The sequence below is a fragment of the Cryptomeria japonica genome, chromosome 10, assembly GCF_030272615.1.
Source record: "Cryptomeria japonica chromosome 10, Sugi_1.0, whole genome shotgun sequence".
Lineage (NCBI taxonomy): Eukaryota > Viridiplantae > Streptophyta > Pinopsida > Cupressales > Cupressaceae > Cryptomeria > Cryptomeria japonica.
This window is the reverse complement of record NC_081414.1, coordinates 810,792,457-810,864,545: the sequence shown is the minus strand read 5'-3', so window position 1 is coordinate 810,864,545 and position 72,089 is coordinate 810,792,457. Positions and strand designations below refer to the sequence as shown.

Sequence of the window (72,089 nt, the reverse complement as noted above, 5' to 3'; positions counted from 1 at the left end):
TTGTTGAAGGCCTTTGGAAGCTCCAAAACATTCAGGGGTGTCACTATTGATGAGAAAAATAAAAGAAGATGACATGATGAAAATCATTAGCCAAGCGATCTATTCATTTCTAAAACCTAATTGTGCAAGTAATTTTCACAAAAAGAAATAGTGAACACCTACTTCTCCTACTTTTAATTCATCATGCATGTAGTCTTCACTATTCATCAATCCTTTCCCAATTCTTCTCAATTTCACCCAATTTGACTCAATTTGATCTAATTTGATGAAATTAAGGTCTCCGACATTAATTTGAGTTGTTTTCCTATTAAGTTTAATTAATTATTTAATTGATTAAACCCCCTTTCCTCCTAACCCTTCTTTTAAAAATTGAAGTAAATAAATTCAATATTTTGTTATTTATCCTCTTGTCCTATTAATTAAATAAATTCATTTATTTAATTACCTAATTCATAAATATGAATAATAAATTAATAAATTATATTTATTAATTTATCATATTTTTCTTCTAAAATGGAGATAATTAAGATTTTGGCAAGAGTTGGGGTTCATGGCAGAGGAGAAATGATTCCTCAGTGGTATTGAAGGATAACAATGGCATCCTAGATGGGCCGAAATCTAACCGAAAGAGATTTCGGGATAAGGAATGGAGACCGAAAAAGATCCCAAGAGTTGGTGAACCAGGAAAGGTAAAGCAACCTCCACCAGAAGCTAAGTAGTTATCATTTTTTCTTCATAATAAAAGTTGGAATGATTCAGTTTTTTTTCTAAGGTCAAGGGGATTTTTTATTAAATAGGTGGGAGATTAGCCTACATGTAGCTGAGTTAAAGTTTGGTGTGCAGAGAAATAATCATTTAAAGTTGAGATCAAATCAATTCCTAATGAATTTTTCCTTGTCATTGCGAAGAGATGAAAATAAAAACTAGGTTTTTAATAATGGCCCTTTTTTTTTATGGGAGGAAAGGGTTTGTTTATCAAATATTGGGAGCATAATTTTAATCTGTTCCATTTAGAGGAGGTTTTGATTTAGTTACACTGTATAATCTATCATGGGGGTACTAGAATGAATAAACTTTTATGACTATTGACAACAAATTGGGCTTCTACATCAAATCAGATGAAGCTATAGAAGTGAAGGATTTCATCATGTATGCATGCATTTGTATTAGTTAGAAGCTGCATTTCCCTCTACCTAACACTATAGATATTAACACTAGTGAATGATGTTGTTTGCAACAAGTGTAAATCGAAGAGATCATGGAAAGATGCAAGTAATGTAAAAAAGAAGTGAATCTGGTGGATGTTTATTTCATTGATCCTAAGGCAAAATCTATAGAAACTAATGAGGTAGATATTCTGATGTAGGGTTTGCAAGAGAATTTGAGGGCTCAGTTGGAAAAGGTTGTGAGTGATGTGTCATGGCTTTTGCAAGGTCTGGACTCGAGTACGGAGGAGAATAGGATGAATCTTCAAGACCCTACCATTGGTGGGCTGAGGGTTCAAGATGTTGGTCAGGCTAGTTTCCAAGATAAGGTGGCTCATTTAATGGAAGAACCTTTAGATAAAGTGGATAAATCAATGAAATCCCTTGAAGTTGATACAAGAGTTCAATAAAAGGATCGGGACGATGGGGGTAATAGTCAGTGTGATAATGGGGGAGTGGAAGATAAGGGTGGGAGGTTGGAGAATGAAGAGAATGAGGCTAATGAGGACTCAAATATTATGTCCTGGGATGATGAAGAGGATGTATGGGGATTGATGAATGAAGAAGGTATTGTCGATATTCAAAATTTTTATCAGTCTGAGTCAGAAGTCCAGAAAGCTTGTTTGGGAGAGAAGAAATCCAAGGGATGGGAACCAAACAAAGTTTGACTCACCATAGTGTGTAGTGCTAAAGGTTAAATTAAATTAATAGTAGGGAAAGAAGCTACCCTTCTTGAAGTGAAATGAAGCTTATTAGTTAGAATTTTAGGGGATTTAACACCCCTGAAAAGAGGCATTTGATCAAGTGTGGGCTTGATCAAATGAAACCTGATTTAGTTTGTTTATAGGAAACAAAAATGAGTTTCTAAGAGGTAGGAAATTTGCTTAAAAGTTGGAGGATGTGGTTGAGATTTTTTTTGTATGTGAATGGCTGAATTAAGGGCCTCGTGATCTTATGGAATCTAGCCTCTCTAAATGTTAAGGAGGTAGGGAGTTCTCAATCATGGTAACTATGTAAGGTGCATTCTGTCAGGATAAATTGAGACTTTTGTTTTGAATATCTATGGCCATGCTTAGGCCTGGTTTCAACCAAAAGTATGGAAACAATTATCCCTCATATTGCAAAACTTATCTAATGAATTTTTCATTTTGGTTGGTGATTTTAATGCGACCCTTGAGATGGTTGATGAAATAGGGGGAAAAGTTGCTTTTAGTAAATTGCAAGTGGACTTTCAGAACTTGGTTTCTTCTAATGGGTTGCGAGAGATAAAGACTAATAGTGAGACTTTCTAATGGACAAATAGGAGATGGGGTTTGAGCCATATTATAGAGAAATTGGACAAATTTTATTTTGAGTGGTAAATGGGAGACTATTTACCATTAATTTTTTAGGCCTCTACTAAACCTTTAGTTTCCTCTTGTCATTTTCTATTTGAGTTACTTGTTTTGTTGGATTGTGCACCCATCAGATGCTCCTTTAAGTTTGAAAGATGTGGTTACAAAATGGAAAATTGAGGGATCTCAAGAAATAGTGGTGGTTTGAGGCCCCGGTGGAAATTGGATCATAGGCCTTTTGTTTCTTTAAGAAGCTTCAATTTTTAAAGGAAAAATTGAAAGAATGGAACATGACCAAGTTTGGAAACATCTTTGTTGATAAGTTTGGTCTCAAAATAGACCTAAGTACAGTATAGGAAAACATTATGAACCAATGCATGACAAATGAATTCTTTGCTAGAGAGAAAAAGTTAAAAAGAAAGTATAATGAAATATTGGATAGGGAGGAGGTGTATTGGAGATAGAAATCCAAGGAGTGTTGGATAAAAGAAGGGGATCAGAACACAATTTTTTTTCATAACTCAGTTAAAGTTAGGAGATCTTGGAACAAAATCACCTCAATCAAGTGTAGGGAAAAGTTAATTTTGGACACTACGGAAGCTATTAACAAGGATGGGATGGAATTATTTGGTGCACTTCTTTCAAAGAATGAGGATCTCAATGAACATCAACAAAATCTAATACTTTCTAATATTTTGAAGACCATTACTAATCATCAAAATAAATCTTTGTGTAAACCAATCATTATTTAAGAGGTGAGATTTGTTGTGTTTTTTATGGCTGGTGATAAAGCCCCAAGTCTGGATGGCTTTCCTACTTTATTTTATCACCAATTTTGGGATGTTGTTGGGAAGGAAGCTTGGTTGGTGGTGGAAGAAGCTATAAAATAGGCATGTATTGCAAAAGAGTTAAACTGAACTTTTATTATTCTGATTCCAAAAGTTGAGAAAGTAGAGACCTATAGTGATTTCCCTCCTATCTCTTGGTGTAATATCCTGTATAAGGTGATTTCCAAGGTTATGATAAATAGAATGAAACCAATTTTTAAGACTATTATCTTTGAGGGGGAAAGTGGTTTTGTCTCGGGTAGGTCCATTATGGATGGTATCATCATTGCTCCCAAAGTCATCGACACAATGTGAAAAGAAAAAGTGGACCGAATGCTGATAAAGTTGGACATCAAGAAAGCGTATGACGTGGTGGACAAATATTTTTTTTACAAGCTATTAAGTGTTTTGGGTTTGCAGAATAATGGTTGAATTGGGTGAAAGTTTGTATAGATGGACCTTAGTTCTTAATACTTGTTAATGGCATTCGTCAAGGCTTTTTCTTATCTTCAAGACAACTACAATAGGGAGATCCATTGTTCCTCTTTTTTATAATTTTAGCTGAGGCCTTGGGGAGACATATTTCGAATTTCTAGCATAATGGTGAGTGGAAGGACATTAGCATTGCAGTAGGTTTGGAACCCACAACGCATCAGCAATCTGCTGATGATATGATTCTCTTTGGGGATGCTTCTCCCAGGGAAGCTTATTTTATTAGGAAAACCCTTGTTTCTTTCTATGAAGCTTCTAGATAGCAAATAAAATAAGCTAAATTGGATACTTTCTTCTTTAACAACTCACTGGATAGACAGAGGGATATTGTTAGGCTCCTGGGTGTAAAAATGGGAAGATTGCCAAGTAAATTTCTAGGCATTTCTCTTTTGGGGGGTATTAATAGAGTAGAGATATGGAATCAGTTAGTTGACTATTGTGTAAATAAGTTGAAAGGGTGGAAGAGTAAATGGCTTACTTCAGCGGGTAGACTTGTGATGTTGAAATTGATTTTTTTTGATATTCCTATTTATTCAATGACGTGTTTGAAAATTCTAGAGAAAGTGGTCAATGTCATAAATCAATGTATGAGAAATTTTTTTTGAATAGTAAAAGTGATCACGATAAAATACCTCTTGTGGCGTAGGACAAAATTTGTCAACATAAAGAGGTTGGAAGTGTGGGGTTGATAAATTAGGGCCTTCTGAATGAAGCAATGGGGGTGAAACTCATATGGAAGATGTATCTCAAGCCTAAACAAAAATGGGTTCAAATTCTAAAGCATAAATATTTGGACTCTCAATAGAGGGAAAGGATTTTAACTATTTGGGATCTTCCTAGAGGCTTAGCCATATGGAATTTACTAATTTCATGCAGGAAGGTGATTATAGAACATCTCACATGGTGATTGAGGAATGGGGAGAAATTGGACTTTTGGAAAGACTCGTCGGATGGAAGGCTAGCTCTTTCCTCATGCGATGGATTTGACACAATTAGGATAGTAGCAGAGGCTCATTGGGGGTCTAAAGTTAAATATTACATGGAGTTTTCGAGAAGGAATGGATTAGAGGAATGTAGATGGAATGACAATAAAATATTTTTGTTGTCTTCTCCCCAAGTGGCCCTTTTCGAAGATATTATAAAGGAGTACAAACCTATTCTTTCATCTAAAAAAGATGTTGTGAGATGGTATGACTCAAGGATAGGGATGTACTTAGTTAAAATACGTTGTAAGGTAATTGAGGAGGTAGTGGTTGCAAAGGATTAGCTAGCTAGGCTCTATTGGAACTCTCATTATTTTTTGAAAGCTAGTGTTTTTGCATGTTTGGTTATGAAAGAGAGAATTTTAACTGGTGGTAGGTTTAGTAGACTGGGTTTCCATGGCCCTTTTCAATGTGTAATGTGTAGATATAATAGAGAATCTTTAGATCATTTTATTTTGAACTATGAGGTCACTCAAAGCATGTGGAAATTCTTGTTACAAAATTTATCTTGGCAAATTTCGATGCCATTGAAAATTATCAATTTGTTTAAGAGCTAGTTTGGTGAGAATAGGAAATCATTCTATTCTTGTATTTGGACTATATGTCCTTCAATTGTAGTTTGGGATATTTGGAAGGAGAGAAACAGGTGTATTTTTCAAGGGAAGGGGCAATCAAGTGAGTTGTTATGTGTGAGAGTTGAGAGGATAATCTCGGGAGTGGTTTCTACATCGACAAAGTGACATAATTTCTCAAAATTTCCTTTTAGTATGACGTATAAGTTGATTTAGGTGGATTGGCCTTTGTTGAAATTCAGGATTGTTCACAATGGGGGTAGTCTAGAATATATTCAGCTGAGAGAGGGGTCTCAGAATGCATGTGGTGTAAACCAGAGCAAGGGTGAGTTAAAGTGAATTTTGATGGGGTCTCAAGAGGCAACCCAAGTATCTTAGGGGCTAGTTGTGTGGCTTGTGATGTGGAAGGAAAATTTGTAATGAAAGGAGCTCAATGACTTCAAGAAGGTACTAACAATGAGGCAGAGGCACATACAAATTTACTTATGATAGAGTTCGTTTGTAATTTAAAGGTCCCATAATTACATCTTGAAGGTGATTCTAAAATTATTGTTCGAAAGAATCTACTATGAGTGGGCAGATAAGTAAATTCATCACAATTATCTGCTCAAAGTTAAATTTTTTTCAAGAGTTTCAAATATCTCATATTAAGAGGGAAAGGAATGGGGTGGCAAATATTTTGTCCAATGTGGCTTGTGATCTGGATCCATTCACAACTCAGTGGTGTGGTAGTGCTGATGAGGATGTTAGTTGGCCAGCTTAGGTAACAAATTTTATTAGCAAATCTTTTGCTTGAGGTTGGTGATTTCTTTCTTGTTCACTAGAGTTGTATGTGAAAGGTAAGAATTCAAACTAGGGGTGTGTTGTTGAAGGACAGAGTGGGATGTAATTGTAAGGTTTGAAACTTAAGTGGCAAGTACAGTACATATATCTTCTCGACTTGTTTATATTTGAAGATTAATAACCAAAAAAGAGTGGCGGCGGGATGTTTGTACAAATAATTTAACTTGGTGAGAGATTTTTTTTATTGTTGTGATTTTTTGAGTTGTCTTCATCATTGCCCTTTCCATCTTCTCAAGAAATGAAGCGTAGTTGTGCAAGGTTTTGTAGTAAGGTGGTGACACTAAAGGTAGAGTGAAATGGAGGCAAATTTCACCATGAGAATGAAGAAACAATTCTTTCCTTTCCTTGGACATGTTATAGATAAGGGGCTGAGAGGAATGTTTCTATTTGATGATGAGAGATTAATCTAGAGTGTAAAATTAATTTTAGGGGAGGATCTAGGATTAGTAAGCCACCATTATAGGATGAAAAAGGAGGTTTATTCCTCATTATGGCTTGGGGTTTGGATTTGGAGAGCTTGGTGGTACCTGTCATAAAGGTCATGGAGGAAATTGTCCCTAAGAAATACCTATTAGGGATGGAATAATTTATGGAGTTGGCGGTGTCAGGTGATGGATTCGATGTGTGTGAAGGAAATATGAATTTTCATCAAGACATTCAGAGTAGATTCTTTCCTTTTATTAGATGGAAAGAAGATGGAGCTAAGATGCAGTGTAGGGTGGAAGCAAGGAGAGGTTGGGAGACTCTTAAGGTCTTTGTGCAAATCATGGACGTGGAAGTAGCTCTAATATAGGTGTAGGAGGAAGTAGGACTGATGGAGCATCGAGTTTTGTAGACAAGGAAGAGGAAGACAAGGGATGTTAATGTCTTGGTTTTGATCTCGGGTACCTATGTTTAAGTCAGCTCTGTATCATGTTTTTTTTCTTAAATTTATGTCTGAAAACTTTATGTTTAATCTTTGGTGTAGTTTGTAGTTTATTTAGTTGGTCACGTCTTGATGGATACTGTTGTAATGAGATATTTTGAGCTCAGATAATTGTATTTCAAGTTTGGGGTGGTGGGTTTGTTGGTTATGTTGGGTGGTATTTTTTGATCCCTGGTTCATGAAGTGTGGTTTTGGTGAGTTTGTAGGGTGGTTTGAAATTAATCTTTTTTTATTATGTAATTCATATTTTCATGATTTAATATAATCTCATATTACCGATCAAAAAAATGGAGATGATTAATAAATTTAATTAATTTATTCTCATTAATTTTTACTTTTTATGAGGAGATATTTAATAAAACTGATTTATTAATTATCTCTATTTATCCTCTCATATAAAGATATTAAATAATTTTTAATTATTAAATCTCCATAATATATCCAACCTACTAATTTGATCCTCATGAGGAGATAATTAATTTATTTATTTATTAATTATCCTTGATCATATCCTCTCCTTGGCTTTTTCCCTATTCCATCCATCTCTTGAATGATAGCTTTGTCGTGTGCTCAATCATGTCCATTCGATTCTTCAAAAATTAATTCGATTCTAGCCATCTATTGAAATTCAAATTTCTATAAATGGAGGCCTCTTTCTTCATTCATTTGATCTAATTTTTTGTCATTCTTATTCTATCAAAATAATCATCTAGCAATTTTGTTTTAGCATCGTCATTCTATCAAAATAATCACCTACCAATCTTGTTTTAGCATCATCATTATATCAGAATAATCAATTAGCAATCTAATTTTAGTATTATTAATTTTCCAATTTAGTTTTCATAATCACACTTCTATTAATATAGCCATCACACTATTTTCTTTCATCTATATTTATGCACCTAATGTTTAGAGAAAAACATATCCATATTGGAGAAGAAAGGAGAAACAATAGAGTTTTATTGAAGAAGCATGAAAATGATAGTTTGCATCATGTTTTGATGATTTTGTTGGTTAGATTAGGTTTGATTTTCATGTTTGATTAAGTTTCATAATCAACTTAGATTATCATGCATGCTCTTTAGTTTCTCTACCCGATTTCTTGGTCGACACATTTAACTCTATCATAGGCTTTCACCATATCAAATTTAATAAACATAGACTTCTCAATAGAAGTCACCATATAATGAATAATTTGTGTTTCTATTATAATCCCACAAATAATTTGTCTTCCAACAACAAATTTCCCCTTCTCTTCAAATATTAACTTAGTAAGCCATGACTTAAGACTTTTTGCAATCAACTTTGCGATTAAGAGTTTTTGCAATCAATTTTGTGATTATTTTATAAATTACATATTTAAACAAAGACATAGGGTGAAAGGTGCCAAAGAGTTAGCTCCTTCCTTTCTAAGAACAATGGAAATGAATGTAGAATTCATGGCCCTTATTGTGTATTTGTTCCTATGAGACTCATTCACCACTTCCAAGAGATTGAATATTGATTATCTAAAAAAATTGATAAAAATTTATGGGAAAGCCATCTGAACTAGAATATCTTCTTTAATATTAGATAGAGAGATATATCTTATAAGGTTTTCATTCATAACATTAGAAACAGTAGAGGGAATATAATCAAGAATGAGATCCTCTTCTATAGTTGCATGAAGAGAGTTTTTAGCAAATGTCAAAGTCACAAAGAATCTATTAGAAAGCTAAGAAAACTCCCTAAAATAAGAAATATTATCTCCCTCTACAGAAGAGAGAGAATTAATAGGATACCCATACCTTATATCCTTCACTGAGTTTTGAAAGAAACTTGTGTTCCTATCACTTTTTTGGAGCTAATCAATTCTTGACTTTTTCTTCCAATAGATATCTCTACATAGCCCCCATTCCTACAACTTATTCACTACAATAGAGATTCTTCTCTATATAAATCCTTTAATAAATATAGATCTCTACTTTGGTGGGTAATGGCATCCACATGAGATTGAGGATTCACTTTTTCTGATAAAGAATTAACAAAACACATCTAACTCTACCCTTCGATCCTATGCTTAACAAATCGCAATTTCTTGATAAATGAGTACATTGCAATTCCATAGGTAGTATTCTCATCATACTATTATTCCATCATAAGGTCATCAAGGGAAGGCTCTAGAAGCCACATAAGCTAAAATTTAAAGGAGAGGTTTTCTGAGACTTGGAAGTGAGCAGAAATAAGCTTAATCAACCAATTGTTAGATCTTTTCTATTCTAAAATATTAGAGTTAGTCACCAAAGTATCACCCATCTAACAACAAAAGACCAAAAACCTATCTAGTCTCTTAGCTATAGCCCCTTGTTCGCATTTTCTATTATTCCAAGAAAACAAGTCATTGGTAGGCTAAATATCTAAAACCTTCAAGAACTCAATATTAACCCTCATAAGTCCTATAGAAGGATCAAACATGATAATGGCACCCCTTTTCTCATGCACACTATAAATTAAATTAAAATCCCCTACCAAGATCCAATGGAATACAAGAGAAAAAGTGAAAATGTATTTGATATTATCCCAAAGCATGGAATTTTCCATTAGATCAATTGTCGCATCAAAATTAGTGAAAAGAATATTCTCACCAAATTCACAACTTACCGCAACCATAGAGATAGAAGACCTACTAGATACCCACTATAGGGGGAAAAGTCTATGTAGGTTGCAAAAACAAGCCATAATTGTTAAACTACCATAAGCCTTAATGCACTAACAATGGCTTTGAGCTCATATTTTGGAATCCCTATTTATCATACTATCTATTGATAATAAAGTTTCCTCAATAAAAACCACATCAGAAGAATCAAATCCAATCAACTCTCAAACATTTTTTTGTTTAAGGATGTTATTCAACACCTTATGCGCCATGGTAGAACAATCATTTTAAAGATGAAGAGAAAATGGAATCAATGGTCTTCATAGAGCCAATTAACTTCACCTTTTTTAATAATTCTTCCTACCCACCTTAGGGCTTCTTCTCAAGAACAACCTTTTTAAGATTTCTTTCTTGCAAACCAAATACAGGTGGGGTTCCATTACTTTTACTAACATCCTTGTAATTTTTTTCCAAATTAGTCACTGAACTGGTGAAACCTAGACAATGTTTCACTTTTTGGAAATGAAATTTGTATTTATATATATTTACACATATGCATATATGTATGTATGTATGTATGTATGAATGTATGTATATATGTGTGTGTGTGTGTGTGTGTATATATATATATATATTTGTGTGTGTGTATACATGTGTGTATATATATATATATATATATATATAATTTTATTTTGTTCTCGATAGGGTGTCCCTGCAGACCCAGCCCAGTGCCCCGACCTTACCCTCGTTCAGGCAAGGGGCGAGCTGGGAGCGAGACTAGTCCCTGCGGCCGCGATGAAATCAACACAGCCCCCAAGTGTCCGTAGCTAAATGAGTCCGGGAGAGAGTCGAACCCAAGACCCCAAGGAGAAAATCCGAGACTTAGGACCAACTACTCTAACCTATGGGGGCTATATGTATATATGTATACATATATATATATGTATATATATATATATATATATATAGAGAGAGAGAGAGAGAGAAATATATATATATATATATATATATATATACATATATATGTATGTATACATACATACATATGTGTGTGTGTGTGTGTGTGTGTGTGTGTGTACACACACACACACACACACACACACATATATATATTGTAGACACCTAAGTTTGATTAATTTAATTGAATTTATTTCTTCTAAGCACCGATTATTAAATAATTACGTATTATTTGATTAATTGGTAATCTATACTTCTAGCTAATTAATCTTATTAACTATGCCATAGTACACTTTTAGCTAATTAATTGGTAGTTAAAATTAATTAATTAATTAAATTTGACCATTTTTCTATTAAATATGTCAAATGTACAATTTGATTATTTAATTCATGTTGACATTTTCCTGTCAAATCCTCTCATTGAATGAATGAATTAATTAGTTAATTCAATTCCCCCACATGGCTCTAACCTTAACCTCTCATCTGACCCTTCGTCTAATCTAACCTGCGTAGCTAACCAAAGGTTTTAGTCAACCCTATTTCTTAGCCTTTACCATATGTGTGCACATCCCCAAAATATTTCAAATTTCCTTAAATTTGGGAAATACCTTTTAATTTGGGGGAAATTTCCTACAATTTCAGAAAATATCCAAAATATTCTAAAACATGATAATAGATCACTATTTTTTATTCTCTTTTGGAATAGAACCTTCCAATTTGGGTGTCTCATTCCCAAATGGGCATATGTTCTTAAGGACACATTTCATTCCTCCAAATGACACGTCCTTCTCAAGGACACATGTCGTTCTCATCCATGACACTTGCCCTTCTTAGGAACACCAGTCTCCTTCTCATGTCTCTCCATCTCTAATTCAAGCCTACATAAACTCCTCATTTTCCTTCAAAAATGAATCCAATTTCTTTTTCATACCTTAATAATTCAAAAATGTTTAAACACCTTTTTGATATTCACATCCACTTAGCAAGAACAAATCAAATCAGGGGACTATCAAATCGAAGGAGGAATATAGTGTTTTCACTTTAATTAGTTTTATTTTGTTTATCTAGTTCTCTTCTCTCTTAGCGACCCAATCTTGATTGTGGTTGAAATATGTGTTTGTTGATTATTTAGTTCATCTTTTCAATCTCTTTAGTTTCATTCACATTTTTCTGCATACAAACTTTCATACATACATATATTTGTGTGTGTATGTATAGGTTATGCATATATGTATATGTATGTGTGTGTGTGTGTGTGTGTGTGTGTGTGTGTGTGTGTGTGTGTGTGTGTGTGTGTGTGTGTGTGTGTGTGTGTGTGTGTGTGTGTGTGTGTGTGTATTAACATGTATACATATGTGCACGTGTGTGTGTGTGTGTGTGTGTGTGGATAAAAGCACAAAGCTGCACGTCACACTTTTATAAAGCAAATAGTCAATGTTGATTCAACTTTTTAAATTGAATCAATAGAAAGTGAAATATATGTTATCAATTTTGAAATGATGTAAACTAATAAAACGTATAGTTTTATGTGTATTTTATGTTTGTACTTTTTTTATAAATTTAAAAAATTATTTGACTATACTTTCTTATAAAGTTAGCATTATAATTTAGTTGTTGATAAAATCTTGAAATTGAAGTTACATGAGGCGTCACACTTTATATAGTAAATTTTACCTTTTTTCTTCATTTTTTTTGTGTTTATTGATAACTTGAAACTTTAGCGCAAAAATATATTTTTAACTATTTTTTTATGTATATATATTTTTAAATAAATTTGAAAAGTTGTGTGTACTGAAATAGGATTATGAGAAGGATATTTTGATGTATCTAGACATGGAAAGAGGCTAAAGAGGCACTAGAATGGATTTAGTAGAGATCTTCTATTGTTGTGGGATGCTATTAGCTACCACCCCATAAAGTACTCCATGCTAGAGGGTATATTTGTAGCAATCCACAAGTAACATTTTCCCCTTTTTAATCACTTAAGACATTATAATTTTGTTAGTTTTTTGTTATTTTTATACTCGTCCATGGACAAGTGTGCTTCTAAAGGGGTTTACCTACCTATACTTTAGGGCTAAATTTATGCCATTTATAATAATAGCTTTGAGAAACCCCTACGCTCAAACCCACTCTAGCCCATAATTACCCTTTTGTACTATGACCAAACCCTCCTCCTCTTAGCATCTCAAAGAGGAAGTCAACCTTTAAACATGAAGCTCAATCTGCCTCCCATGCCATTTCTTTGCACAATTCTTTCCTTTGTTCTCGAAAGAGGCAAAAATTTACCTTAGGGTGTACTACACCCCTGCTTGTGGTTGAGATTGTTCCTAAATAGACTCAAGATAATGGAAAACAACTTGGCAATGCCCTTGCTAGCTCAAACCCCAAGGTTATGAGTGGTGAAGGAAACATGTGATTAGGTCTCCAAAAAAGGGCCCTTGTACCTTCCCCTCCCTTTCTATTGACATTTATGATAGTGAGATTGTGAAAGAGCATATATCCACCTCGTCTAGTGAATGAAGGTCAACTAGGTTGGCTAAAATTTTGGTTGTTGCTAAGATTGTTGATGCATTACCCAAAACTCCTTGTAAAGACAAAAGTGATGAACACTAACAAGTTCCCACTTTTAATAGTGAAGAAATTTTGAGTAGTGAGCGGACTCATGATGAGCCTCTCAACCTAGTTCTTGAAGACCCCCTCTCTAATTCTCCCTAATTGAAACCCAATTAAATGATGCACTTGATGGGTTAAATAGTCTTAAATACTATGAAGCTGCTGAAGATAAATAATAAATTGTTGTTGGTAGTATTGAGTCCAATGATTGGCATTTATTGGCTACAAAGCTAGAGGATTTGACTGTTGGGGTTGACAGCTTGGATACCTCCCAAAACTATGTGGGATGTGAAAGAAATAGTGAATACATTAAACACCTAGAGAATGGTGTCTAGATACTGGTAAGAATCAACAAAAAAATTATGCAAAAAGAAGTTGTGGAGGTAGTGGAAGTACGGAAGAAGGTTGATAGAAATAGAAAGAACAAGGCTATTTGGAAGGTGACGGATGCTCAACCCAAAGGAAATAAGACATTTGCCTCATCCACCTAGGAATTAGAATTAGAGAAGATGCTTGATGGATAGAGCTATATCTCTTAATGACCCATTTTTTCATTTCTTTACGGTTTTTTCTACTATTAGCTTTGTTTAGATTGATATTCTTAAACTTTTATAGTACTAGTTATTTCATGAATAGTTTATAAACTCTCTATTTGTATGGCTTGGTGGGATTGACCCCAAAGCCCTTGTCTTATTTTTTGAATGATGGTTTTTTATGTGGATGTATAAAGGGTTGAGGCCCTTCTCCACTTACTCATAATCCAACTACAATGCTTAATATACACAAGAAAGTCAAGAAATGCAACTACTAAATTAATAAGCCCAATGAGAACTACGAAAATTGTCCAACATTACTAACTTGCACTTATTATTATCATAAGCTACATGGATAAGAATGTGCACATAATGAAGTAAGATGTACCAATTAGCATAACATTATTTGTCAATAAAAATTGAATAGACAAAGTAAATGAGCTTGACTTTACATAAAACTGTATCATTGTTATGTACAAGTATTAAGATATACTTGAAATGTCTACAAAATTAAATGAAAAAATGCATCAAAATACATTTGTAAAAATTATAATTATTATTTGGGAAATCTACTTGAAGAGAAGATTTCCAATCAGAGGACCCTTATGAATAGTATCTAGGAAATTATTGATTATTGCATAGATTTTATCAACAATGTGACTACTACCATTTAGATCTTGCTGCTAGAACTCGTAAGAAGAAAGGAGTAGTGATCAAGAAGGGATGCATTTCTCTTGGTCCAAGGTAACCCCCCATGACATGTGCACAAAAGATCCAGGCACTTGGTAGAGAATCCCTACTCTCCCCATCAGTTTAATGACATTGTTGGTTCTTCCATTTGCTTAGGGAGGTGTCTTTTGAAGACTATCTTGAATTCTTATAAAATGAATGGGAATCTATTAAGGGCCTAAAGTCCATCAACAATAGTTTCTTGTCTATCGATCTTTTGCTGGTTTTGTCTTCTTTTTTTACGTCTATTTTTTGGTGTTTTTAGTTTTTAGCATTTTGCTTAATCTCACTCCTTGTGAGATTCAAACTTTTTGTCTTGATGATTGTCATGAAATAGGTTCACGCTCTTCTAGTGCTTATCTAATCAAGACAATTATAATTAAAGATTCCCCATTATGTTGTTGGAATTTTATATTTCAAACAAAAAATTATATCTTTTATTCGAATAAAAGATATATGATTGAATAAAATCAAATAATATGCTTGCAAAATTGCTGGTTAGAATATAAATTTATATACTCCAAAATTGAAAGTGATAATATAATTCTTGAAATAAATGCTTACAAAAAAATTGGCATTTCAAACACGGAAACTACATATAATACACCAATAATATTAAAAAGGATGTTATCAAAGTGCACTTGACCTATTTTACAAACCCTCATATATTTCTATGACCGAAAATTCTCATCTTCACAGATTGTGTTTTACTTTGTTGAATATTAGTGTTTTTGTCGGCCACTTCTGCTAACGGTCCTCCTTGCTTGAATCACTCTCCTTGTAAGAAGAAGAGATGTTTTTTATATTTTCATTTCGAAAATGATCAGAGCTCAACTCAAACCGAATTGTTTGAACATCGTGTTTCTCTTCCTCTATTACTTCCTTTGAATTCTCATTATCATTGTGTTGAGAATGGTGAGAAGGGGAGGGTGCATGCGCTTCAATATCATATTCAACCTGCTCTAAATTTTGGGCACTTTCTAAGTCTCCTGAACTTAGATACTTGCGAAGAAGATGAATTGGAGAAGATCTTGGTTTGTTCACTTGACAGATCACCATGCCTTTTTTATCTAAGGTTCTTCTTTGCTCTCCGGTGCCACTTCTCCAAAGCTGTAGGTACTCTTTCATCAAATATGGTTGTTTTCATATTTGTTCCTAGCCGTAATCACCAAATCCATATTAAATTTCACAGTGGTATTGAAAAGAGCATAAATCAAATTTGTTCCTCTCTATCTTAATGCATAACTGTGTAACAAGAGCATATAGAGGGAAAGTTGCATAGCTACAAACTATTTGAACTGCAATCCTAATAAAAAACAAATGCATTTCGAGTTAGCAATATTGTGGATCAAGAAATGTATATAATATTGACAAAAAAGTTTCTCTAAATGCTGTAGAATTTTCTTTAAATTATATGTGCTTCATCATTCATGATGATAGTGGGTCTTTATAGGGGCCAACCCTGTATGGTGGGGGCGATTCGAACCACCCCACCCCTACTCTATAATGATCCTCCCACCCTGCATAAGCAAACTATCTAGAGTAGTGGGGGCGAGAGTCGTCGGATAGATCGGAAGCTGGTTGAGCCATCCATCTACCACCATCCTTCTAATCTCTACTCTACCCTTATCCCTACCCCTACCTTGAGAGGCGGAGGCGGCAATATAGCCCGCGAAGGAGAAAGAGATATTGAGCCGGCAGGCCACCCATCCGCTCATCCATGCCACCAGCCCGCTGTCGTTCGATCCCCCCGGTCCCTCCCTCGCCAGCGTGATTCCATCTCTTCTCCTCCCCACAGTAGTATGATACGGTGGTGGGTTCAGTGGTTAATCCGATGGGTTGGGTGGGAATAGGAGGATGGGGTGGGTGGGAGGCAATAGTTGGGTTGGGTGGGATTTGTAGTTTTCCTCAAGTTTTTGGAGTAGTCGACGTCCGTCACAGTCCAGCTTGCCCCTTATCCAGTAAAGTATTTGTAAATGGACATTGTAATTGTGGCCTGCCCAGCCCCATTTCTATACCTATATTCCGTGTGTGGGCCCCGGTAGATCAATTGTGGGGGCTAAAGTATCACCCTGCAGAAGGTCTTTTTCTAAATATTGATGTTAAAAAATCTGATAATGATATGAACTTTTCACAATCAATATGGTTTCATGCTTTTGTTTTTGGATCTGAAATGTCCACAACAAAAATTCACACATAATGGAATCCAGAAACAAAAACAAAAACAAGAAAAATACAATTCTTAACTATTTTTTCTTTTGGATCTTATGGTACTGTGAAACCATTTTCCTAAGAGCAATATTGCCTTTTTAAAGCAATTAACACGTCAATAAACTTAACCGTAGGTTATTCTAACTACAATATTTGCCACACCGACTATGGAAGCACGATTGCAGACCATATTCATACCGCTGTACGTTTGTTAAGCCAGGGAAAATTCTATCAAGCCAACATTTGAAATAAACTAGAAGTAGATATATGAGGACATTTGGATGTTGATTTTTCTTCCTAACACATGCCCAAAAGAGGAAAGCCAACTGGAAAGCGCTCTACAAAATGAGCATCCTACGATTACAATTTGTGAAGAATGGAAAGATAAAACACAAGAATGTTTTCATATAATCATCTCTAAACTGAAATAGGGTAAAATGAATGAAATAGAGAATCAACTTGGGACGACCAAACCAAAATAGTCGATCATTGGGTCCCACCAGTGGAGCTCCTTGCACAACAAGATTTTTATCTTGGATATCTAATGCCATTCTAGTTATTGTGACTTGCAGCTTTGTTCCCACTATCAAAAGAATCTGTGAACCAAAAATATTTTAGCCTTCCTAAATTACTGTTCAAAATAAAAATTTGATAGTTTTACATTGCATATTGTGAAAAAGATCTTAATTACTGTTCAAATTAAAAATCTGATACTTTCACATTCCATATTGTAAAAAAGACTAAATTACTGCTCAAATTAAAAATTTGATATTTTCACATTGCATATTGTTAAAAAAGAGGTAAAGCAAAGTCTTGGTTTCACTTACAATTAATGGAAGAAAGGACAATCAATTAAATGTGAACCACCCTGCAAATTAGTTTTCATGCTTATCAGCCTCCTAAACAATTAGAAGTAATATAAATAAAATAGAATGTCAGTTAGATTTACCTCTTCTATTGAGAAGAAGAAATAAGATGGCAAAAATCTATAGAGGTGGACTGCACACGATGACATAATTTGTTTGAGCAATCAATTTTAATTTAGAGAAATGAACAATACAAAATGTATTGTAACAATTTTTAAATTGAATTTACAAAGCATGCCTGATAGATACAACAGTAGTAAGTTCATCATCTAATGATCTCCTTTTATATATTTTTGTATATCAAATCTACTATGCAGTGCAAAGTGAGCCTGCAAAAATAAACGTATGCATAACTACAAGTCTCTTATTAACTACACAATCTAAAATTTTATAACTATGGTAACAAAGTTTACTTGTATGAATCTATGGAGTAAGGTTGAGTATTTCACTTTGGGCACAAATATAATGAATTGTATAAAAAAGAATACCTATAAATTCAAGAGTTAAGACTTTAGTTCATAATTATTGGAGCCAGGCTAATTTTTTTTTTAAAAAGAAAAAGAAAAAGGCTTTGAAATACTAAATTTACTTGCAATCCAATTTAGAATATAAATCATATAAAACATTAATGTGTTGTGCAATTGGCTACCTACTCAAGTTATATGTTAAGAGATGGTGGGGAGTTACATGTAACATGGATAAAATTAAAGTCAATAAAAATATTTTATGATAGCATGTAAGATGGAGAAAACCTACCAAATATTAGCTAAAATTAAATTTTGAGAGATGTAGTGGAGAAAACCTACCAAATACTAGTTAAAATTAAATTTTGAGAGATGTAGTAAGCAAAATCTTGGAGTGGCTACTACTACTAGAATAATTAGCGATGCCAAGGGCAGGATGATAGAATATTATGTGAAAATTGGAGGGACAAAAACTAATTATGAAGCTAAATCCATAGCCCTTTGATGATAACTTGAAAGAATTATTCTTCATGGATATAACAATATTGTAATTGAAGGAGATTCAAAATTAGTGACTCACCTCATCAAGTCAACAACCTCTCCATCATGAAGGATGAAAAACTATATTGAAGATAGAAAACACCTTCTTAATTTGATACCTTAAGAGGATATACATATATTTAGAGAGGGTAATAAGGTTGTGGATGTGTTAGCTAATGAGGGATTGCAATTAAAAGATTAGAAATATTGGGTTAATGAGGCAAATGTCCCCTATCACATAAAATATATATTGTTCAATGATAGGCAAGATGGGTTTGTTAACTATGTAGAGAACTTTAATATTTAATTTTATTATTCTTGTTATTGTTTGTTGGAATTTTATGAACTCCATGGAGCTAAGGACTTTGAGGTGTAATATGGTAGACATGATGACTTGGTAAAGAGAAGATTGATATTATAGTTTTAAGGAGAAGTGGGATAATAATGGTCAATGAGACACTATAATTTATTTCCATGAAATCCTCATTGATTTTATCCCTCATTGCATTTGGCACATGTGTGATAATACTTTGGAAAGAACTGCTCTTAATTATTATTACCTGAAAAGGAATGGGAATGCAAGGGATTGAAAGGGGATAATTTATTATGACATACCACTCTCATGGTAATAAGGAAAGAGTTCTTTTAGTGGATTTCCTATTAAATACTAGTCCTATTCAAGAAATATCTACCAAAAACTTGTTTTCCTATTTGTTATCTCTGGTTCCTAGAAGCTTAGTGTTCTCTATTCTTTGGTATGAGAAATGTATAGTCATTGGGGGCCAACGTCTTCATGTTGAACCCACTTCATCTTTCTCCCTAAAAAAGAATACCCAGATATGGGACATCTTTGATGGGAGAAGAATTGCTTCATTTTTAGAATTATGAAAAACACTAATGAAGATTTCTCATCCCAGCCAATGAACAACTATAAAAATGGTAGAGTTGTGGTACGTGGTGTAAGAATGGATGTTTTGAAAGAGTTAATTCATCAAGTGATTGGTCAAAAGTGTCATGGAAAAAAGGTACCTCAACCAATCCAAAAACGGGCTTATGAGAAGTATATTTTGATGTTTCTAGAGGATGGTGAGAGGCTAAAGAGGCACTAGAATGGATTTAGTAGAGATCTTCTATCATTGTCGGGTGGGTTAGCTACCATCTCATAAAGTACTCCACACTAGAGTGTAAATTTGAAACTATCTGCAGGTGTCTTTTTTCTCTTATTAATAACTTAAGACATCATAAACTTGTAATATTTTTGTTATTTTTATACTCTTCCATGGACAAGTGTGCTTCTAAAGGGGTTTAACCACCTCTAAACCAAGCCTTAATTTATGCCATTTATAATTACAACTTAGATAACACCCTACTCTCAATTCCACTCTAACCTAAAATTCTCATTTGGGCCATGAGCAGAACCTTCCTCCTCCTCCTAGAAAATCCAAGAGGAAAATAGACTTCAAAAATGAAGCCCCATCTTCCTCCCATGCCATTTCTCTGCGCAATGTTCTCCTCTATCCTCCAAAGAGGCATAATTTTCCTAGGGTATAGTACACCCCTACTTGTGGTTGACATTGGCCCTAAATAGACCCTAGATAAGGGGAAAAACCATGCGAGTGCCTCTAGTAACTCAGGCCCCAAGTTTACGAGTGGCAAAAGAAAAGATGTGATTAGGTCTCTAAAAAATTAACCCTGCTATGTTCCCCTCCCTTTCTATTGACATATATGATAGTGAGGTAGCTAAAGAGCATAGAACCACCTCCTCTAGTGAGGAAGGTAAGCTAGGTTGGCTAAAATTTTGGCTGTTGCTAAGATTGTTGAAGCATTAGTAAAAATCCTTCTAATGACAAAATAGAGGAACAATAAGATTCTACTTTTAATAGTGAAAAAATATAGAGCAATGAGGAGACTGGGGATGATCCTCTCAGCCTAGTTCTTTAAGTCTCTCTCTAATTCCCCTAACTTTAACCCAAATGCACTTGACAGGTTAAATAGTCTTAAATATTATGGGGATGATGAATCTCAAGAAAAAAATGTTGTCTGTAGTATTGAGTCCAATAATCTGCATGTGTTGGCTATAGATCTAGAGGATATGATTGCTAGGGTTGATAGCTTGGAGATCTCCCATAATTATGTGGGATCCGAAAGAAATAGTTAATACATTAAATACCTAGAGAATGGTGTGTAGAGCCTAGTAAGCATAAAACAAATATTGATGTAGAAAGCAGTTATGGAGGTGGTGGCAATAGGCAAGAAGATTGAGAGAAAGAGAAAGAATAAGGCTCTTGGAAAGGTGGTGGATGCTCAAGCCAAAATAAATAAGACATTTGCCTCATACACCAAGAGATTGGAACTAGAGAAGAGGCTTGATGGATGGGGCTATATCTCTTCATGCCCCATTTGTTGTTTCTTGGCGTTGTTTTCTACTATTAATTATTTTTTAGGTTGTTGGTCGTAAAATTTTCTAGTAGTAGTTATATCATGAATATTTTATAAACTCTCCATTTGTATGGTTCGTCAAAATGATTCTGAAGCCCTAGTTTTATTTTTTGAATGATGGTTTTTAATGTGGATGTATAACGGGTTGACGCCCTTCCCCACTTAATCTAATAAAAAATAATACACTCATAATCCAACTGTAGTTCTTAATATACACAAGAAAGTTGAGAAATGCAACTACTAAGTTTAATAGCCCAATAATAATTACCAAAATTATCCAACATTACTACCAGATACTTATTACTATCATAAGATACATAAAAAAGAATGTGGATTCAAAGAAGTAAGATGTATCAATTATCATATAATTATTTGTCAATATAAATTGAATAGACAAAGTAAAGGAGTTTGACTTTATATAATATTGTATCATTGTTATGTATAATTATTAAGATATACTTAAAATATCTACAAAATTAAATGGAAAAATGCATCAAAATGCATTTGTAACAATTATAATTAGTACATGGGAACATCTACTTGAAAATAAGGTTTCCAATTAGGGGACCCTTGTGAATAGTATCTAGGAAATTATTGATTATTGCATGGATTTTGCCAACAACATGACCACTACCATTTAGGTCTTCTAGCTAGAAATCATAAGAAGAAAGGAGTAGTGGTTGAGAAGGGATGGAGTTCTCTTGGTCCAAGGTAGCCCCCACCAACAAGTGCACAAAAGATCCAAACACTCGACAAAGATCCCTGCTCTCCTCATAGTCTAATAGCATTGTTGGTTCTTTCATTTTCTTAGGGAGGTGTCTTTTGAAAAACATCTTGAGTTCATACAAAAAGAATGGAAGGCCATTAAGGGTGTAAAAGTCCCTCAACAATAGTTTTTTGTCTACTAGTCTTTTGTTGACCTTTTGTCTTTTTATAACACATCTATTTAGCCTGTTTTTAGTTTTTAGTTTTTAGCGTTTTGTTTATACCTTGATGGCTGTCATGTAATAAGTTTTTTAAACAAAAATTTAAATCTTTTATTCGAATAAAAATATATTATTGAATAAAACTAAATGATGTAATTACATAATTTGTTGGTCAGAATATAACTGTATATACTCCAAAATTGAATGTGATAATATAATTCTTGAAACAAATGCTTAAACAAAACTTTGGCATATCAAACACATAAGTTACATATAATACACTAATAATATTCAAAAAGATGATATCACTGTGCATTTGACCTATTTTATAAACCCTCATAAATTTCTATGACCAAATATTATCTTCACAGATTGTTTTCTATTTTGTTGAATATCAGTGTTTTTGTCGGCCACTTCTGCTAATGGTCCTCCTTGCTTGAATCGTTCTCCCGGTGAGAAGTAGAGATAATGTTTTTATATTTTCATTTCGAAAATGATCAAAGCCCAACTCAAGCCCAAGTGTTTGAACATCTTGTTTCTCTTCTGCTATTTGTTCCTTTGAATTCTCATTAGCATTGTGGTGAGAATGGTGGGAAGGGGAGGGTGCATCCGCTTCAATATCATGTTCAACCTACTCTAAATTTTGGGCACTTTCTAAGTCTCCTGAACTTAGATTCTTGCGAAGAAGATGAACCGGAGAAGATCCTTCATATGGAGTAGTTGGTCCACTTGACAGATCATCATGTCTTTTTTGTCTAAGGTTCTTCTTTTCTCTCTGGTGCCACTTCTTCAAAGCTGTAGCTACTCTTTCATCAAATATAGTTGTTTTCATGTTTGTTCCTAGCTGCAAGCACAAAACCCATATTTCATCTCACAGTGGTATTGAAAAGAGCATAAATCAAATGTGTTTGTTTCTATCTTAATGCATACCTGTGTAACAAGAGCGTAGAGAGGGAGAGTTACATAACTACAGAGTATTGGAACTGCAACCCTAATGTAAAACAAATGCATGTTGAGCTAGCAATATTGTGGATCAAGAAATAAGTATAATATTGATAATAGTGGGTCTTCTAAATATTGATGTTAAAAAATCTTATAATGATATCAAATTTTCACAATCAATATGTTTCATGCTTTCATTTCTAGATTCAAAATGTTGATACAAAATTTCACAAACAATCGAAAACAAAATCAAGAAAAAACAATTCTTTTCAACTTTTTCTTTGATCTTATGATACTGTGAAACCATTTTCCTAAGATTAATATTGCCTTTTGAAAGCAATTTAACACGTCAATAAACTTACCCACAGGTTATTCTAACTATAATATCTGCCACCCGATCATGGAAGCCAGGGAAAGTTCTATCAAGCCAAGATTTCAAATGAACTAAAAGTAGATATATGAGGACATTTGGATGATGATTTTTCTTCCTTACCCATGCCCAAAAGAAGACAGCCAACTGGAAAGCGCTCTGGAAAATGAACGTTCTATGATTACAATTTGTGAAGCATAGAAAGATAAAACAAAAGATTGGTATAAAAAAGTCTTATCTAACCTGAAATAGGGTAAAATGAATAAGATATAGAATCAACTTGGGTTGACCAAACCAAAATAATTGATCGTTGGGCTTCAGCACTGGAGCTCCTTGCACAACAGGATTTCTATCTTGGATATCTAATGCTATTGTAGTTATTATGACTTGCAGCTTTGTTCCCACTATCAAAAGAATCTGTGAATCAAAAATATTTTAGCCTTTCTAATTTACTGTTCAAATAAAAAATTTGATACTTTCACATTGCATATTGTTAAAAAGAGGTGAAGCAAAGTATTCCTTTCACTTACAATCAATGGAATGAAGGAGAGCCAATTAAACGAGAACCACCCTGCACAGTTAGCTTTCATGCTTATCAGCGTCCTAAACAATTAGAAGTAATATAAATTAAAAAAGAATGTACAATGGCATTAAGTGTTTAAACAATCAATTTTAATTTATGGAAATGAACAATACAAAATATGCTGTTCTAATTTTTAAATTAGAATTATGAAGCATACTCATCATCCAATGACCTCCTTATATATTTTTGAAAATCAAATCTCATATGTGGAGTAAAGTGAGCCTACAAAATTAAAAAATATGCATAACAAGAAGTCTCTTATTAACTATACAATGTTACAAGTCTGTTATTAACTATACAATGTTAAATTTTAAAAGTATGGTATAACAACTTAGCTTACCAGTATGAATCCATGGCGCAACGTTAAGTAATCTACTTTGAGCACAGATCTAAAGAATTGTCTGAAAAAACATACGTACAAATCCAAGAGTTATGACTTTAGTACATAGAAATTGCACTTAAAATTACTCAGTTTATTTACAATCCAATTAAGAATTGGTGTTGTAGACCAAAGGCCATATGCCTCCTTTCAAAAGTTTGATGAGTAAATCTAAATCTCGAAGGATCTGCAGCATAATATTTATATGTCTATTTACTTTCCAAATCCAAAAATGATCTATAACCAAAAAAAATAAAAAAAATAAAAAAAAAATAAAAAAAATCATTTACAGTCTAATTTTGACAGTCAATCCAGCATATCAAGTGAACTTTTGTGATAATTATTCATTCAGTGTTTCCTTTCATATCTAAAATATATTTTATGTTAAAAATTATATAATGAACTAAAATCATTTGTTTTACATGTTCAAACATTTTTTTTGTCTTATATGATACAAGTTTCCCAATTTACAATAGAAATTATTAAATGCAATCATACTTATTCAATTTTCCTTATTTATTCTACATATTCAAACTTTTCTCTCTTATACCACACAAGTTTCCCAATTTACCACAAAAAATATTAAATGCAATCATACTTGCTGAAGTTTCCTTATTTGTAGGACACGCTGTTGCTGAAGTTTCCTTATTTGTAGGACACGCTGGTAGTCCTCCAAATCTATAAAACCAGAGAAACCTCCCTGTTGAGTAATAAAGAAAATGGAATTTCTTAAACTAACCGGTTGAAAATTCATAATCCAATGTTTTAGTCTCTTCCTCCCATGCTTTCCATTTCTTCGTCTGCCCAGGGATTCTAATTAATAATCCTGACTATTTAACACCTTACAACAAATTTCTTTTGCATATAACAATAACAGAAAGAAACTTATTGACTCCTACCTTTATCCATCCTAGCGTCATGATTACAATGCAAGACAAGACATGAAAAACAGCCAATACAAAAATGAATATGTGCAGTTGATGGAGTCAATCTTGTGATATCAGAGGAACCTTCCCCTGCATCAAAATAACACATGAAATAAAACACTTAATCTCTATTCATTAGAAATAGCCCCATTTCGTATGAATATCAGGCAAAAATTCCTACCTTATCATCACAATGACCACTTTGAATGTCGTATGTGGCCAAGCTACGCCTTAATGGTATTTCAGGAGCTAAGAACATAAGCTTACGATGGTGCACAGGCAATGAAAACTTTTCAGTCTCTTCAACTTCTGAAGACTCCTCCTTTGGACAGGGAAGCAAAGAGTCTCCTAAGCTCTCAGATATACAAATCTGAGAATTTTTTGTCTGCCCAACAGTAAGCAGAAGCGAGATAAATCTCAACAGCATCAATTCTGCATACAAATCAGAAGAATCAAGCTAAAATTTTCCCACCTTCTTTGATCTTACCTAATGCTTTCCCCAGGGATTTCTTTCGGCGTTTCTTGAGCCACTGCAATCCAAACACACAAAAAATGCATTCCAATTCATCAATTATTTGAAATTTCCACAATTTACTGTGGTGTGCATATCAATTTTAGAATCGATTGTGTTGAAGTTTTTGCATGTGATTTCCGATCTATCATCAAGATATCTCTTCTAGCTCTCTATTATTCCAATTTATTTATGATTTCAGATTTCTACAATCCGCTGTCCTGTACATATTATATTTAGATTGGATTGAGTTGACCGTTTTGCATCGTTATCTATGATCTATCGTCAAGATCTCTTCTAACTCTCACTTATTCCAATAACTAATAACAGAATGTGATCCAAAACATCAATACAAATATTTTTTTAACTAACATATGATAAAAGATAGAAAGAAAGAATACCCTTGAAAGGAAATGTATAGCTTGTTCAAGTAATATAGAAATAAGTACAAAGCCCAGGCAAACAATGGCCACAGCCCAGGTGGGCGTTTGTTCTAAAGATCTAGAATCTGCATCGCTGCCTCCTGCCATTCTGAAATAATTGTTATATTCCTTCTCTGATTGTATGGCCTGTTTTTATAAGCTTGTGGCTATTATTGAATGCTTTGATAGATGAGTCTTCCATAGTCAAAAATCAATGCATTGACTATAATGCTATGGTGAAATATAATTTGTTTTCAAATTTAATAAAAAATAATTAAAGTGTAGACTTAAAGAGATACACCTGACTTGGACTACGTCAAATGAAAGTGATTAGAATACATGCAAGTTACATTTCCACGTAGGCGTTATAAATTCAACAATTCAAGCCGTATTTCAGGTTGAACGGTAATAAAGTTGGCTAGTGAAGTCGTATACGGAGTCTACTTTCATGATTAAAAAAAGTTGCACCAAAAAATTAGTAGGAAAAACCATGCGGTCTTTGGGACGCGTTCGTGCATTTTAAACTGTCAATTTTGGAATAAATGAGTGTCATTGACTAACACGTCGCTATCGCATTGTAGGAAAAGTCTGTTTTGGAACCAGAATAGCTTCGACCTGATCTTATAAAGTAGCGAATAGAGTCTTATAAAGACAAGTTTATAATATAATATGTGATAAACTTTGGTTTTACATTAGGGTCTTATAATATAATATCAATACTACCTTATTGTTATATAATACTATCTTATTTTCAAATGACTTTAGAAAGTAGCATTAGGAAATTATTTACGTGTTATAAATTCTAAAATTTTAATCTTTTTATAATAAATGTGTAGGTATTTATCAACACAAGCTAATTGACATATCAAAAATCAAAATGGGAATGTGAAATTTAGTGATAGGTTATTTTATATTACATATTATTTTTATACATATATTAACAAATATTATAATAGGCATACAATATGATGTATGCTTTAATATTTTTAAAATTTTATAGAAAGGAACATTAGGGTTTTATTTAGGCATTAGAAGGTCTAAAATTTGAATCTTTCCATAATGAATTTACAAAAGTGTTTATCAACATTGTTTTGTTGATATGTGAAAAATCAGAACAAAAACATGAAATCTAGTGACAATTGTTTTTATATCATATATATTTATAAATATATTAATAAGTATTATAGTATACATATAATATATTGTATGCCTTTAAAATTTTTGAAAATTCTAGAAAGTAAACTCTAGGGATTTTCTTTTTGGAGGAGAGGGTGCTAGGGTTTCAAGCAACAAAGGGGTTACTAGTGAGTTTGTAGGAGACATGGATGTAGAGGCAAGGGATGCAGACATAGAAGATGGGGACCCTATTGTGTATGTTGTCCTCTAGTTTATGCCTTGTATGGTTGGTGTTGTGATTGAAGGTGTTGCACTTGTTGATGGAGAAGTCAATGGTTGTGTTGTTTCCCTACTTGGGGGTTTTGCTTTTGTGGGCTTCATGGATGGTGTCTATCTTGTGGCTTGAGTCTCTATTGAGTCTTCTTTGGCTCATTCTTTGAGCATTTTATTTTTACTTGTCACTCTTGGGCCTCCATTACTTGATTGGTACATTTGGCCTGCTTTCTTTGTATTGCCCTAGTTTGTTGTATGCTCCATTCAATTGACTGGATATAGGTATGGTGAGTTTATGGAGGTTGGAGTGTGTTGTTAAGGGTTCGGGGTTTTTTTATGTTTGTTTCCTAGGCCTTATCTGTAGGGGATTCCTCTAGACCTACTTTTCTAGTATTTTTATTCAAGGCTTTTGTTGTTGTTCCTAGTTGTGATGGCCCTCTTAAGTTTCCTATTGTCTTCAAGAGAATGGATGGTGCTTTTATTTCTTATTTTTCTTGTATCATTAGTTTGGTCTTGGTCCCTATCGACACTATTTCATGTCTCTTAGAGGTGGTGCCTTTTGGCTATGGATTTGGCATGGTGGCTATCTGTCTGGTGGTTTCTTTTGGTGTTTCTATTTTTCTTCCAATGTTCTTTGTTTTGAGCCCTTCTTTTTTAGATGTTTCCACTTTTGAGGAGGTTGAGGTCTTTGGGGCTCTTTTGCATTTGGGTTCTAGTAGGAGCTATTGCATGTTTTGAAACTCCTTGATGGGCATCATGTGTGCTTTGGAGGATTCTTTAGTTACTCTTATAGATTTTGTTGTTTCTTTTGGGTTCATTTTTATTGTGTTTAGTTTTTGGTTAAGGGTTTCTTGTTCCTTTTTGGGGGAGAAGTATGATCATGATAGTTTTGAGAGGGCCTTGATTGATGTTATTGCTTCATATCTGATGAGGACTATATTGTTTCTTCCCTAGCATTCCATCATTCTACAACTATTAAGGTGGAGAACTCTCCTATGGGGTTTGGCTAAGGGTTTGTATCTTTTCCAGTTGTTAGAGGGGTGGAAGAAGTTGGGTCCCCATTAGGGGGAAGTGCACATGCTAGGAAGAGCATTGTAAGAAACGGGGTCCTATTTTTTTGAAAAAGTTCACTCATTACGCTTCAGAAGCCCGAGCCAAAAAATCACAAAACATGGCCCCATCTTTTAAAATATATATTTTTAAATAATGGGGCCTCATTTGGTAAAAGTATTTTTAAAATAAAAAATCCTACACACTCATTTTTGCACTTTATATAACGAGCACCTCTTACATTTAAATAATGAGGACCCATTATAGAGTAGGGCCCCGTTATTTAAAATTTAAAAACCAACCTCGCCATGTGCCTCGCTATTTTGGTCAGGTAAGGCTTGGAATGCCCAAGCCTAAGCCTTGTACCTACAAGTACAAGGTTTGATTATGTGAGTAACAAAATACTAACTTCTGGCATATATTTGATGCCCTTTTGGACACAATTATCAAAAAATAAAATTACACCCATTAGAGATTATGTTTTGTAGATTCCAAAAATATATTTTAAAAAATATTTGATTATTTTTTCTATTTTTTAATTAATTTATACATGATCTTATCCATAAACTTGAAATATTAAGTTTCCTTATTTATTTAATAACTTTTATAATTTTTAATATTTTTGAAAAGAAAAATATATGACATCCATCTACATAGAATTATCTTCTAAATTAAGAAATGGTAATTTTAGGTCAACTTATGGTGGTTGTACATGAGGGGTTTTTAAAACTGCAATTAGGGCCAATAAAAAATTAATAATATAAAAAATATTAAAAAAAATACAAAAAAATATCCTCATCAATATTCATTGTCTTATAGATCTTTTACCAAAAGGTTTTGAAAAAAAATATATTTATGTCAAAAACTGGTGGTTGTACACGTGCATGGTATGGTCCTGAAATTGACATTTTTAAATAGTGGTTTTTAGAAATCACTTTTGAAAGTCAATTTCAATTATCTAGGTATTAAAATAAATTACATATTTGGAGACTAGAATCTAAGTGCTGCATTTTTTATTGCTAACTTTTTCTAAGATTCAATCTCTAAGTGCTTCAAATTTTTAGGTTAAATGTGGCAAAATTTGAAAAATAAGAAAACACTTCCACTTTTTGGCTAAAAAGTGGACTCAACTTCTTGCACGTACATAATTTACATCAACATCAACATTCCCTTTTCTTGAATTTCCTATCTAGGTGGGTCCATCTCCTTTTGAGGTAAATTTTGGTTATGTATGTGAGGTTTGGTTCAGTTGCAAGGGAGTTGCTGCTACTCTCTCACTGATTCCTAGCTACAAGGATGTTGATGTTGTCCTTTTTCTTGACTCCTTTCTAAACTCTAATATTAAGATGGAGACATAGCTTGGCAAGGAGTTCTCTAGACTATTTCATCATAATGTTATGGGATCCTTTTCAAACTCATTGTTAATGTGCTTCTTCAGGTAATTTGTGGGTTGGCTTCAACCTTGTTTCTTGAGTAGATAGTTTACTAATATTCAGATTCTTTAGTTCTATTATATTGGACTTGTTGGTTGTCTGAGTGTTATCTATTAGTAGAAAATTTATTTTGTACATGATTTCAGGTCCGTTCAAAACTTGTTGTAAGGGGTTATGGGTCCCCTCAAAACTCGCTTTAACCTTAATAAAAAGTACTAGGCTTTTATTTAGGTGTTAGAAGATCTAAAATTTTAATTTTTTTAGAATATTTCTATAAAAATGTTTGTCAACACTACCTTGTTGCTATATCAAAAATCAAAAGGAGAATATGAAATTTAGTGATAGCTAATTTTATATGGCATTATTTCTTTTACACATATATTAAAAAATAGTATAGTAGACATACAATATGTTGTTCTTTTATTATTTAAAAAAATATCTAGAAAGTAGAATCAAGTTTTATTCACAGGGGTTTCACTTAGTGAACTTGGGTTATAGCATGTGCATTCATGGCATACTAAAGAATCCTCCTGCTTTAAAAAAATGTTGCCCTAAAATCCTTTTTGGTCACCCTCTCCCAATACATATATCGAATTAAAAGACCCCCTATTTTCACCAAATAATGTATGTTTTCATAGCGAGAATTAAAAACTCTCCTATTTTCACCAATAGGAAATATATTGCACCCTCATTTTTGGGATATTAAACCCCCCAATATGAATGCACCTGATATAATATTGCCTATCCAGTGAAGCCCCCATGCTTTTATTTAGGTTTTAGAAGGTCTAAAATTTTAGTCTTTTCACAATAAATTTACAAAAGTGTTTATCAACGTTGTCTTATTGCTATATCACAAATTTGAATGAGAGTATAAAATCACATATTATATTTTTACACATGTATTAATAATTATTGTAGTAGATATACAATATGGTGTATGCCTTTCATATTTTTAAAAGTTTCTAGAAAGTAAAATTAAGGCTTTATTTAGGTGTTAGAAGTTCTAAAATATTATTTTTGTTTTATAATAAATTCATATAATTATTTATCAACATAGCCTTATTGCTATATAAAAATCATAATGGGAATATTAAATTTAGTGACAAGTATCACATATTATTTCTACAATTATATTAATAAATATTATAAGAGACATACAATATGTTGCGTGTCTTTAATATTTTCTAAATTTTATAGAAAGTAAAAATGGGGTTTTATTTAGGTGTTAGAAGGTCTAAATTTTTAATCTATTCATAATAAATATGAATTTACAAAGTGTTTATCAACAATGTCTTATTCTATATCAAAAAAATCGGAACATGAAATTTAGTGACGATTAAAGTTTCTAGAAAGTAGTATTAGGGTTGTATTTAGGTGTGAGGTCTTAAATTTTAATCTTTTCACATTAAATTTGCGGAAGTGTTTATCAACACTACCTTGTTGATATATCAAAAGTTAGGATGATAATATGAAATTTTGTGACAGATGATTTAGGCATATTATTTATTCACATATATTAATAAATATTATAGTACACACAATATATTGTGTGCTTATAATATTTTTTAAATTTTCTAGAAACTAGTATATATGTCTTAAATTTTAATTTAATCTATATAAAATATGCCAAGAGATATCCTTCTCGAGACACCTATTTTTAATCAATTTTACACCCTAAATTGAAATAGGCACCTCAAGAAGGATATATCTTCGCATATGTTATATAGATTAAATTAAAATCTATGACATATATGCTAGTAGCAATTGTGTGGCACTGCATGGAAAACATAAAATAAATTAATATATAATTATATAGTATATTTCTATTAAAACAAATTATATTATAATATTATTATATTATTTAATCATTACGTGGAGATATATTAAATTTAATATATCTATTTAGACTATTTTTAATAATATATATGTGTTGCAAGATCAAAGCAAACACTAAAATCTAAGATATATTAAACTTTGTTTAATGGCATGTATTATGGTTATGGTTAGCGTTAGGGTTAAGGTTAGGGTTATGGTTGAGGATAAGGTTTACATGATGGTTTGGATTAGGGTTATGATTAGGTTTAGGGTTATGATAATGGTTAGCATTTATATCATGGTTAGGGTTAGCATGGTTAGGTTTAGGGCTAGCATAGTTTAAGGTTTATACCATGGTTAGGTTTAGGGCTAAGGATTATCGTTAGGGTTAGGGTTTATGGTTATGGTTAGGTTAGGGTTAAGGTCTAGAGTTATGGTTTGGTTATGGTTATGGTTTACATCATGGTTGGTGTTGGAGTTAGGGTTAGGTTTATGGTTAGGCTTAAGGTTACAATTATGGTTAGGATTATGGCTAGGGTTAGGGTTTACATCATGGTTAGGGCTAGGATTAAGGGTTAGTGTTAGGATTAATGTTAGTATATATATCATGGTTATGGTTAGGGTTAATATTTGCATCATGGTTAGCGTTAGGGTTATTGCTTGGGTTAGGGTTTAGGGTTTGGGTTCTAGTTAGGTTTTGGATTATGGTTATGGTTATGGCTATGGTTATGGTTATGCTTATGGTTATGGTTATGGTTATGGTTATGGTTATGGTTATGGTTAGGGTTAGGATTTACATCATGGTTAGGATTAGGGTTTACATTGTGGTTAGAATTATTGATAGGGTTAGGGTGTACATCATGGTTAGGGTTAGGTTTAGAGTTATTTTTAGGAAAACAACTATCCTGCCCTTTTGATGTAACAAGATATTAATACCCTTTATATATTAGTAATATATTATAGTAGATGATTGGTGCATCCTAAGGGTTGTAGAGCCATTCCCCATTTTTAGGGTTAGGGTTTAGGGTTATGATTATGTTAGGTTAGGGAAAGGGTAATGGTTTAGAGTTGTGGTTAGGACTATGGTAAAGGTTATGGTTTACATCATGGTTTCAGTTAGGGTTAGGGTTAATGTTAGTATTATAGCTAAGGTTATGGCTTACGTCATGGCTAGGGTTAGGGTTAAGGGTTAGTGTTAGTGTTTACATTATGGTTAGGGTTAGGTTTAGGGTTAGCATTATGGATAGGATTTACAAAATGTTTATTGTTATTATTAGGATTATGGAAAGGGTTAGGGCCTAGGATTATGGTTAGGGTAAGGGTTAGGGTTTGGGATAGGGTTTAGGATTAGGATTAGGATGATAGTTAGGGTTTAAATGATTGTTGGGATTAGGGTTAATTTGAGGGCTTGGGTTATGGTCAGGTTTAAGGTTATAATTATGGTTATTGTTGGAGTTAGGATTTACATCTTGATTAGGGTTAGAGTTAGGGTTAGGTTTAATATTACAATTTATCTATGGTTTAATTTCGGTTAGAATTAGCATCGAGACACCTATTTGAATTTAGGATTTACATCATGGTTGGGTTAAGCTTAGGGTTGTGCTTACAATTATTGTTAGGGTTGGGATAATGGTTAGGATTAGGTTTATGATAAGGCTCGTGGTTTAAAGTTATGGTTAGGACTATGGTAAAGGTTATGGTTTACATCATGGTCTGGGTTAGGCTTAGGGTTAACATTAGTATTATAGCTAGGGTTATGGTTTACATCATGGTTAGGGTTAGGGTTAAGGGTTAGTGTTAGGATTAATGTTAGTGTTTACATCATGGTTAGGGTTAGGTTTAGGGTTAGTGTTATAGTTAGGATTTACACCACGATTAGGGTTATTGTTAGGATTATGGATAGGATTAGGGCATAGGATTATGGTTAGTTTTAGGGTTAAAATAATGGTTAGGCTTAGGATTATGGTTTTGGATAGGGTTTAGGATTAGGATTAGGATGATAGTTAGGGTTTACATTATTGTTAGGATTAGGGTGAGTTTTAGGGTTTGGGTTATGGTTAGGTTTAAGGTTAAAATTATGGTAATTGTTAGGGTTAGGATTTACATCTTGATTAGGTTTAGGTTTACGGATAGGGTTAGTATTATAATTTATTTAGGATTTAATTATGGTTAGAGTTAGCATCGAGGTGCCTATTTGACTTTAGGATTTACATCCTGATTACGGTTAGGGTTAGTATAATCATTTAATTAGGGTTTAATTACGATTAGATTAAATCTGTGGGTTATGCATAGGGTTCAAATAAAGTTTGATTTATAATTTAATTAAGATTATGGTTCAAGCGCAATTAGAGTTAGGGTTAATATTAGCTTAGGGATATGGTTCAATTAGAGTGAAATTTTAGAGTTAGGGTTTAAAAGGTTATAGTTAATTCTAGTTAGGGTTGAATTGTAGTAGGGTTTGATTGTGATAAGGGTTTAATTATAGTTATGCTTAGGATTTGAGTTTAGTTAGGGTTGTAATTTGGATTATTATTCAATTAAATTAGGGTTAGGTTTTAATTTAGTCTAGGGATAGGGTTCAATTTGGTGTACTATTAGAGTTAAGACTTGATTCAATTTTTTTTTGGTACATGAACCAATTTTCATTAATTCTTAAAAATTCTTTATTGAAAATATTATGTATTTTATTAATAAAAGAATGTAATATTTTAGTATATAAATTATTTTATTTTATTTTTTGATAGAAGTGGACAAACTAATGAATTATATTAATATTTTTTGTTTTTTGTTTGGTTCAAAGAGAATTAAATGGAAAGAACCAGTAAGAAAACCCTTCAGTATTGCTCAAATAACACAAGCCTATCTACCCATTACAAGAGGCCCATGGGCACAATCCACCAAAAACCCTTCCCAATTACATAACAACTTCATTAGATATAAAGGAAGCTTCCATAAGAGGCATACAAGAGGAAACTATCAACGTGAAACATCAGGAAGAACACATCCATCCAAAAAACCAAAGGATCAACCAGAAAGATTTGAGCATGAGCCACCCCTGTCTATAAAGCACATTTATCCAATCCACTTATTAGTATGATACCAAGAAAAAGAAGATAAATCATTATAAGAGATCCTCATCATTATTACCAAATCAAAATCGCCAACCTGGAAAGTGAAATGATAAGAATATGCCAATTTAAAACAACAGGCACACAAGGAAACAAGTAATGATCAACTTGCGCCTGTATATTCATACTGCCAACTCTCCAATAATAGCCAAAAAAGTAGAATAATATCCATTAACAAGCCATGAGAATTAGGAGGCATGAATCCCACAAAAATTAAACACAACACAACCACACAACACAACCAACCAACCAAGGGTAAGCCAAAACAAGTGCTAGACCAATTCAACAGATAGGGTACAAACCAAACAAATGCAACACCAAAACCCTCCTTGCTCCATGAGGAAATACTTACCGAGTATACCATCAATAAAAATGTTTCCATAAGGCCAGACAACACCCTCTCTGATGTAATACATGAAAGAAAAACCACACCCAACAAGGAGTGTGATGAAGGCTACAAATCACGATCAATCAAACTTAAAAAAGGATACTAATGCAAGAAGCGGGAATATCTCGAGAGGGGACATCCAGATACTCAACACCTTCAATAACAACCCTATTAGCCAAATAATTTGCAATAACATTTATTTCCCTATAACAGTGAGATATAGTAATGGTGGAAAAATACTTCAATTGTGCAAGAATACGCTCTAACAAGTACTATAAATGTTAGGAAACACACTTCTTAGCAGAGACCGACTGAAAGACCAACATTGAATCCCCTTCAATGATAATATCATTGATGCCCAAAGAGATGACAAGATCAAGACCAAAAGGTAATGCCTGAAATTCAACAGCATTGTTAGAATCGACACCAATAAATTTACCCACAACTTTAACAATCTTATAATTATGATCAAAGATGACCACCCTAATCCCCAACTTGTCAGGATTACCCTTAGCAACCCCGTCAAAATTTAATTTGAATGAGAATTTGGGGGGACGCATCCATTTAGCTAGCCTACGTTTGACAAGTGAGGATAATCTAGCTGCTAAAGCCCCATCAAATGGAATGGCTCAAAGTGACCCCCATTTCCAAGTTACCCAATTGTCCCAATGAGAAAAGGACCTCAAACATTCCAAGTTTTGGTAAATGTAAGAAAGCACCACCTCAAAAATGGAGGATAGAATCTTGTCAAGCACATCCACTAATGAAGCTGATTTATACTTAAAAATCCTAGAGTGCATCTCTAGCCAGATGTTCCAAATGACAATAGAAGGAGCCACTATCCAAAGAAAGGAATAAAAAGAGGATGTATACAAAAAAGGCCAAGCCAAGAAATGAGACAATAAATTAGGACCAATGGCGGAAGACCAAACAACTAGTACCAACAATCCAGAGAAAATGGATAATGAAAGAACACACGATCCATGGATTCCATGCAGTATCCACAAAACACACAAGGGAATATCGCAGTAATCCCAAGCCTATCCAGTCTCATCTCGGTGAGAACTCTATCTTGAACTGCCAACAAAGCAAAAGACCCATCTTTAGGTAGACAAGATGAATGCCTGAAAATATGAGAAGGCCAAGGGGAGGAAGAAGAGGAATGGGACAAGGACTTATATCCCTCCTTTACTGAATAAGAACTAGAAGCACTCTTAGTCCAAAACAAGGTATCATCCTTATCTTGAAACACAAGAGATCTTTCTTGAAGCTCTACCTCAAAAGTAACTTTGAGGCCATTAGCAATAGGAAGAAAAGCAATAGATTTCCAATGAGAAACTGGGTAAGGACCCAACGAATCAATATCAAAATAACCAGCAAAAAAGAAACCCCAAAGACCAGAAAGAATATTAGACAAAGGAGACCAATCCTAAATGGAAGATAATGTAGGATGACCATTCCAAACTTCATCGCAAAACCAGGCCTTCTTACCATTATGGAAAAATGAAGAAAGATGCAGAAGGATAACCGATCTACATGTAACCAGGAAATTCCAAAAAGCTGATCCTTTCAGAAGAGATGAGGCTGTGAAAATCCTTTCTCTAGGATGCCCCCTTAGATACTTAGCAAACATAATGAAAGCCCATTTACTTGAAGGATCCATGTAAAGTTTCTAAACAAGTTTAACCCCCAAGGCTTTATTCTGGGAAACTAAATCTCTGATACCCACACCCCCCAACTTCTTACGAAGGAAAAATTTATCCCAGGCTATGAGGGGAAGCTTCTTTTTACCCCCATTGTTATCATCCCAAAGAACGGATCTTAAAGACACCTTGAGATCCTAGACAACTTTGGGGGGAGTTTTCAAAATAGACATCAAGTAGGAAAGGCATTAAGAATTGACTTAATCAAAAGAATCTTACCAGCTAATGTGAGCTATTTATGATTCTAGGAAGACATTTTGGAAGATATCACATGGACCACTTTATCCTAAAAAATAGCCTTATCCAAACCAACAAAAAAAGGAATACCTAAGTACTTACAAGGGAAGGTACCCACTTGAAAACCCCAAAATTTAGTGACCCTATTCTTAACCAAAGGGGATACATTTAGAAAAAAAACCTTTGATTTCAAATTATTAACTTTCTACCCAGAAAAGGAAGAATAATTAGCAATAATCTTCTTGATAAATCTAGCCTCTGCTAAAGAGGTTGAACCAAAAAGAAGAGTATCATCTGCAAAAAGACAATGGGATGGCATAGAAGGATATCCATCTATTTTAATACCACTCCACATACCAGATGATCTAGCATTAGAAATGGCTCTGCTTAAGGCCTCAACCAAACGTATAAACAAAAAAGGGGAAAGAGGATCTCCTTGCCTAAGCCCTTGAGAGGAAGAAAAAAACCTAGAAGGAGAACCATTAATCAAAACTGAAAAATGAGCAGAAGATATGCAAAAAAAGACCCATTTAATCTAACTATGAGCAAACCCAAAGTGATTCAAAAGAGTAATGAGAGACTACCAGTTAACTCAATCATACACTTTAAGCATGTCAATTTTGAGAATCATAGCCAAAATCTTTTGAAGTGAAATGGAATGCAGAATCTCATGAGATACAATCGCACCCTATGAGGTTTCCCTACCATGCACAAAGGCACCCTGATCAATATATTCAATCCTAGGAAGGAGCTTAGCCAACCTAACTGAAATTGCCTTAGTAATGATCTTATATAAAGTATTACAAAGAGTAATAGGGGAAAAATAAGAAATGGAGCTAGGATATCCACCTTAGGAATAATGCCAATAAGAGTAGTGTTGAGTTATTTCAAAATAATTCTATTCTGCCTAGACTCTTCTAGGGATAATAAGACATCATTTCCCACAGAGTCCCAACACTTTTGAAAAAATAAAGCCGTAAATCTATTCGGACCCAGGGCCTTTTCCAGATGCATGAAAAAGACCACTACCCTTAATTCATCCTAGGAAAAAGGAGTTATAAGAAACCTAGTGTCCTCCTGACTAACAAGAGGGGGGACCAAATTAACAAAGGTATTATCCAAGGAAACAGGCTCAACCGAAAGCAAAGAATTAAAAAAATTTACAGCTTCAGAAGCAATATCATCCTCATCTGACAAACACCTCCCATTAGAATCATAAATACAAGATATTCTGTTGTGCTTCCTCCTAAGCTTAGTTAAAGAGTGAAAACATTTGGTATTCCTATCCCCCTTTGATAACCAAAGATCCCTAGATTTATGACTCCAATAAAATTCTTCCCCAACTAAAACTTCCTCCAATTGGGATTTCAAATATTTAAACCTATCAAAGGACAAAGGAGTCATACCAGAAACTAAAGTAATCTCATTAATATATTATATTTCCTCCTAAATCATAGCCTTTTCCCCAAAAATATTTTTAAAATGTAAAGAATTCCAAACTCTAATCTTAGTTTTTAGAAAATCCTGTTTCTTAACTATCTGAGACATCCTTGATCCATTAACATGTGGAGCAGACAACCACCACTGTTTTAATAGAGACAAAAAAGATAGGTCCCTAAACCACATCGACTCAAATTTGAAAGGAAGATTTCTAGGAGCCCTATCCTCAAGAATATAAAATAAGATAGGAAAATGATCCGACCCAGTAAAAGGCAAGACTGAGGAAAAAATGTCCTGGCCATAATTAAACCAATTTTCAGACACCAAAAATGATCCAAGCTTTCAGAAATTTGATAGAAACTTTTTCGCATATTAGTCCAGGTGAAAGGGCAATTTTGAGGTTTACAATCAACTAAATTCAAATTACTGATAAAGTGGCAAATATCATCAATAATATGTTTATTTGGAATGTTTCCCCCAAATTTCTCTTCAAGACAAGAAATTGCATTAAAGTCACCCCCAAAATCAAGAAGGCACCCAACAAAGGAGAAAAAATCAAGGCTAATCTCTCCTAGAGTTTCCTTTTTTCCACCACCCCAACAGGACCATAAATATTAAAAAGCCAAAATTTAGTACCTGACATCCTACTCTTTACTAGTCCAAGCATCCAATTGGAGGAAGAGGAAACCAAAGATAGATCCACACTAGAATCCTTCCAAATAAAAGCAATGCCACCCGAAGGCCCTAAAGAGGGAGAAGCGCAAAATTTTTAGGACTTCCAGGAGGAAAACAGCAACTCTGCAGAAGACAAATTTAACCTGGTTTCTTGCACCATCACAAAATCACATTTCATTAAGTCCAATTGGTACTTAATCAAGCGTCTTTTATTAGGGGCATTTAAGCCCCTAACATTCCAAGATATAATCTTCTTTGGCCTAGAGGGGAGGCAACGAATCCCCTCTTTTGAAGGCTCCTTTTAGAAGCCAAGGCTCTTGTAACTGGTATACTAAAAGGCTTATTTGATCTCTTATTTTTGGAAGATTCCAAAAGAGAGAGAAGAGTTGATTGGATACCAGCATCAATTTTCGGTTGTGTCTTAGCATGTTTAGGCTTATGACCCCTCTTTGTAGGAGTGCTAAAAGGAGAAGCGGGAGAAAGTGGAGACTGGATCAGAGGTAAGCAACCATTGGAACCTAGAGGGGCAGATCCAATAAGAGCCTTATCCTTGCCTTGATCCAAGACCTCAACCCCAATATAATTTGTAGGAAACTCAAGAACAGAAGGAACCATAGCCGTTTCCAGATTGAGCAATTAAAATGGGTTATTAGTAGGGAAAGAAGATAAGTCATTATCCAGCCTACCTAAATCAATGACAATTGAGGTTATTACTTTATCTGCCAGCTCATAATTTAGAGCAATGTTATTACTGTTAACAATATTTTGCACTTGGGCAATAAGATGATCACCAGGGGCAATAAGAGGACTATCAGCCTCCTGAGGGGACACAAATTTGCTGGTCTTCTTAGCCAAACTAGCAGGACTAACAGGCAGAGAAGTACCGTTAGCAATAGGTTTATCTTTTTCGAGACCCACATATTTCAAAGACATATTACCAGCAACATTAGACAATAAATTAACATTATCCACACAGGCACCCTTATCAAAACCCAAGCACTTTGAAGGAACACAACAATTAGTTAAATTTGGATTAACCCCAGCTGAAAAATTCTTGTCCAATGGAGGAATAAAAGATGGAATATTAGAGTCTTTTAAAATAGATTGCATTTTATTCCAAGAAAGAGATTCAAGATTTCTATCAACTAAAGAATCAAGTGTTCTAGAAGCAAATTTAATCTTTTTCATATCAAAGAACAAAGTCGAATCCATAACTACTAAAGAACGAGCAAACTCCATTGAATCCCTAACAAGGTTTTGATGCCAAATACCAACAGAGGACCTAATGTTGCAAGTTCGAGGAAGGGAAACATTTGCAACAACTAACACACAAATTTTAACCACAAAGAAACCATCCTCAAATCCAGAATGAGAAAGTAAAAACTTGCCAAAATAATCTCCAATTTTCCTTAAAATACCAGACTCAACAAATTCAAAAGGCAACTGAGGGAGTATAAACCAGGGAAGGAACTTATTTGGTAAAGACCCAAGAGGGCTCGAAGAAAGGCTTCCAAATTTCTACAAAAATCAAATTTTTTGCCCAACCAAAAAAATGGAACATCTAAAGCCTTATCCCTAGCTTCAGAAGAATCAAACACAATAGTAAAAGAACTTGCAGATAAAACTTGAAAGTACAAGGTACCATACCAGTGCCAATGGATCTTGCAATGTAATTTTGAAAGAAGAATGGGGTCATCCCAAACCTGAATTATAACTGCCAGTGCCTCAAGATCACGCGCCTTTTTTCCCAACGAAATATCAGAGACATCAATTGAGGGTACCGAAAGCGACACAGATTGCAACTTCGAAGAAACCTTCTTAGAATTAGGTAGAGGGAGATTAATACCAACAACATCGCCCAAAATTTCCTTCGACGAAGAAGAATGTAACTCACTTGACATCTGCTTCGTAGAAGCAACCCTAGTTTCCACATTTGCCAACCCATTCAAACTAGGCCATGCCTTATTTACAGCTTGGGAAGCCCTAATATTTACTGCCCCTTAACCATGTCGCCAAACAGCCAAAGCCTTAGACCCCGAATTTTGACTACCCCCCCCATTTTGCCAAAAAAACCCTCGAAAACAACCAGAAGATGGGAAAAAATGGAAGTCTCACTTGCGATTTTTTACCCAATGCAAACCCTCGCTACCAATTCGAGCACCATACTGAGGAAGATCAGAAGAAACTCTCTGTTGGACGGCCATATCAACCCATTGCCCTCTCCAAAAAACCCATTGAGGCATGTGGTCTATTTTGCTACCAAACGGATCCTCAAGTGGAAGTGGATCAGCGTCCGCTTCATCACCCCAACCGAATTTCGAGATTCCCCTTGCATAGCAAAATTTCGCTCCTCACTCATCCACAAGTCAAAGATCTCTCCACCTAGTGTTGTACATTAGGTCTCATTTTGAAATAGATTTTTGGTATCCATGATTCCTTTCTATAATATATCTATGTTATTTTTATTTTCTTTCAAAAATATGCTAAAATTATTTAAATATTCATATATCAAGCTTATAATTAATTTAAAAATAATAATGTTTTTAATTTTTTCTCGGTCTATAAAAACCAAAAGTTGTTCATATCAAATTGATATAAATTATGAAGTTCATTCAAATAATATTTTTATGCATAACAATTATTAATTATCATTTTCTTATTATAGATTATGAAGTTCCTTGAAATGAGTATTTTTATGACACTAAAATGAATCTAGTAACAATTTGGAAAGATTGTCATATTTCATTCACTAATCATTCAATAACATTGAAAAAATTAAAGATCGAAATAAGGACATAAATAATTTGATGATGATATCCTTAACAAGTGCTAATAAGAATGCATTTGATTTTCTGATTTTCTTATAAAGACATCATTTACATATCTCAAATAAATTTATTAAAGAACAAACAATAAAAAAATTGCCAACAACCCTATAGAAAAAATTAATCACATTTATGTAAAGATAGAATTCTCATTCTACCCATGAAATATTTAGAACACTTCCATATTAAATCTGCCATTATCCTTACCATTTTTTAAACACCTTATTGCCCCCAAAAGATAAAAAAATAAATAATCAATAATTACAAACTTTAAAAAAAATTATCACAAAACTTGTCGCAGAACTCCGGAAAAATACCATACAATAAAATATGTGGCAGAACCTGTGGTTAACTCTACAGTGAGAAGCACACTCATTTCCTAAACTTATGATTTATTTATTCTTTTTTGAAATAAAATATATTAAAAAAAGTCTTAAATATTTAGCATGTTAAATATTATTAAGATATCAATTAAGATATTAAAAGTAGATTGCACTATTTTTTATTGCTTCATTTGCAAATTAAATTTATCAATTAAATAAAAAAAATTGAAATTTTTTAGTAGCTAAAGAACTATTTGTCAATATGCCTCAAAGGAACTACAATTTTATAGACAACAAAGATGCAACCAAAATGGATATTTTTAAATAGCAACGAACAATAATATATACAAAATAAATTTGTAAAAGGGGCATTAGAGATTCAATGGGCACAAATGAAGCCAAATTCTAAAACCTTTGCAAGAACTTTCTCCTAATTCCGAAAGGAGCGATCCAAGAGAATAGGAGCACCTACCAAATTATAAAAGATTATCTAGATGAGAAATAAGGAAATAAAATTAGCAAGTAGTTCGAAAGCTTTGTGGGTATGGAAATGAAGAACTGGACTGAGAGTGAAAATGGTATTGCAAGCTTACAACAATAGGAGGGGTCTAGTCATTATTGTACGCTCAATATTTAGAGACTCGAATTGGAATTGAGAGAAAAAAAATTGCTTCAACTATTTTCAACGCTCATAGACATTCCTTCCTGCACAATAAATAATAGAATTCAATTATGATTAGAGTCGATTATATGCAGTTTAAAGTTTTAAATTGCAAATAAATAATACAAATTTAAAGAGCGCCAATACAAAGTCAAGAAAGGTAGAATCAGAGAGAAAATTTACGATAGGAATAAATAGAGTATAAATGGTTGCTATCAATAGAAAAAATCCAACATACTTAAATAGTAGACAAAGAGAGAATCGTAGCACAAAAAAAGAAATTGGACGATTGATTGGGATTCAATTAGATGAAAAGAGGGAAAGAGGAATAGAGTTTGAAGTAATGGAGATTGTAATAGAGTTTAGAAATCTATGAACAAATATTTTAGCACTCAATATCCAGACAAAATGAAATTTCATTAGAATTCTACAAATCTATGAACAAGCTCAGTAATAAGATCGTTTCTACATCCATTCAAATATTTTTTACACTAAGATTTCTAATTGCACATCATTAATAAGACATTTTCTAAATTTGTGATCATTAAGGTAATAAGAATAAAACACATACATTCAAAATATGTGAAGAGAATAAAAGTAGAGATTCTATTGATAATGCACTAATTTATTTTTCACATTAACAACCTAAATGTTGCTAATAAACTTTCAAATAATCCACATGCAAAATCTAAAATTTGAGTACGAACGACTCTAAACAATAAATTAAATTAAAGATCTGGAGAGTTGCAAGCTATTGAATTTTTGACCAGTTTGTGGGCATGTGAACAAATCAATGGTAAAATACAGGCAAGAATGTTTCAGAAGTAAAATGGATGTAGCGAAAGTAAGTGGAATGGGTCCTTAGGCAAAGCCGAAATGGGATTTATCATATATTGACCACACCACTTCCTCTCCCATTATTGTTAGCTTCATATAGCCATATGATTCATTTTGTAATTATCATTTGCAAGACCACTTTGCATTTGTAGCTATCGCTAAAGAAACTAATTCAGGTGGCTGGCATTAAAGAAACTGCAGTTTCAATTTTAGTTTTTTTGCCTGCCTTCTCATCGGGGTTTCAATGGGGCTGCTACATGAGGCTGGCATTAAAGAATCTGTTTGGATGATGACAGCTCAGGTTGACAACTTGGATAGTGACAACTCAGGTTAATCTTCACTTCCATGGGAATACAAAGCACTTCTTTTTCCTTACACCGTTACTGGTGGTGACCCCTATATGATGCCATTGTAGGTAACACCTCTCTGGCATAATTAGCATTAGATTTTATTTAGGTTTTAGAAGGTCTAAAATTTTAATCTTCCTACAATATATTTGCAAAAGTGTTTATCAACATTATCTTATTGTTATATAACAAATTTGAATGAAATCTAGAATTTAACAATAGGTTATTTTATATCAAATATTATTTTTTTACACATATAATAATTGTAAGGATTTAAAACAAGCAGAAAAATGATAACAAAAATAGAATAAAGAAAAACAAGAGACAACACATGATTTATCATGGTTTAGAAAATATGCTTACATCCACACTCAAAGCAGGGAATACTCTTATTAATCATTATCAATCCTACATATAGACATGGATTGCACAAGGCATTTATACAATCATATCTAGCCATAAAACCAAGATTTCTGAGAACACTAATGGACATGTGACTGTTGGGCTTCACAACCAATCTCCCTTGTGAAGGCCAACTGACACATCCATGCACTATAGCATCCCCTGCTCTCCATTTCGAACCTTACAAAACCGGACCCAGCGAAGATTTTAACTTTGCCAAAATTTATTCACAAACACTGCAAACCAATCTTCTCTAAATTTTCTCAGACTGAACAAAAACTAACAGCCGGATGTCCTCTAATTTTAAAATAATTTCCTCCTGACTCAACCTTTAACTGTAAAATCTAGTTAAAGGATCCTTAGCAAGTTTAGAATGGTCAAAACCAGTTCTTATGTTTTCTTCTTTTGAATTTCCTCCACTAAGAGCAAATTGAAAAAAAGTGTTATCATTAATAAACCGTATAGCTTCAAATAATGGTGCTTCTTCCATCATCTCCTTTAGATATTCAACCTTCTCTGAAAGTTCCACCATTAATCCTTTGAGCATTTTAATGTCTTCTTCCTTTGACTCTATATGTTCTACATTGTTCTGAATTCTAGCAGAACAATTACTTGTTTGAGCATCTTTGGAATCCATTTCAAGCTTGGATGTATCAACCTTATTTGTCAGTGTCTGCATACATGATTTACATATAGAAAGAGCCCACTAGCAATAACTAAGAGCTTCAGGAATCTTGTTCTACATCTGTAGAGATAAACATATTTTGAAGCATAGCTTGACAATATGACGACTTTGTGCTTCATTCATTTTTTTTAAGATAGACAAAGCGCTCAAGTAATCATCTGCAAAAGTTGAGAAATCATCTCTTTCCATAGAAACATCCCTCAAAGAACTTATAATAAATTCCTTTCCGAACTCCACAATGTGTTCCACCACATAGCGGTCTTGGTTCGACTTGACAGGCTAAACTCCTCAAAAATGGGAATCATACCTTTGGAAGGCTATGACGGTGTTGAAGGCACATTGCAAGGCCTTGAGCCTGTGGCAGAGAACATCTAGGAATCTAATGATGAGCAGAGTGGTCATCCCTTGCCCTCCTACCGACTTGGGCCCAACGTCCTTCTTGACGACCTTCAACATATCGATCTCCTCCCAGGGATGAGTGTGGGTCATCTGCAGTCAGATGACAACATTCCCGCTCTCGTTCACCTTGCTACCACTTGTTTCAACACCCCTCTCTCCTCCCTTATCCAAATGATTACTCTTAGGCACTACAACGTGTGTATTGTTAGACGTGTTCTTGGGAAGCTCTTCTTCTGAATCCATGATGGCCTTTGGTTGCTGACCGTTCAAATGCCAGGAGAATGATTCACCTCCACCTGTTTCAATCTTCATGGCTTCCTTGGGCTCCTTAGTGGATTCATTTTTTTCTCTCAAACATTAGATCTTCCTGCAGGGTGTTCTGCTAAGACTCCTTTCCTTTGTCACTATGATCATTGGCTCTACCACTTAATGCCTCCTCTATTATTTTTATTTATCCTCTCACCATCATGTCCCTTTCATCTTCCAACTCAGTCCTAGCTGATGATGAAATGATTTTGTGATTTTTATCTACTAGCTCCTCTAGATACTCAAAATTTCTCTTATGGGCTTGTTCATCAATGCCCATGGCTTGATTTTCCCTTAGTAGCCTCTTCAATTGCCATGACTGCTTGTCTCCACAAAGGATCCTGTGAATCCTTTCTTGACCAACATAGTGGCCAACCAACTTCTTTGTTCTCGTCTGTGGTGATCTCACTAGGCTCTAGCACCATTTTGATTGTTGAAACATTTCTCGCACCTACGATATGGAATGGCCTCTCTAGAGAAATTTGACACAACGCCACTCCATCTGCAAATCTCTTTGAAGCCTCAATTACTTCTAGGATATGTGGCTCTGCTCCCTCACTCCAATCTCTATACGCCTCCTCACCCCGGGAGGCAAAATCAACAATAGATTCATTTTGGGTCTCCGATGGCATACACTCTTCTTCTTTAGCTGAATTTTCTTCATTTCTCTAGCCATCCCACCAATGTACATGATGCTTCTTTTTAGCCTTCACTTGCATAATTTGACTCTCCACCGAGTATAGATTTGCAAGAAATTCCTCAATGATTGAATGGGTGTCTTGGGGTTTGGGAGCCTTTATAAAACCAGATATTCTAGCAAACTGGTTTTGTTTTGATCCTTTTTCTCTAGATTTGAAGGGGCTAAACATTGTTTAGTTTGTTCACTTGGCGATCTGCTTCACTTCAGCTCCTATTGAGGTGGGTCTCCTTCCAATTGAGATGGAAAGGATTTGTGTTGGAGGGGAGTTGACTTTTAGCTGGATTTTCTATGTTGGTTTCAATCTGATGGTTTTGGTAGTCGAAACAGAACTCAATAAGAAGGTTTGGAGAGCCTTTAAAAATCCTTTGGTTCCAAATTTCTCTTTTATGCATTCTTTTAAGACTCGTTGATATGGTTTTGGGATCCTTGCTAAAACCAAATGTTTAGGCTATGGGTGCTTGGAAAAACCCTTGGTAGTCAGTTCAGGTAAATGGAGCCTAGTTAAAACCCTTGGATTTTCTTTTATTGACATCTTCTTGTGGTGTATGAGTTTCTAGTGGATGTCTTTGCTCTCTTTTTTTCAGCTGAGGTTGAGTTGCTCGTAGTCTATTTTGTATCTTGTGGCAATATATTTCTTTGGGTATTGAATCCATGCAAATCCAAGGATTTCTGGTCCCTTCAAAACTTGTTGTAAGGGGTTTCGGGTCCCCTCAAAATCCATTTGATCCTTAATAAAAAAAAATAGGGTAAGCTATTAAGATACATAAACTACATGGGTTATTCTTTAGCTCTAATTTTTAAAATTGAGTATTGATCATTAAACATTCTTATGTAATTAAAATTCTCAACATCAATTTCTATCATTATCAAATATTAAATAATCCTAACACTATACACTTTTGGTTTTTAATCTATTATTTTTTCTCCCATAACATCTTTTCTATAATAATCTGGAGCCCATACATTAAATAGTCTATAAACTAGTTCATTTAATATTGTCCACTATTGTCTTAAATTTCCACATCTTTAGCATCCTCTATATATTCTTCATTTCTTCTTTCATGTTCATCTCTTAACTATCATAATGGCTTAATGCTATCAGATTTCCACAATCCATTCTAATATTCATGTATTGCTTCTAAATTCGATTGTGTATGTAACTTTTTATCATCAAATCTTGCATACACCATCTAATCTAGAAACAATACCTGAATATCATAATGACTTCCTAAGATCAATTTAATAAACACCTTTCCTATCCCTTCCAAATAAATATACACATATTGTACTACTTTTAGAAGTCAAATTAATATTCCTCCGCTTTCCTTCAATAAACCTCAAATTTATAGTGATTTGCTACTTTTCCTTATTCATATCCTAAGATTATTAAGAAATTTTACCCATTATTATTAATCCATTAATGTTTTTTTTAGACCTGTATATAATTAATTCATATTATTGTTTGATTTCACACTTTTAAAATATGCCAAAATTATAAATAGTAAACTAGATTCAGACTGTGAAGAAGTGAAGTAGATATTAAACTCTTAAGAGACTTGTGATTCAATGTATCAATACATCAAATTCTATATTTCCGATTGCATTTCTATGTGAGCGTACTAAAATCAATTTACTAATATGTTCTCAATAATGTTATATTCTTTTCTCAAATCACATGTCTATATTACTTCAACAAAAACAAGGCTACTAGATTTAAGTGACAATCTTCTCATATACAAATAAATCTAGCACCTTTAGTTTTGCGTCAATTTGCAATGATTCCACATCCTTTTAGAAGTATTTATAGACATGATTGTCTTTGTGAGGTTCCTCCTTAAGTATTAGACTTATAAATGCAAAGAAGAATGCATTCTAAAAGTTTGATTTGAGTCTTTTGTATGAAAAAATTAGATAATTTAACATTTATCACTTTTGGTCTCTAATCATCCAAGTTTCTTATCCTAGTGTTGTTTTCAAGTACAAGGAAAACTAATAGTCTCCTATAATCATCTAGTTCTCATTGTTCCATAAAGAGATTATTCTCTCTTTCTCCTTCACTATAATCCTCATCAGAGATACTCCCTTTATCCGTGGCATCATCTTCAAAGGTATAGAGACTATTTTTCTTCCTAAACCTCCATAAGTTTTCTTCATTTTATCCTTACCAAAGGATCTGTTGTTTTTCTTCTTATCTCCATCTTTCTCACCATAGGGGCGCTTAGAAGCAAAATTTCCTATTTTACCACAATTGAAGCACTTGAAAGGCAACTTACCTTTGTACTTGCCTGATCCCTTTTTCAGTTTTCTCACAAAGTTAGCTACAATAGTATCAGAGTCTTAATCTTCTTCAAGAGCAACATATTATTTTCCTTTCTTGGTTGAGTTGAAGGCAACCTCTCTCTTTGAAGTTTTAGCATTTACTATCCTCATATCATATGCTGATACAAAACTGAACAATTCATCCATGCAGAAGGTTTTTAGATCTTTAGCTTCTTCAATAGCCAAACATTTTGTATCATACCTTGTGGTTAATGATCTCAGAACCTTCTTGACAATAACTTCATCTGATACATCCTCTCCAAGTCCTCTTGTAGCACTCAAAATTTCATCTACTTTTTTTCGATAATCAGCTATCTTCTTATCCTTCATTTTCAGGTTTTCAAATCAAGCTCTTAGATTTTTCAGTTTGGATTCTTTCACTTTGGTATCTCCTTCATATATAATTTGTAGCTTGTCCCATGTTTCTTTTTTTGATGTGTAGTGCATGACTTTCATGAACTTTGTATCTGACAATCCACTTAGGATTGCATTCTTAGCTTTGGGATTGTTATCATGTTCCCTTTTAGCACCAGGGTCAGTAGGAGAAACCTGAGGAACAATATAACCATTTTTCACAAACATCCAAACATCAAAGCCTAGAGAAGATAATTCAGTTTCCATTCTTCTACTCTAAAAGTAATAGTTAGTGCCATCAAACATAGGTGCTTTAGAGGAGGATTCATTCCTAGCTATTTTGTTCACAAAGAAGGATCTACCCAAGATAGAGAAAGCTTTTACTACAAGGGAACCTATGGCTCTGATACTAATTGAAGAACACAAGTGATCACTAAGAGGGAGGGTGGATTAGTGATAGTCAAAAATTGAAAACCTTTAAAACATATTTGTTCAGTCTAATAAGAAGATATATTAAATGAACACACAGATAAGAGACAACCACATAACATAAAGGTATATAAGAAAAACCCAATGTGGGAAAAACCTCGGTGAGAATAGCTGTTGGAGTCTACTAATCCAATCCAACCTTAGAATGAAACAAATGATTATAGTAGATTTATGAGCACCAACTCAAAGGGGCACCAATGCCCGTGATTTATGAGAACCAACTCAGAGGAGTGCCAACCCCTGTTTTGAGCACCAACTCAGATTACAGATGATGAGAAATAATTACAGTTTAAGTACCATGTTACAAATGAGTTTTGTAACTCTGTATGATTCACAGTCAATCATGCTCAGCAATGACGACTCACTGATGTCTTATGTTCTTAGTTAACAACTACTACTCTTTGTGTGTTTTCAAGCTTTCTGAATTTTTCTACACACATAAGATATCTTTGTTCTCCTCATTACAGATGATCATTACACTCCCTTGAACAAAAAGAAACAAAAAAAAACACATCAAAAACTGTATATGTATACATTTTTCATGCTTGCGTCTAAGAGATCATATCTAGATAGATTGGATTTTCTATGTATGGACAACCCTCAAGAATAAATCTTATCAAGTTAGATCAGGGTTCTAAATTTTTTTATCTCTGTTTGATGGCTAGCTACCCTATTTGTTTTTTGTCATCTGCATACACCATTGAATACTGAAAATGATTTTCATATTTCTTCAAGAAATCTACTATTTGCAGAAGTGCACATCTCATTAATTTCATCATCATATAGTTTTGGATTCATCACTAAGAATATATTACTATATTTGGTAATCTTCACCAACTCTGTCTCTTGATGTTCTTTCATCTAGAAATGTTCTGATGTCTTCGTGGTGAAGAGATCTCTGTTCAAAAAATCCTTTGAAATTATTCAACCAAATTTATTCAATGTAGTAAACAAGATTGTAGTGAGAGGAAGATTTTTCACCCAAAAGGCTCCTTACACCTAAAAGAAGGATGTCGCCAAGACTTCAACCTGGTCATGCTGAAAACTGCCAAATATATGAATTTTGAGCATTTTCAATCTACAACATGCACCCGATGAATCCAACACAGCATGAGGTCGATGTAGAATATGATTCCAACATAGAAGTGCATGAATTGCACACATGATCTTTGTTAGACACCATGAACTCTACTACAACACATGTTTTTGGCTGCCTACAAGTTTAGCATAACACGATGTGTTATGGATGATTGCATAACCTACATTTTATGAACTTCTTCATTGTTGACATCAACTGCAACTACAAATCATATCATCTACAACAAGCCATGGTTTACATCAATCAAAATAATGCCAATAGGATGATGAGGGATTGAGTAGTGATATAGAGGATGCAGAAGAAAAAAAAGAAGCAGATTTAGGGGTAGTGGATGAAGACAAAGAAATTGTTTATTAGGAGATCAAGAAGGAATACATGTAAGAGAGGATAGCATTAGGTAAGGAGTTGTTTGTTGGAGTAGTAGTGGTTGAAAAGGATGTAGGCAAAGAGATGCAAGGTGAAGACACTACAATGAAGGAATTGGTAAGAGGAGCCATCAATAATGAAATGAATGAAGATTTGTGGATACAGCTAGCAACAATAGAGAAAGAGTGGAAAGACAAGATTAAAAATATGAAGATAGATGGAGCATTGAAAGATGCAAAGTGGATGAGTCTAACTCATAATGACAAAGTTGTTGCAACTAAGGTGAAATGTGGAATAATGTATGCATATTTTAGTAGTGATATTGTGAAGCCTAATTTGGAAGTAGTAGAAGATGATTGTGTTGGCATTATAATAGACAAAGGGAGATTGTTGGCATTATAACAGACAAAGGGAGATTGTTGGCATTTCAATAAGGATATTGAAAAGGTTTTTGATGATTATGGATATAACTGATTAAGGATGTTTACTATCTTAATATTATTATTTTGTCATTGATGTCAAGAAATTGATTTTCTAATTCAGTATGATATTGCCATATCTTAAGAAGTGTGATTTGATGAGAATTAAGATGTCGGTAAAAGACACAAAAATAATGTGATGAATAAGGGGAGAAATAAGTTATTCAATGGGCAACGATTACCGAGTTAGACAACGATGAGATCATGATGTTTAGATTGTTTTGATATCCTACATATGCTATTGTTTGTAAGGTTAATACTATACTATGTTACCAAGCAAAGAACCTAGTTGGTAAACCCTCAGGTTATCGCTATCAGTTAATGAAGGCGGAATGTCTACTGAGTGAAGTTTAGTATTTATCGAGTTACAACCAAGTAATACCTGTAGACACCCAAAATTGTCCAGTCTAATTAAATAAATATTTTATTTATTTAATTATCTAAGCTTAATTCTTCTATTAATTAAATAAATCTTTATTTATTTAATTAATTCATTTATCCTCTTCTAGCCTTATTTCTCATTCAAATAAATACATTTATTTATTTAAATTATCCTTTTCCTAAATTAAATAAATATCTTATTTATTTAATTATCCCACTTCTTCTATTAATTAAATAAATCTTTATTTATTTAATTAATTCATTAACCTTTTCTACCCATGACACATGTCATTCATCTCTTAATTCATACACTACCTACCCCTTTCATTATTTTATTATTTCTTTTACCTACCCTCTAATCATAGCTGACCTCCTTTTACACCTCTCAATCTTATCCCTCCATTTCATATAGTGTCTTCTATATAAGAGGATGCTTCCTTCATCATCAACCCTAATCAATCATTCTAATCAATCATTCTAATTACTTGATCAATTGACTACTTGGCATATGCGATCCTACTTGCAACCACATTCCGTTCTTTGTTGAGCTCTTGTGCACATAAAATCTGAGAGCAAATATATCAAACAAGATCAATGGAGATAGGAAGAATGGAGATCCAAACCCTATTGGACATGTGATGGTATAATCTTTGTGATTTCATTTGATTTGCATTGTCTTAGGTAATCTTCATATGTTATGGTGGATCTTTGTTGTTGTTAGGCTAGGGTTTTGTGGTTGAATTCATTTAGCCTTTCAATATCGTTATTATTGTTATCCATTTTCACCATATACAATACTAGAATGCATTGAATGAATAAAAGCATTATTTAATGAAGGAAGCTAATGAGCTAGTTATAATTAAATGATTGGTATGTCGTGCATGAAGTTTGTTAAAGAATCTATGGAAAAAGAAAATCGACAAGAAGATCTACAGCTCAGATTGAACCACAATACCCTAGCACAAGTTCCAAGAAATGTATGCAAGTTCCAAGGCGGGGTAAAACATTAGTAGATATTGTAAATGTTGGAGTGTCTGTAAATGGCGAGTGTGAGTTTGAGGACATGGAGATCATAAATTTCCATATAATCATTTATGTTGATCAATGGGTGAGGAGAAGATATTGGAGGAGTATGGTAAACAATAAGGAAAAGTACAATAAGAAACTCTATTATAAGAACATAATATTGGTTGCAGAGTGATTGTGGAAGAAATGAAAGAAAAGCATAGCACGACAAGTGTTGATTAATCACGTCATCTACAGGAGAACATGATCCTTTTGTCCCCTGGGGAGTCTGATGCTGGGGCATCGATTTGTTTCCTCTAATTGACTCATTTAGTCTTATTGTCAGTTTTAGTTTTGTAGACACGGATCCTGTCGCCACATCACAAAGAAGTTGAATAGAATATGAACAATAAATGAGCATTTGAAAAGACTTAGTTACGAATGGTAATGGAATGGTTAGAAGTGATCGAGCAGTTTGAAGGAACTGAACCCAAAGATAAAATAAGAAAATAGAGACAAAAGGTTGGTTGGTTAGATGAGGTCAGAGAGGCTAAACAATCGAGTTTGATTTGGATGTGAAGGAAAGTCTCGACTCGTAGATAGAGAGATTGGCTAGGTTGGAAGAGGGAGAAATCTATTTTACAATAGTTATAGCACAAATGGAAGGTTGAAAATTAGAAAAGAAAGTTATGTTAGAGGGACCAAGATGGAAGACAAGAGGCTGTGTTGAAGGAGGATACTATTGGGCAAATACATACCAATATTGACTTGGTATTAAGTGAGTAGATTGGTAATTATTAAAAAATGTAAAGAGGAAATGAGGTGGTAAAATGAGAGTAGTTGGAGCCATGAGAATGAAGGGTAGAAGAGGAGGTGTGAAGAGATAGAAAAGAAGTACAAGGTCGTGGGTCAATTGCAGAGACCTAGTATAATGCAAAATAGAAGCTAACTAAATAGGTGTATGGACAAATGTTTGAATATAGTCATCTATTATGAATATAATCCTTGTCATATGATGTGCAATAATAAATTTAATGTTTATATGTTTAAATTTTGTAGGATTGATTGATCATGTTGCTTCTTGGTTTTTATGTAAATTTAGTGCTATTTGACAACTCATTGTTTCTGTTATAGAATTTGGGTATTCATTATTCTGTTCCAATCAAAGTTATGAAAGGAAGCATGTAGATTCTAGTTATTTTCCTGAACTTCCTATCATTATGCCCTGTGTATGGAATGTGTGTTTAGGGTTTTAGTTTGGCATTCCCATCACCCCCTTTTCCATCAAGGAAAAACTCTTAGATATAAAAATTATTAGCTCATTTTGTTCAACTTCTCAAAAAATCTCAAGCGAACTTAGCTTCCCCTAAGAGGTAGCCTCAAATTATTAGTCCAAAACAATAATATTCATGAAGTTGACAAGACTAATTCACATTTATATATGCATTTAGTTCAGAAAAGGAGGGGCAATAACCCCCAATTTCTTTAGTAGATATTCAAAAGTATCTTTACTGAGTGCTTTAGTAAAGATGTCAGCAATTTGTTCCTTTGTAGGCACATAATCAAGCTTCACTTTGTTCTCCAAAACGTTTTTCCTCAAGAAGTGAGACTGAATTAAAATATGTTTTGTTCTTGAATGTATTGTCAGATTCTTAAAAATATTTATTACATTGATATTGTCACAAAAGGTAAAAATGGGCTCATCAAACTATTGATATTAACCAGTGACTGAGAGGGGGGGTGAATCAACACTATACCGGTTTATTTCTAGATTTAACCTTAATCAAAACTTCTATTCAAACTTAACACTTATCAGTATAAGAAGCATTAAAAAGAAACATGCACACATAAAATAAAACACACATGACAACCAATATTTTTCACGTCGAAACCTAAATAAGAGAAAACCATGGTTTTAGTAGAAACTCACAAAATTTGCACTATTCTGGAGTACACCTGGTGAGAAGCCATCCCTATTAGGAGATTACAAAGACACTGCTAGGTGCCACCCAGTTAAGCAATTTTCTTCAAGGCCTGTTAGAACCTTTACCCTATTAGTGGTAGGCTTGTTAAAGGACTTAGGATCATCATTTAATATGTCACCTGGTTAACGGATTTTACAAAGGAACCTAAAGTTCACCTGGTTAAGGGATTTTTCTGTGTTGCAATTATTGGAGAGCAACAAGTAATTGATCTGATGATGACACTTTTATGTTGTATAGATCCGTTCTATATCTACTTCAATCTCTTCTTGGTGATGGCTTCACGGATTCACAAGGAATCCTTCTGCACTTCGCTTATTCTTTACCTTTTCCCTAATTTTCAACCTCACTCCACTTACAACTCCATCAACACATCAAATTCAAGATGAAAAACATGTATATAGCTATCTTCAATCTTGGTGCAAAATTTCCCTTAAAAAATCAAACTCAAAAAAAATCATTCTATGCACCAAAATATTTGTTCCACAAATCTTGCCGGTTATACCGATGGGACTAATCTATGAAGCACTTTGAATTCAACTGGCACTTTCTAAATTGATCAAATCTACATTTCACCATTGTGATCTGCTACTTGTTGTTTTCTTTATATTAGTGAACTTGCTTTACTCAGCTCAACTACCGGTTGCTTCTTGTAAATCGATCTCTGCTCACCTGTGGAAGATTTTAGTCCCTTGTTCCTTACTAGTCCACTATAATCCTTTTTCGATCGATTATGATGATACGAGAACTAGTATTGACATTGATGACAACTTCTTAAGTACCTCAATCTTCATCATGCCCACTATGATGCCAATAATCCCCCCCTTTGGCATTGGTGGCAAAACATTCAGAATTTTTGGAGCACATTTTCATTTTCTATGAATTTTTTATTATTTTTCATAAAAAAATAATTTTGAGAGCAAATGAGAGAAATTTTCAGATTTTCTTATATTTTTGCAAATCTCTCATAATTATACATAGGATCTATTCGTTGTGATTTTAATTTTGATGCAAAATATTTCCCTAAAAATCGGATCTTTAAAAATTAGGGTTTTTCCTTATTTTGATCAGATCTCAGAAACCGCTTCGAATTTTGACATCAAATGCTTTGCGCAGATTAGAAAACGTATCAAAAATATTCAATAAAAATTTCATATTTTTGGGATCGATTTTGCATTTTATATGAATTTTTTATGATTTTTGATAAAAAATTAATTTTGAGAGAAAATTAGCGAATTTTTCAGATTTTCTTACACTTTTGGAAATCTCTCAGAATTATACATAGGATCTGTTCTTTGTGATTTTAAATTTGATGCAAAATTATTCTTCAAAAATCAAATCTTTGAAAATTAGGGTTTTGCATTATTTTACTCATACCTCACAAAATGCTTGGATTTGTTGTAGAAAATTTTTTGTACAGGTTTGGAAGGATATCAAAACTCTCCAGTAAAAATTGCAGATTTTTTGGATCGATTTTGCATTTTATATGAATTTTTTATGATGTTTCATAAAAAATTAATTTTTGGAGCAAATTAGCAAATTTTTTGGATTTTCTTACATTTCTGGAAATCTCTTGAAATTTTACAAGTGGTATTTTTTTATGATGAATCAGATCTTTGAATTGGTCAACAAAATGCATTGTTGAAGGCCTCTTTTTCACAAAGTCTTTTGGATCTAAAATTTACCTAACTTGTGTGCTTGCAGGAAGGGGTGATTATTTCAAACAATCCAAACTACTAATACATCTTTGTTGTAGGTCCTTGGCAAGGGTTTTTGTATTTTTATTGTGTGCCTTGTTTTCATAGACTAGCAAACACTTCAATTGGTGCACTAAAATTGAATCATTGTCTTTTGTGTCTTGAGCAATAGGCTCTTTTTGTTTAATCTTTAGAGGGTCTATCTTCTCGTGTGGTCATTAGGACTACTAGTGAGAAGAGAATGACCCAAGTGGTAGTGAGGAAAACCCACCTCTTCCGAACCACTATAAACAATTGTATTCATGGTGAAAACTATGAATAACGTGTGTTGATTAGTTCATACCGACGCTATGTCTCCCCATAAACCCGTTCGATCAAATTTATTTGATCATTTAGAGGGCATAACCCCTACCTACTAGGAGCCTTCTGTATTTACAGAGCTGAAAGTGCCACATGTATGGCCACTCGAGCGGATGCCCTTACTAGCACCTTTTTGTTTTAGAAGCCCAAATCCTTCTAGTTGTTGGGGTAGGAGGTCGGACCTCTGGTAGCGGCCCACACACATACGGTTCTTAGTAGAGATACAAAGTTCACCACGGGGAGTTTTCGTGGGGACTGATGCTTGGCTAACCTGAGAAGTGAGTGCCGAGGGTGAAGCCAGTGAGGTCAAGCATCTAAGTATCCACTCTGAATAGCGTAGCCTCGGGGGTAAAACCCCATGTGGGATCAACAACTATTGTCTTGGCCAGCCATAAGAATTGTGCTTGACTTATTTTAAACATTCAAAACATTTAAGACCAAACAACAAAACATTGTGTCTTTTGTGTCTTCAAGTGTATGCAAAACATTTTTACATCAAACAACACATTTTTCTTAGAGTCATTTTGAGTCTAAACACTTGCAAACATTGAGTCCTCATCAACATTGTGTCCTCTTGTCACGAAAAACAATCAAACATTCAGATTTTGTCACAACCAACAACTTCACAAATTGGAAAAATTTTACAGTCCACCAAACAAGAGCAATCAGTTTCGGAATTCTTGAGCTTCCTAGGTTATTTCTCCAAGTTTTCATCTAGCATTCAACCTATCCTTGGGTCTCACGAAGTCAATCATTGCTTTACATCTCTCATTACATTCACAATTGTCTCAACTTGAGTAAAATGGTCACTTTCTTGTCCTCACTATACTTTGTGAACACACTACATACAACAACACTTTGGTAAGTGGTCCCTCATCAAAGTTTCTTACCTTTGGGTCTCATTTGGTCTTACTTAGAGTCAATGTCAACTTACCTCATCAAGAGAAACTATCCTCTCTTTGGAAGTCACACCTACTCTACTACATACATACTTGGTCTTACACTTTGGGCTTTGCAAGTACACTTCAGATTCATTTACATTCCATCCAACTCTTGGTCTTCCATACTCTTTCCATTTTTCATCTAGTCTCACACATCTTGGTCAATACCTAGTTCATGGTTGAAACCCGTCTTCAAAAATCTAGGAGAGAAACTAAAGAGGCTCAAGAGTCCGCAAACATGAGTTCTTATGAGTATGACAATGATATCTTTTTCCATTCTGATCATACTACATTACCTGACATGGATGCCTATAGAAACATTCCAAATGTTGAGAACATGGACACTACAAACAACAATGCTACACAAAATGACAATGTGAACAACTTTTCAGTACATTCAATAGATGTCGAGGAATCCATTATGAATCCCCATTTCAATCGATTTGTTTGAGGAAATAATGAGTAGGGATAGACAATACTTCTTACAAATGATGGCACAAAGTGGAGCCAAGATACCTCATGATTTTGACATGTCTCAAATAATGGAAAATCGACCTTTGAAACAACCTCACCCCAATATGGATCAAAGGATACCTAATAGTGGAGGAAATACAGGACCAGACATGGTACCTGAATCACCATCAGCTTTGCTTCAAAAACCAGAGGTCCCACATACACATGGTCAAACATATGATACTTACCTTCGTAGACCATTATGGAAGTCTTATGCAGACAGATATGCTCAATCACATACCAATGCTAAGGAACAACCACCAAAGCAATTGGATGTTCAAAGGCATGCTCAAAATTTGGACACAAGGAAACCTCATGTCAAATTTGGGGGCAACACAATAAAACATGACATGCCTGTAGAATATGGTATACATGCACAAAATAGATATGGTGTTCCTCAACATGAATCTATACCAAGTGGTCCATATACACAACATCATTACAGACCTCCTTCATATGAACATGTGTATAATCAATATCATCCATATATGCAACATGCTCCTCCTCCAATTGGTGCCTCAAGCATGGGGTATGGTCCAAGAAGTTGATCTCCACCTAAGAACAATTTGGAGCAACAAATCAGGGACTCACAAAAGGAAATGGAGGACATAAATACACCAAAGCCAACATACACAATAAGAGACATATGTCCTTATCCATTTGAAAAGAGCATTCCAATGCCTCCTTTTCCTACATACTTTCTGACACCTAAGTTTGATAAGTACAGAGGAAAAGGGGATCCTAAGGCACACATAAGACAGTTTTTCACAGCTTGCATTGAGGTAGCAGCAGAAGAGACATATTTGATGAGATTATTCCCACAAAGCCTAGGCGATCAAGCTATGGAATGGTTCTCCCAACTTCCACCTAGAATTAAGTCATGGGGTGACTTAGCAGAGGCATTTATTCAACATTTCTCCTACAACATAGAGACAGACATATCAGTCACTACTTTGTTCAATACTAAGCAAAAAGAGGGAGAATCTTTTGCATCATTTTTACAAAGATGGAGAAATCTAGCCAGCAGATGCTCTTGTGAAATTCCACAACAACAAATGGTAGAAATGTTCACCCAAAATGTTAACAAAGAGATTGGTTATGACTTAAGGAAAGCTTGTTTGTCCACCTTCAAGGACATCATTGAAAAAGGCTTAGTGACAGAAAAGGTCCTAATTGAACAAGGAGTCATTAAAATATTCAAGGAAAACAAAGATGACTTTAAAGGAAAAGACAAGCCAAGATTTTGGAATAAAAACAAGAACATAGTCAATGATGGTGTTGTTGATGCCAATACAGTGCGACCCAAATTCATTTTTTTTGGATCAAGTTCTACAAACAATCAAGTGAATACTCAAACAACTTCTAGATCACGAAGGAAGTATACCCCGTTGGGAGAACCACTTGAGTCAGTTTTCAAGAAGTTAGTGGCAAACAAGGTGATCACAATTCCAGATTTCCCACCATATGAACCAAAGGTCAAACCAAATTGGTGGAATGATGATGAGTATTGTGAATTTCATAAGAGCAAGGGTCATAAGATAGGAAATTGTCATCGATTGAAGAACATCATACAATATCTCATTGATAGAGGTGATATTGAGATTGAGGGACATTCATCCAATCAAGAACATGAGATGTTTAAGGAACCATTCCCAAAACATGACAAGGGAAAAGATAAAGCCACAGATGAGCAAACCAACTATACCAGAGCATCCTATAACTATGATTCAACTATCAATCACATCTTGATGGACAATTACGTCTCTACTATTATCATCAAGGACAAAGCGTCTGAGAATTCTACCCAGAGACCCAAGATTGTCCTAAAAGGTGTTGGATCTTCTTTTGAACCTACCTCTGAATGTCATGTTACAACCCACCGAGGTAAAATAACTTTCCAAGGTGCTCCAGCTAAAAACACTGCTTCCTCATCAACCAAACCTAAGTACGACCTTGTAGAACAGTTAGGGAAGACACCCGCGCTCATCTCCATACTTGAACTCTAGCGCATATCCCCCGCACATAAATCCATTCTTGACAAAATCTTGAGAGAAACTGTTGTTCCTACCAATCTGAATGTGGACCAGTTTCAAGCCATGGTGGGATACCTTTCCATTCCACACTCCCTTACATTCATACAAGCTGATGACGCCTTCGTAAGTCAGCCACATAATGCACCATTCCACATTGAAGCCTTCATACACAAACATAGAATCAAATGAGTCCTGATAGATGGAGGAGCAGGTCTAAACATTTGTACATTGAGCACTATTAAACAATTGGGATATTCTGACAAAGCTGTGAATTCTACAAACAAAATTACCATCAAGGCATACAATGATGAAGAGTGTTCATCCAAAGGCACAGTCACCTTACCTCTCAGAGTTGGGCCCGTTACAAAGGATGTGGTTTTTCAGGTCCTTGATCTAGATCTCACATACAACATACTCTTGGGATGTCCATGGATTCATGAGATGAGCGTAGTCCTTTCTACATATCATCGATGTATCAAGTTTCCACACAATGGAGTTGAAGTGACCATCAAAGCGGATCCAAATCCATTCATATATTGCAACAATCTGCAACCTAGATCAGAAATAACAATACTAGTCAATCGCGAAGTTGTTCCTTCATCAGCATATGTGGATCTAGAATCCTTAAAAGCTTCTACATCCAAACAAGCAGAGCTAAAAGAAAAGTTCAAGATTAAAGACCTAGGATGTGGTGAGTATATATTTCATGTTGACCAACTCCCATTATCTCCTAAGGTATTCTATCAATAGGAACAACCTACAAACAATTTGCAATGCCAAAGAATTAGGTGTGAACCACCTAGTGTTGTGGCTACTAAGTCCGAATGCAAATCTCCTCTAGTGGTGCAAGCATCTCTTGATATCAATAGTCCTAAGAGTGGTTCCAGCGAAGAATCTATTGAGTCTATCGCCAACCCTCTTGATAACTCACATAGCCTTACCATTTCATCCACTCATTCCATTCCCACTTCGCTCCCTGACTTGGACCAACAAGAATCACAAAAGCCCTCACTCTTTGGGGATCAAAAATCAAGCTTTGAAAAGAAAAATCTAAAAGTCAAAAATAGAGAGAAGTCCTTTAGTTCAAATCAAAATCAAAAGCTATTGGACTCTTCAAAAATCAAAGTCAAGGATAAAAATCCTATGAAAGAAAAAGAACAAGAGTTGATCTCCCCTAATATCAAAATAACTGGGGGCAAAAGTTCTACAATTTTAAGTCAAAAATCATACTTGTTGATCCTAAGTCTCCATCATGCTATCCTACTTTCACTTCTTTTCATAGTCATAAGCCTTCAATCCTCATCCACACGTTCCACACATCCTTTCCCTTTTGGCAATAAATTATGGACCTTTAATGGAGCTTCCTCAAACGACATTGTTATCAGGGATGCCCAAGCTTCTTTAGGTGACACGCATACGGACTTGTGTGGCCCACACATTAGCAATTCTATCTTAGTTCCTTTATCAAGGAAGACAGTCACTTGAGCTACACATCATTTAGTCAAGGAACGTTGTAGTTACAATCATAAGGTTAAGCCTCACACATTTGAGGTGGGTGCCCTGGTTCTTAGAGAAAATCCTAAAAATCTGCAAGATAGAGAGAAGAAGGGCAAGTTTGAACCAAATTGGCTTGGTCCTTACATTATTACAGTAGCATATGGATCTGGGGCATATCAGCTCTCAACTATAGAAGGTGAACCTTTGGAGGATCCTATCAACAACATGCACCTTCGCAGGTTTTACACATGGCTCTTCAGAGTATCCTAATTCAAAAAATACAAAAAAAAAAAAAATTTCAAAAATACAAAAAAAATCAAAAAATTCAAAAATACAAAAAAAATTATAAAACAAAAAAATCATTACTTGGTGAAAACCTGGCAAACAGGCGCCTTGTGACACAAAAAACATTGAAAAATAAAAAAAACTAAAGAGAAATAATTTCATCCAATGGTGAAAACTACTTCGGTGGCACCCTAGGCAAGTACCATGGTGAAAACTACGTCACCAGCACCATGCGTAGAGACATTGCTCCTCCCTCCTTCAGGATTCACTTTCATCCTTTCACTTTGCACACACTCACAACCTATTCATCCATAATAAACTTACCCATTCCCATCATGGCTTGTTATTGATCTACCCAAGATTGGTTAGCCATTCATAATAAACCTCCATTTCCATCCATAATAATTCAGATCCTATCTGTGGCTAAGGTAAATCCTACATCTAGTGATGGGTGTGGAACTAAGAACATCACATGTTTCGAGGAGTACAGTTTCTTCTAGCTTCCTTCGGTCTATCTGCGCACAATCCGTAATAAAGCAACATTTGCATCACAGATCCGCAATAAAGTATCAGTTTCATAGATTCAGTTAGTTTCAGATGAGACACAGCAACAACAATGGGCTTCAACAAATCAAATCTTTCAATAGACTCAGACAACATATGGTTCAGTGCTATCTATCCTTTCTATGAAAGTAAACATTGTGACCACAATCAAATAAGACTTATACAAGTGACAAGAGACACTAAACTTGAGGGCTACAGTGGATGTTGGTGTCGAGTCTTGGTTTTCTTTTGATTTCATCTTTTTTGGTGACATGTCTTTTAGCTTTTCTGGGATGTCTTTGACTAGAGATTCTATCTCCAGGATGTCTTTGACTAGAAAGGCGAGGATGGGGTATCATCACCTATTTGTATTTTCTGTCTGTGGATTGTCTCTTAGTAATGCTATGACTTGTCCAAGGATATGAGGACACTGTGTGTCTAGTATGAATTGGGGCATTCGTTGTTTGTGACTGTCTTATCTCCATGCAAATAGGTACAATGACTTTCTGGGTCAAACATATGCCTCGATTGTCATAACCTATTTTGCCATAGTAAAGCTCAATGATGATAATGCACAAGAAGCTCTTTCACTTTCATATCTTTTGTCTTCCATCCCCCTTTCTTGATTGACTTCCATTGTCCTTCTCGAGTCCGCGTAGCCTGCTATCACATGACTGTGTATAATGACACACCAAAAACATTTGCATTTCATGTAGTTGCACCTGCATTACCACATATAAGCATTTCATACATACATATAGATATCACGACTGCATCACATCCTACACACAACACATTTTAGCACATTTTACATTTTCATCATGTAAATAATTATTTGCATTATCATATTCATTTGCATTTCATACATTCACATTTGCATTGGCATAACATATAAAACATAAAAGAACAAAAAATATATATATTGCATTGTATCATATACATATTTGCATCCATATCATAAGCATCACATAGAAACATACATCACATAGGTACGCATGCATATAGCTGCTGCAAAGATGAATCATCTTATATATATATATATATAATTTCATGATACAATGATGTCAAAATCATATGGCTACAATCACCCACAGGTGTCTACATCATCATACAAAATGGTACAAAACTGATACAAAGGAACCCACTGATAACTCCTGCCAACACTGTTGGTAGTGCTAATCCTGTCCATGTCATGGTATCCCATGCAACTTGTCCCACCCTCATCTCCAGTCCTGAATCCTAGAACACTCGTCTAAGGGCATCCCTATCTCCGTCTCGATCGTACAAAATCAGCTCCCCATCAATTGGTATCTGCATAATCCTGTATACATCCTCTAGGGTGACTGTCATCTCCCCCATTAGCAAATGGAATGTGCAAGTATCAGAGTGCCATCTCTCCACCAGTGCAGTCAGCAGTCCCATGTTTACCCAAAACTCAGGCACATACAAAATATGTCACAGACCCATAACCTCAATCGCAGCTCGGTCCTCGGCTGTCAACTCAGGTCGCAACCTCTGAGTCGATGGGAATCTCTCCCGTGACTCCAACATAGGAAAATACTCCTGCAGTCAAGCAAATCAATCATGTCAGTCATCGTGGCATTCGCTGTTCATCACAAAATGCTACTTTTTATTTAAGTGCATATGGCATTCTATCCTAGTGACACTCACTGTTCATCACAAAGTGTTGGTATCTATCCTAGTGACACTCACTTTTCATCACAAAGTGTTGCTGATTATCCTAGTGGTACTCCCCATTCATCACAAAGTACTACGTGTGTTGCACTCCCTGTTCATCACAAAGTGCTGCTCACATTTGCACTCGCTGTTCATCACAAAGTGCTGCTCACATTTGCACTCGCTGTTCATCACAAAGTGCTACTCATATTTTAGTACTCCCTGTTCATCACAAAGTACTCTATTTTGGTACTCAATGTTCATCACAAAGTGCCTTGATCTATCCTAGTCTTCCCTAGAGGACTTGCTTGAGTGTATCCTCTCAGTAGCATATCCAATCGACAACGTATGTTCATCACAGAACTGCCGATTTGACCTAGAAGACAAATTCACATTTTTGGACACAAACGCATTTTCCTAACATAAACACTCATTTATTACATTACCTAGTATGCATTAATGACAACAATAAATGCAACAAAGTATGAGGAGGTTTTGTGGTACTCCCCAACTCTCCTGCCTCAGCTGGCCTCTGGAATCGGTGAACGCGATCGAATCTGTGAACAAAAGCCATCACTGCTGACTGCTGCTACTCTTTTCTCTCTCTGCACTCTAATCTCATGGATGTGTAGATGACAATGAGGATGTATTTTCCCCTGTGGTCTATCGTATAGACTACCCTAGCCCTAGCCCTCGCCTCCCGAGTCAGTCTTCATTATCCTGTGACTCTATCACTTTATCCCGTTAGTCCATTCTATCCTGTCTTTCTTATCGAGAGATTGTCTGCAATCTTTTCAAACATTTTCATCCAATCTCTCGAGGGGGCATATCATTCCCATCTTCGGGCAACTCTGTATCAGTTCATATTATCTTCTTTGAAACAACCCGACAAGTTGCATTGTCTCAAAGAGGGGCAAAATGTAGACATCCAAAATTGTCCAGTCTAATTAAATAAATATTTTATTTATTTAATTATCTAAGCTTAATTCTTCTATTAATTAAATAAATCTTTATTTATTTAATTAATTCATTTATCCTCTTCTAGCCTTATTTCTCGTTTAAATAAATACATTTATTTATTTAAATTATCCTTTTCCTAAATTAAATAAATATCTTATTTATTTAATTATCCCACTTCTTCTATTAATTAAATAAATCTTTATTTATTTAATTAATTCATTAACCTTTTCTACCCATGACACATGTCATTCATCTCTTAATTCATACACTACCTACCCCTTTCATTATTTTATTATTTCTTTTACCTACCCTCTAATCGTAGCCGACCTCCTTTTACACCTCTCAATCTTATCCCTCCATTTCATATAGTGTCTTCTATATAAGAGGATACTTCCTTCATCATCAACCCTAATCAATCATTCTAATCAATCATTCTAATTACTTGATCAATTGACTACTTGGCATATGCGATCCTACTTGCAACCACATTCCATTCTTTGTTGAGCTCTTGTGCACATAAAATCTGAGAGCAAATATATCAAACAAGATCAATGGAGATAGGAAGAATGGAGATCCAAATCCTATTGGACATGTGATGGTATAATCTTTGTGATTTCATTTGATTTGCATTGTCTTAGGTAATCTTCATATGTTATGGTGGATCTTTGTTGTTGTTAGGCTAGGGTTTTGTGGTTGAATTCATTTAGCCTTTCAATATCGCTCTTATTGTTATCCATTTTCACCATATACAATACTAGAATGCATTGAATGAATAAAAGCATTATTTAATGAAGGAAGCTGATGAGCTAGTTATGATTAAATGATTGGTATGTCATGCATGAAGTTTGTTAAAGAATCTATGGCAAAAGAAAATCGACAAGAAGATCTACAGCTCAGATTGAACATCAATACCCTAGCACAAGTTCCAAGAAATGTATGCAAGTTCCAAAGCGGGGTAAAACATTTTCAGATCGAAGGATACATTGAACCTGGTCAAGTTTGAAGATCTGATGGCTATGATTGATCATAGGAAATGTGATCAAGGAGATTAAGTAGTTGGAAAATTGTTAATAAATAAGGAACTGTTGATAAACAATGTATGCGGGCAAGTGTAAGCATAGGGATGCTACATAGTATTTACCGAGCATAGAAGCTTGAAGACCTATTTTGATAACAAAGTATAGAGCCCAGCAGAAGGACAAGATAAGTCCTATGACTAGACTGTATTGAGCAAATAAGAATCTTCTTTAGCATTTTAGATGTGAAGTTGCAGATAGATTTTTATTACTGTTATTTTGTAAAGTGACAGAAAATCTCTTAGCCGAGTGGACTTAACAATCTTATTTGTAAATTCTCTAGCAAGGTGACATTTTGATTGAGTGTTTGAAATCCTTTGAGAAGGTCACTTCTAACAAGGTGAAGATCCTAACAGATCTAAGGGAAATCCCTTAATCGGGTCACATCTTGCATTGTGTTTGTAATCTTTAACAGGATTTGCTTTTAACCGCGCATACTCTAGAAGAGTATATTTTTTAGTGGGTCCAAAATCCCATAGTGGTTTTTCCCTATTTGGGTTTCCATGTTAAATTTGGTGTTATATGTTTTGTGATCTTATCTGTTTATGAGTTTTCATGCTTTACAGTTTTTTTGATAAGGTTACCAAGGTTGAATCTGTTGATTTGATGGAAGATTAAGTTTGTATGATTCACCCCCCCCCCTCATCTTGTTAGCTTGGCATTTGTACTAAACATTTAGTATCAGAACTATCAGATTGGCTAGTTACCATTATGGAAATGAATTTCGAAAAGATATTGAATACTGTTGTGGACACAGACAAGGAGCTATTCAGAACAACTATAGTAGATATTGTGAATGTTGGAGTGTCTGTGAATGGGGAGTGTGAGTTTGAGGACATGGAGATCATAAATTTCCATACAATCATTTATGTTGATCAATGGGTGAGGAGAAGATATTGGAGGAGTACGGTAAACAATAAGGAAAAGTACAATAAGAAACTCTATTATAAGAACATAATATTGATTCCAGAGTGATTGTGGAAGAAATGAAAGAAAAGCATAGCTTGACAAGTGTTGATTAATCACATCATCTACAGGAGAACATGATCCTTTTGTCCCCTGGGGAGTCTGATGCTGGGGCATCGATTTGTTTCCTCTAATTGACTCATTTAGTCTTATTGTCAGTTTTAGTTTTGTAGACACAGATCCTGTCGCCACATCACAAAGAAGTTCAATAGAATATGAACAATAAATGAGCATTTGAAAAGACTTAGTTATGAATGGTAATGGAATGATCAATAGTGATCGAGCAGTTTGAAGGAACTGAACCCAAAGATAAAATAAGAAAATAGAGACAAAAGGTTGGTTGGTTAGATGAGGTCAGAGAGGCTAAACAATCGAGTTTGATTTGGATGTGAAGGAAAGTCTCGACTCATAGATAGAGAGATTGGCTGGGTTGGAAGAGGGAGAAATCTATTTGACAATAGTTATAGCAGAAATGGAAGGTTGAAAATTAGAAAAGAAAGTTATGCTAGAGGGACCAAGATGGAAGACAAGAGGCTATGTTGAAGGAGGATACTATTGGGAGAATACATACCACTATTGACTTGGTATTAAGTGAGTAGATTGGTAATTATTAAAAAATGTAAAGAGGAAACGAGGTGGTAAAATGAGAGTAGTCGGAGCCATGATTATGAAGGATAGAAGAGGAGGTGTGAAGAGATAGAAAAGAAGTACAAGGTCGTGGGTCAATTGCAGAGACCTAGTATAATGCAAAAAAGAAGCTAACTGAACAGGTGTATGGACAAATGTTTGAATATAGTCATCTATTATGAATATAATCCTCGTCATATGATGTGCAATAATAAATTTAATGTTTATATGTTTAAATTTTGTAGGATTGATTGATCATGTTGCTTCTTGGTTTTTATGTAAAGGTAGTGCTATTTGACAACTCATTGTTTATGTTATAGAATCTGGTTATTCATTATTCTGTTCCAATCAAAGTTCTGAAAGGAAGCATGTAGATTCTAGTTATTTTCCTGAACTTCCTATCATTATGCCCTGTGTATGGAATGTGTGTTTAGGGTTTTAGTTTGGAATTCCCATCACCCCCTTTTCCATCAAGGAAAAACTCTTAGATATAAAAATTATTAGCTCATTTTGTTCAACTTCTCAAAAAATCTCAAGGGAACTTAGCTTCCCCTAAGAGGTAGCCTCAAATTATTAGTCCAAAACAATAATATTCATGAAGTTGACAAGACTAATTCACATTTATATATGCATTTAGTTCAGAAAAGGAGGGGCAATAACCCCCAATTTCTTTAGTAGATATTCAAAAGTATCTTTAGTGAGTGCTTTAGTAAAGATGTCAGCAATTTGTTCCTTTGTAGGCACATAATCAAGCTTCACTTTGTTCTCCAAAACATTTTTCCTCAAGAAGTGAGACTGAATTAAAATATGTTTTGTTCTTGAATGTATTGTCAGATTCCTAAAAATATTTATTACACTAATATTGTCACAAAAGGTAAAAATGGGCTCATCAAACTATTGATATTAACCAGTGACTGAGAGGGGGGGTGAATCAACACTATACCGGTTTATTTCTAGATTTAACCTTAATCAAAACTTCTATTCAAACTTAACACTTATCAGTATAAGAAGCATTAAAAAGAAACATGCACACATAAAATAAAACACACATGACAACCAATATTTTTCATGTCGAAACCTAAATAAGAGAAAACCATGGTTGGAGTAGAAACTCACAAAATCTGCACTATTCTGGAGTACGCCTGGTGAGAAGCCATCCCTATTAGGAGATTACAAAGACACTGCTAGGTGCCACCCAGTTAAGCAATTTTCTTCAAGGCCCGTTAGAACCTTTACCCTGTTAGTGGTAGGCTTGTTAAAGGACTTAGGATCATCATTTAATATGTCACCTGGTTAACGGATTTTACAAAGGAACCTAAAGTTCACCTGGTTAAGGGATTTTTCTGTGTTGCAATTATTAGAGAGCAACAAGTCATTGATCTGATGATGACACTTTTATGTTGTATAGATCCGTTCTATATCTACTTCAATCTCTGCTTGGTGCTAGCTTCACGAATTCACAAGGAACCCTTCTTCACTTCGCTTATTCTTTACCTTTTCCCTAATTTTCAACCTCACTCCACTTACAACTCCATCAACACATCAAATTCAAGATGAAAAACATGTATATAGCTATCTTCAATCTTGGTGCAAAATTTCTCTTAAAAAATCAAACTCAAAAAAAATCATTCTATGCACCAAACTATTCATTCCGCAAATCTTGTCGATTATACTGATGGGACTAACTATTCATGCCACAAATCTCGCCAGTTCTCTATCAAGCACTTTGAATTCAACTGGCCCTTTCTAAATTGATCAAATCTACATTTCACCGTTGTGATCTGCTACCTGTTGTTTTCTTTATATCAGTGAACTTGCTTTACTCAGCTCAACTACCGGTTGGTTCTTGTAAATCGATCTCTGCTCACCTATGGAAGATTTTAGTCCCTTGTTCCTTACCAGTCCACTATAATCCTTTTTCGATCGATTATGATGATACGAGAACCAGTATTGACATTGATGACAACTTCTTAAGTACCTCAATCTTCATCATTCCCACTATGATGCCAATAATCCCCCCCTTTGGCATTGGTGGCAAAACATTCAGAATTTTTGGAGCACATTTTCATTTTCTATGAATTTTTTATTATTTTTCATAAAAAATTAATTTTGAGAGCAAATGAGAGACTTTTTTGGATTTTCTTATATTTTTGGAAATCTCTCATAATTATACATAGGATCAATTATTTGTGATTTTAATTTTGATGCAAAATATTTCCCTAAAAATCAGATCTTTAAAAATTAGGGTTATTCCTTATTTTGATCAGATCTCACAAACTGCTTCGACTTTTGACATCAAATGTTTTATGCAGATCAGGAAACATATCAGAAATATTCAATAAAAATTTCATATTTTTGGGATCGATTTTGCATTTTATATGAAGTTTTTATGATTTTTCATAAAAAATTAATTTTGAGAGAAAATTAGCGAATTTTTCAGATTTTCTTACATTTTTGGAAATCTCTCAGAATTATACATAGGATCTGTTCTTTGTGATTTTAAATTTGATGCAAAATTATTCTTCAAAAATCAGATCTTTGAAAATTAGGGTTTTGCATTATTTTACTCATATCACACAAACTGCTTGGATTTGTTACAGAAAGTTTTTTGTGCAGGTTTGTAAGGCCATCAAGACTCTCTATTAAAAATTGCAGATTTTTTGGATCGATTTTGCATTTTATATGAATTTTTTATGATTTTTCATAAAAAATTAATTTTTGGAGCAAATTAGAAATTTTTTTGGATTTTCTTACATTTTTGGAAATCTGTTTAAATTTTACAGGCGGTCTTTTTTTATGATGAATTAGATCTTTGAATTGGTCAACAAAATGCATTGTTGAAGGCCCCTATTTCACAAAGTCTTTTGGATCTAAAATTTACCTAACTTGTGTGCTTGCAGGAAGGGGTGATTATTTCAAACAATCCAAACTACTAATAAATCTTTGTTGCAGGTCCTTGGCAAGGGTTTTTGTATTTTTATTGTGTGCCTTGTTTTCATAGACTAGCAAACACTTCAATTGGTGCACTAAAATTGAATCATTGTCTTTTGTGTCTTGAGCAATAGGCTCTTTTTGTTTAATCTTTAGAGGGCCTATCTTCCCGTGTGGTCATTAGGACTACTAGTGAGAAGAGAACGACCCAAGTGGTATCAAGGAAAACCCATCTCTTCCGAACCACTATAAACAATTGTATTCATGGTGAAAACTATGAAACGTGTGTTGATTAGTTCATACCGACACTATGTCTCCCCATAAACCCGTTTGATCAAATTTATTTGATCATTTGTAGGGTGTAACCCCTACCAGCTAGGAGCCTTTTGTATTTACAAAGCTGAAAGTGCCGCATGTATGGCCACACGAGCGGATGCCCTTACTAGCACCTTTTTGTTTTAGAAGCCCAAATCCTTCTAGTTGTTGGGGCAGGAGGTCGGACCTCTGGTAGTGGCCCACACACATACGGTTCTTAG

At 34.3% G+C, this 72,089-nt stretch overlaps 1 pseudogene; it reads right to left on the bottom strand.

Moving 5' to 3' along the window:
• Positions 1-22,728: 22,728 nt before the first annotated feature.
• LOC131070334 (MLO-like protein 6) lies at positions 22,729-26,338 on the bottom strand (annotated as a pseudogene).
• Positions 26,339-72,089: the final 45,751 nt, after the last annotated feature.